Source organism: Numenius arquata, chromosome 12 (assembly GCF_964106895.1).
Source record: "Numenius arquata chromosome 12, bNumArq3.hap1.1, whole genome shotgun sequence".
Lineage (NCBI taxonomy): Eukaryota > Metazoa > Chordata > Aves > Charadriiformes > Scolopacidae > Numenius > Numenius arquata.
Window position 1 is genome coordinate 8,279 of NC_133587.1, and position 72,089 is coordinate 80,367.

Consider the following 72,089-nt stretch of genomic DNA (forward strand, 5'->3'; position numbering starts at 1 on the left):
TTGTCCCTCCCCTCCCCCAAACTATGTCCAGTGCCAAACCCTCAACTTAGCTTTCAGAGGGCCAGGGGTCTGAAGCCATCCTCCACGAGGAAAACCACAGTCAGCCAACTGGATCGATCCTGCAGTCACTAGGCTGCTCTTCGTCGTCTGGGGGAAAAAAAAAAAAAAAAAAAAAGCCACACACACTAAGAGAAAGAAGGAACAACCCATTACACACACAACGGTGAGCATCATAATGGTCAACACGGACCTTTCTGGCAACATCCCCCTCCTCAGATACGCCGTGGCTTTCTGCTTGCCTGCTCCACACGGACTCCAGAGTTGGGCTCATCAGCAGTCACTCTTTGTGGTGCCTAAGAGACCAAAAGACACAAAACCACCATTGAACGTGCAAGAAATCACCAGCCACCTCCTCCCTACTACCCTGAGCTCACCTCAAATGCTCATCCCGTTCCAAAGGCAGCCTGCGCAGCACCTGCAAAACCAGAGAGAAACACTTCACTGAGCTGCCACATAATACTCAGAGCCACCAGGCACATCTGCTTTCTAACACCAGACAACTTCAAAACCCCTCCTACAATTGCCAACCTTGTCCCCTCCTCCCAAGCCCTCCCCAGCCCCTCCACTTAGCTTTCACAGGGCAGAGGGTCTGCATCCATCCTCAACACAAAACTGCCAACCCGCATCAGCTAGCCGGGACATTCCTGTAGTCGTTGGGGTCCTCTTCGTCGTCTGCAATAAAAACACACAATGCACAAAACAGCAGAGGCCAGCATCGCGCCCGTCGATGCCCATCTCTTCCACAAAACCCCCTCCTCAAAAGCACCATGGGCTCTCTGCTCACCTGCTCCGCACAGATTCAAAACCACAATGCTGCTGTGGTTATCGCTTTTAGTGCCTAAGATGCCAAGTTAAAAAATAAAATTACTGTTGTGCTGGAGAACAGAGACGTGGGCCAATCAATGTGCTAACCATAGACTTATTGCTGTTCCACCTACCCCTGACTCTACACCCCCGGCAAGGCAGCTCCACGCAAAACACACCCCTGTGCAGCCCAACACCACACAACACGGTAGACAATGCGACTCAAAGATCAGACAACAGTCTGAACAAGAAGAATCGCCTCCGGACCAGAGAAGCTCTTGGGTACGAAGACCAAAAGGACAGCAGAACTGACGTGAGGAGGAAGCAAGGTGGGGTCATAAGTGAGTCAAATGTAATGGCCCATTACAAGAAGTTCCTGTTGAAATGGAGACGATGTATGCGCAAGGAGCCTGGCTTCAAGACCTGGGAACGTATAGATGCAGGGAAGAAATCCCAGTCCCTGAAAACGGATGCCTAGAGAAGAGAGCCGCTCACGCAGCCGGGAACAACACTGCAAGAAGAGGACCATCCATGAACTTTCAAGATGCAAGTCCGCTTCGTGCTTCAAGATTGTTATGCAAGAAAAGAAGCGTCCGTTGGGCATGAAGCAGACGAGGGCAGGCATTCCAGACCCTACCCGTGATGCCTGTGGCACACGCCATGCCCCTTGAGTGCAAAAAATGCAACGAGGACATCAAGACCTGAGGAAAGTCTAAGATACAGGAGATAGACAGCACAAGCTACACAGCAGACACCGCCTGGAACTGCCCTGCCCAGGCACACGCTGGCTTCGTGCTGAAGAGAAACCCATTTCCTTTACCTACCCAGAGGGCACTGCTCCGGGACCGCCCCCTGCCCTACGCTGACTTTAAAACCCCTCCCTGCAACTCCCAACCTTGTCCCTTCCCTGCCCCAAACTATCGCCAGCGCCAAACCCTCGACTTAGCTTTCAGAGGGCCAGGGGTCTGAAGCCATCCTCCACAAGAAAAACCACAGCCAGGCAACAGGATCAATCCTGCAGAGACATCATCTGGGATAAAAAAAAAAAAAAAAAAGGGGAAAGAAAGAACCACCCATTCCATACAGAGCAGTGAGCACCACATGGGTCAACACCAACCTTTCCCGCAACATCCCCCTTCCTCACATACGCCATGACATTCTGCTCACCTGCTCTGCACGGATTCCAGAGCTGGGCTCATCAGTAGTCACTGCTTGTGGTGCCTAAGAGACCAAGGGACACAAAACCACCACTGAACGTGCAAGAAATCTCCAGCCCCAGGCGCCTCCTCTCTACTACCTGGCTCACCTCAGATGCTCATCCACTTCCAAAGGCAGCCCGCACAGCACCTGCAAAACCAGAGAGAAACACTTCACTGAGCTGCCACCTAATACTTTGCTATTAGACGCCAACCCCGCCCACAACAGCCTCACCAGCTCGAACCGCTCGTCAGCGTGCGGCATCACCCCTCCAAGCCCGTCTGCGGCACCTGCAAAAACCCAGGCAAAATGACACGTGCTGAGATACTGCCCGAAACCGCAGCCTGTGCACACCCATTCCCATCTCCTGCCCCTTTACCTTGACAGCTAAAGGGCCCATCCTCCGTGCAAGCCTGGGTTGCCACCCTCAGGCTTGCACACCACCTGTCAAACCCAAATAACAGGGGTTGCTTGGAACTCCACCAGCAAAAGACCACCTGGAAAAAAAAGGATACTTCAGCCCAGCAATCGCTGCTCACCTTGCTCGAGTCAGCCCTGGTGCCTATATCCCACATCGCACATTGATTCAAAGCTGCAAAAAAGAATGAAACACCATAAAGCAGTCATGGAGCTACCGCTCACATCTTCCTTCTAATGCCACACACCGACCCACCTACTTACACAGTGCTCCGCTCAGCTCTGCTACGTTGCCCTACACAGCTTGTCCCTCTGCATCTGAAAAAACAATATCAAACAAATCACATGGATGCAGAGCAATAGCTTCGTCATTCCAAAGGTTTTGTTCCCATTTGCAGGTATCATCTAGCGTCCAACTACAGCCTCCACTAAAAAACTCCAAATAGCAGAGCCTCACACAAAGCAGCCCTAACGTCTTCAAGACGCGATCTGCTTCACTGCCACTGAACAGCCCCTCCCACAGAGCTCTGCTCTTCCCCATCAAACAATAATGGAAAAACTGTCCCCACTACCCGCTGACAGCTACTCGATCTGAGATGACAGTACCACCTTTGCCTCCACAGTCTGAACAGATCCACATATTAACCACAGACTCTTACTGCTATTCCACCTACCCCAGACTCTACACCCCTGGGCAGGGCAGCTCCGAGCCAAACACACAAGCACAAACCAGCACTACACACAAGACGACGTACAACACGCCTCAAAGGTGAGAGAAAACTCTCGGTGAGAAGAATGACACGATTGGAGGATACCATCGGGCAAGAAGACCTGCTGGACCACGATGATGACATGAGGATGTTCTAGTGAAACTCAAGAAACTGAGTAAAACATCATGGCCCAAGACAAGAAGTGACTCTCAGATCCGAGATCATGTACATGCAGGAAGTGTACCTTCAAGACTTAAGAAAGTAGGGACGCAGGAAAAAGTTCCATTGCCTAGAAATGGATGGCTGGAGAGCAGAGCTGCTCAGGCAGACAGGAACAATGCTGCAAAAGAGGACCATCCAGAAGCTTCTGTGACTCAAGACCGATCCCTGCTTTAAGCTTGTAATGCAGGAAAAGCGTCACCCGATTGGCGTTATGCCGATGAGAACAGCCGTTCAAGACACTAGGGATGGTGCCCGAGGTGCATGCTGTGGTCCTCAAGCGTAATGAAGACACCGAGACCTGAGAAAGGTCTAAGACACAGAAGACAGACTACACAAACAACACTACAGATGCAGGCTGGAACTGCCCTGCCCAGCACATGCTAGCATCGTACTGAAGAGTAACCCGCTTCCTTTACTTGCCTAAAGGGGGCTGCTCCTGAACAGCCCTCTGCCCTTCTTTAACTTAACCCACCCCCAAAACTGTCAACCTTGGCCCCTTGACTTAGCTTTCAGAGAGCCGGTGGTCTGAATTCATCCTTGACAAAAACAACAACAAACAGCTAACTCGTCTTCCTGCAGTCACTTCATTCATCTTCATCTGCAAAACAAAGATTAAATCACAGCCCCAGCAGCAAGCATCACGACCACCAAGTAAATGCCAACTTACTCCACAACACCCTCATCCGCAGAAGCTGTGGGGCATTCCGCTCACCTGCTCCACGCCGATCCCAGAATCGGAGGCTGCAGTGACAATTAATTATGGCACCTAAGACGCCAAGAAAAACAAAATTACCATTGTGCTTGTGCAAAATCACCGATCCTGTGCTCGTTCTCGATATTACCTGGCTCACCTCAAAGGCAAGAGGCTAGAACACACCAGACCTCATTGGCACCCAAGCTGAAATGCAAAACTGACATGAGAAAGCCTGATGAACCTGCCTCCCTTTCCTAGCCATCCCCCAGTCTCAAAGCTTTAGAAACCCATTCTGTTCTCCTGAACTCTCAGGGAAGGAACCCCACTTCTTCCTGACAGCTCCCATTCTCTATTTGAACCCTGAACCCCCTGCATAACCTGCTCCTTGGGAGCTGCTCTTCCGAGCTGTGTCCTGCGTCCTGCTGGCACTTCCTGTTTTCTGTCTTCCCACAGACTCTGGGCTGCGGTATGGACCCACAAAATACGAGATGCCCTGATGCAATCTACGAGGCGCCTGCCTCAAGTTGCAAAAGCTCTGGAGACACTGTGATACTCTGTGGGCAACAGGGGAAGGTGATGCCTTACATCTCTGCTGCTTTATGGAAAATGCTAGAACTCCATATACAGATGCATACAAGCTGCTCACAATGACCCCTGCCAGATAATCTCACTATCAGCCTTTTTAAGTGAAATTATATCAGCAACACCAGGAAAAAAGCCACCCGCGATTCCATCCTCAATCAAGTCAGGAATTCCAGGAAAGTACAGTGCACCCAGAATAAATAAAAACATACTATTAAACCATCTTATCACCCCTGAACGCTCATTAGATAATTACTGACATACCCCACCCCCCCAAAAAAAACCCCACAACACTACAGCATAGAAGTCTGCTTTCTCCTATAAATACTGTTGAACCTTAACTAATCCAGAAGGTCTATCCTCAGGCTTCTCACCTCTGCTCTTCTAAATACCTAAACAGCTGAGCCAGCCCCCAAGCCGCAGTCAGCTGAAGGCACAGCAAACCTCTGACCCCAGTGAACTCCAAAGGCACAATGAGCTCCTGGAGCCGAGACCCCGCCCATATACCCCAGGCCCTGACCACCGCCCTTCCCACAATCCCCTGGGGAAGGGGTCGGGCCAACCCCCCAGAACCCATAAAGGCGGCCGGAGGAGGTGCAGCTCCTTCTCTTATCTGCCTTAGCTTTACAGCCTGTAAAGCATCACACAGAGAAGGTGGCCCTTACTGGAGATGATGATACCTGCTCTTTGAGTGCAGCTACACCTATTGCATCAGCAATGTGACTGGGTAGGTAATTAACCATAATTTTTCTGGGGTGTAGACAGAAAGAGATAGATACCATAGTAAGCTATATATAGTAGTTTATTAAATGCAATAACTATTATTATCAAATGGTCATCTCAATAATCTGTCTTTAAGTGATTTTTCTTAACAGAACTAGATGAGTCCCAAAAAACAGAAAACACCAAGAAACATAGAAATACAAGAAATGTATCAGAAACTGTATGAAGCGGTCTAAGTAACACCTAAGTAGCTAAAATAAAAATAAATTGTAATAGAAAACAAAAATCCCTGTGGGAGATGTGTCAATAACAATAGATGAAAGCTATCTAAGAGGAGGTCTGAAGTGACGATAGACATCTTTGGGGTACCCGATTTGAAATAAAGAAACGTTGTAAGACAGAACAGAAACAGACCGCTCTGGAGCGCACAGGTAGCTCTGGAAAAAATTCTGACAAAATAAGAGGCTTTGTCAGAGAGATTAGAGGGGGCCCAAAGGGGCCAGAGAGACCAAAGAAGTCTCGGGGATACAATGACCTCAAAAGAGAATTGAGCAAAGTACGGTTGTCTTCAGGGAACTGGGAACTGAATGGCGGTGCACCGAAGGGATGAGAGGATGGAAAGATTGACCCGGGTAGCAGATGTGAACTAAGGAAGCGTTCTGATGGGAAAAGAGAAGTGCCCTCTGGAGCTGAAATGGGGTGTAGGTGTGTAGGGGATGTCTCATGAAACCTCGGCAAAGGTAGCGGAGGAGTCTTGCGGGGATGTGAGAGACCAAAGAAGTGCCAGAGATAATGACGTGGAACTCTGAAGGGGATTTCAACAAAGCACAGATGTTGTCAGGGCACTGGGGGCAGAATGAAGGCATCCTAAGCAGCAAAGAGTAAGGTGAGGGTGCCCTGAAGAGCACAAACCCCTAAAATCTAAAGGGAGCTAAAATGCTACAAGAGTGCCGTGGAGTACGGGAAGGGACTTGGAAGACATTGCTATAGAGAATACAGCCATTATGAGGGGGCAGGGTAAGAAAAGGCAGCTTAGAGACACAGCGAGGGCCTTGGAGTCTCAGGAGGGCATCTGGGCAAGCTACAGATCAACGAGTGAGAGAGGAACCAAATGAAGATGCCCTCGATGGCAGAGAAGGATAAAGGAGCTCTGCATAGCAAAGCAAGATGGGAGGTTCTGACAGAGTAAGAGAGAGAAAGGGAGACAAAGTGCTACAAGATGCTGTGGAGATCGAGGAAGGTCTCGGGAGGTGGCGTGACTGTGAGGAGAGGGGTGTAGACGGGGGCTGATGGACAAAGGAATCCTTGGGGACGGCAAGGAGGAACTTGGGTGGTCATCTGAGTCGAGTACAGATGGTCTTGTGTGGCTGGGGGCTGAACACAGGAATCCAAGGTAGCGTAAAGGAACAAATGAGTGCTCTGTACCTGAAAGATGGCCCCACCTAAAGTGCTACAAAATGGATGCAAAGCGCAGGGAAACTCTGGGAAGGCATCGTGACTGGTAGAAGAAATGTCCTGTAGGAACCAGAGAAAGAGAAAAATGATTGGGACCGTGATAATTAAATCCAGAGGGGATCCACACTGAGTAAAGGTGTCGGAGGGCCAGGGAACTAATAGAGGCACGGCTAGAGGGAAGAGAGGACGGAAGGACTGGGCTGAGTGCTGCAGAAGAGGCCGGGAAGACCCTTCTGCCGAGTCGCGAGGTTCAGACTGGACCCCCTTGCTTTCTAGACTCCTTCTCAGAGAGGAGCCTAGGTGCAGCTGGATCCAGTCTTAGCCTCAGACTGTAAAGAAGAGTTCAGAGCCTAGGTTCTGCCTCAGAGTTGCTTTAATACAGCTCGAGCCGCGTGCCTCCGAAGAGGGACCTGGACCCCCTCGGTTCTTTTCTTGTGCTCGTTAAAGCCTCTCAGCCTATGCCATAAGCTACTTGTGCATCTCTTCGTGCAACAAGCGTGTCCCTTGTTCAATCAAATTGTTCAACGGTTCCTCTTCAATCGGTGTTCTCTTCGATGACTGAGTTTTGGTGCAGGCGCTTCTACCTTCTTACACAGTTTCATGATGTCTTTGTCCCGTCTGTGCCTAGATCTCATCCCTGACCCTAACCCTGACTGAAGAGAAAAGCAGAAGGACAGAGGGATGTAGAAGTGTAGGACAGGGAGCCAGAAAATGGGACACTGCGAACAAGAGAGGGGCGGGGAGCAGGACAACTGTGTAGAAAGAGGGTTGACTGTGCAAAAAACCGGGACAGAGAGATGGAGGAATAAATACCAGACACAGGGAGCAGGAGAGAGAGGCGGAAGGGACGAGCAGGACAAGGAGACAGAGACAAGACAAGTGGCTGGGGAAACGAAATATAGGCAAGGGAGAAAAAAAAAAAGGAAAAAAGGAGGTGGACAGAGGTAGATGTCAAAAGAAAATTTAAAAAAAGCAACAGGTTATATAAAACATAGACAAGAACTAACAAATAAGGACAAGAAAACGTAAAAAGAAAATGAAAAAAGCGACAGGATGCTGGACAGAAAGGGAAGAACTAGACAGGGAGATGGCTAGAAGGAGACAGAAAATTTTGGAAGCAACAGGATACAAGAATCATACATGAGAATTGAAACATAGGCACACAGAACTACAGAGAAAGAGACGTAGGAAAACAATTTGAAAAGTGACAGGGTACAGGAAACGCCGGCGAAAATGGGGTGACAGAGAGAGGGAAAGATAGCAAGAAAATTTTAAGAACAACTGTGCTATAGAAGAATAAGAAAGTTTCGTGACACTTCCGGTGTGCTGGAGGACCGCAGGGCCATAGAGGTCGACGTCCGGAGGACTGATGGGCACTTCCGGCGTGCTGGAGGACTGCAAGACCATAGAGCTGGACTTCCGGGAGAATGGCAGATACTTCCGGTGTGGTGGAGGACCGCAGGACCAGAGAGATCGACCTCAGGTATTCTGGAGGACCGCAGGGCCGTAGAGATCGACGTCCGGAGGACTGACAACCAGCCTCCCCAGGGGGCGGGGCCGGGGGAACGGCTGTATTTCCAACTTTTCCAGAATACTAAATATTGGTATTTTTGAGCCTTTTTCCACAACATAAGAATTGGCGAGTTTAAGTTTTGTGCATGAAAGTGGAATATTTTTGCTTTCCAGCTGCACAAATTCAGGTGGATTTAGCTTTACCAGGAGCCCCAAATTGGATTTTTTTTATTTTTTTTTCCCAGTACAGTCCCAGAATCAGGGCTTTGGGGTATTTTCAATTGCCATGGTGGCAGCTACCGCTCGGTGCGCCCAGCCCTGTTGTCACTGAAACAGGGAGTAAATTGCCGAACACCAATGTAGTCTTAAGAAGCAGGCATTAATTGATTTAATTTCTTGTCAAATAATGAGAAATAAGAACAAATCTAAAAACCACCTTCCCGCAACCCCTCTCTCTTTTCCTGTGCTCGTTGCCACTCTTGACTTCTCTACATCCTACCCCTGAGCAAGGCTGGGTGACAGGGAGCAGGGGTCGCAGTCAGTTCATCTCACATCGTCGCTGCCACTCCCACAAACATTAAGCCTCGCACAAAGCGGCCTTAACATCTTGGAGATGCGACCTGCTTCACTGTCGCTGAAGAGCCTCTCCCAGATAGCTCTGCTCATCCCAAAAATCACTTACCGAAGTGCTGCCCTTGCAACCGGCTGGTGGCTACTTGATCTGACTTGCCAGTACCACCTTTGCCTCAATAGTCTACCAGATCCACATGTTAACCACAGACTCTCACTGCTGTTCCACCTACCTCTGACTCTGTGCCCCTGGGCAGGGCGGCTCCAAAACAAACACACACATGCACAGACAAACACTAGACACAACACAACAAATAACACGCCTCAAAGGTGAGAGAAGACTCTCAGCAAGAAGAATGACACCTGCGTGGAAGACGCCATCGTGCAAGAAGACCTGCGGGAGCATAAGCGTGATGTGAGGAGGCTCTAGGGAAACCCAAGAAACTAAGTGTAGAACGTCATGGCCCAAGACAAGAAGTGACTCTCAAACCTAAGATGACATATGCGCTAGAAGCCAGGCTTCAAGACTTAAGAATTAAGGATGCAGGGAAGAAGACCCAGTCCCTGAAAACTGAGAGGTAGGGAACAGAGCTGCTTACGCCGCCAGGAACAACTTGGCAACTGAGAACCAACCAGAAATTTCTGAGACACAAAATTGATCCACACTTCAAACTTGTAACGCAAGAAAAGCAGCACCCGATTGGGGCTATGCTGGTGAGTACAGGCCTTTGAGACTCCAGGGATGGTGCCCGAGGCACACGCTGCGCTCCTTAAGCGTAAAGATGACATTGGGACCGGAGGAAGGGCTAAGACACAGAAAACAGACCGTACAAACTGTACAATAACAGACGCAGGCTGGAACCGCCCTGCCAGGCACAACCTAGCTTCTTGCTGAAAAGTAACCTGCTCCCTTCACTTGCCCAAAGGGGACCACAGCTGTAAAGCGCTCTCCCATACACTAACTTCAAAATCCCTCCCTGCAACTCCCAACCGTTTCTCCTCCTCCCAGCCCCTCCCCAGCCCTGGTCTCTAAACTTAGATTTAAGAGGACTGGAGGTCTTAAATTCCCCATTGAAAAAAAAAAATATAAATAAATATCAGCTATCTGGGACATTTCTGCAATTTCCAGGTTTGTCTTACATTGCGACTAAAAAAAAACCCCAAACAACACCTGCAAGAACCAGCAGACAAGTTGTCGCGGTTGGAGTGATTAACTTCACTCGTAAGAGAGTAGCGAAATATTTAATAAGGTGAAACAGTGATTTAACAAAATCAGTAGTAAATGCGATAGTGTTTTACGAGATTCGATGTCAAGGTACACTCTATTATTTACTGCATAGAGGACAGGGTCAGACAAGCTGTCAGGGAGACCCTCCCGTTGAGTCACGAAGTTCAGAAAGGACCCCCTTGCTTTCTAAACTCCTTCTCAGAGAGGAGTCTAGGTGCGGCTGGATCCAATCCTAGTCCCAGACTTGGTCAACGGTTTATGTCTACAGGATTATGTACGTGCAATCAACCCTTTATATTACTTAGCTAAGATTTCAAAGTTTAGCATGCTATTAGTCACTTAACGAGAATCTGTTGCGGCAAGGAGTCTCTCAACCTCGAGGAGTAGATGCTTAAGTGAGCGTCCTCACAAAAGAGGAGATCCTGGCGTGCAGCCCGCTGCCATGCAGGAGAGCTCAAAGGGCTCCTGGGCTGTCCCACTATTTACAGAGTAAGATAATTGACCTGTGGTCATATTCTCGTGGGAACAAAATATCTAGGTCCCCACTTCAGACAGTGTTTTGGCTATGTTGCCAGCCATCCCCCAAAGTCCAGGTGCAAGTTATCGCAACTGATGTTGTGATGGCCATGGTGGCCATGGCCTGAGCAGGAGCCAGGGAGGGGGGGAAGGAGGAAAAACAGGGAGAGTACACCGCCACGCTCCACCCCGTGACTATAGTCAATTCATCTTACCTTCACAGAGTGGTGGTGCGGTCACCTCTTGCCTCTGTGCCATAAATAGTATATTGATGGTTGGTTGCGCTCAGAGACTCACGGTAAGTAGACAGTAATGCACTGCTATTTGTTATTTGCTAATTTGTATGTTTTGGGTGGTTGAAGTTGGGTTATTTGTTTGGGCAAGTGCTGGGTCTTTATATACAGCATAACTATAAGCAACAAACATTAAAATTAGAATCAACAAAATTACAACTGGGTGAAGCATACGATTAAACGGTCCCGTTGCTGTTGGTGACCATCCAAGAAAAATTTCCCACCAATGGTGTTCTCCATCCTTCCTCATTCTTTCAAAGACACAGTGTATCTCTTCTGTATCATGCTGAACAGTGATTAGAGTTTTGTGTCCATTGTTTCGGATTCGTTCTAGCAGCTGACACAGGTCATCGTGTTGTAGAAATTTCTTCACCAATGTAAGATTCATTCCAATGGGGGTAGGCAACAAATCTCGGATCAATGTATAATTAGATTGTAGCCACTGATAAGACATAGCAGGAGCTGAGTAATTAAAGTCATATCCTATAATTTTAGTAAAGTTACAAACATTTGAATGATTACTTGTATCTATAGTAACGTTATCTACGAATATAATACTACAAAGGGTTCTCATAGAAATGCATCCTTTTCCAAGTACAGTTTCAGGGTTTTCATCGAGACGTATTTCAAAATGACAAACATTCTGTTCAGCATCAAGACAAATGTCTTGGGCTTTGATGGTGTTACTCTCACAAATAAATCCTTGTTGTTCCCGTACAACACGTGCATTAACATCAACGGTCTGCCATTTGTTCCCATTCCATTGGGCCCACACTCTATGTTCTAATGGATATAGTTCCATTGTGATTTAATCCTACTGCAATGATTGGGTATATGGTGTGTACCGAAGCATCGCATATTGTTAGGACAAAAGCTGTAGCTTTACGGTTGATGGATTCATAAGTAAAATTGACTAAATGCCACCAGGATTGGTATTTCCTTTCAAATTCAGTTGCATTATCCCAGATTACCTTTTGAATTTCAGTGGGTAAGGTACCTTCTGCACCCTCTCATATAATTGCTGCTACCGTAGATTGCATCCACAGCTGAGCTTGGATACAACTAAGAGCTAGAGAAACATTGGTTTGGGCTGTGTCAAGTGCATCCACAATCAATTCATGATCCCTCTTATTAATTCTTTCCCACTGAGGCAATACATCAGATAAGAGCCATTGTTTAGTTCCCAGTGCTAATAGAGAAGATCGCAATGGGTATTCCAATCTGTTTAAATCATTTGTTACTGTGCTCAGTTTATTTGCAAGTACTTGAGCCTCTATACTATTTAAGACTCCTAGTCCTGTCCCTATGACACCGGTCGCATCTCTCTTTGTCTTTGAGACATGAGTGTTCGCCCATGTAACCACGCTAACCATCCTGCATAGGACGTACTCAAGAATGACGAACAGGCTGGTTTGATGGTAGAGATGTTAATTTGCATCAGTAATTCTACTCGTTTAAGAGACCATGATGGATTGAATAACACTCGTTGTTGCCCTGTATTTTTGACCACATATGGTCCAATTTTGGAAATTTGTGGGGGTAGAGTTTCCTCATTCTTTACAATTGGTGTGGGTGTTGTCGTATGAGGCTTGGTAATGTCAATTTTGAATTTAAATGATAGTCCCACACTATGGTTAGCCCAGAGACAGACTACAAAAACAGGTTGTACTAAGGTAAAATTGTATCAACGGTCCAATTTTCCAGAGGTGCAATGTTTCTTACCTTTGATTGTTGTGTTTGATATTGTGTTGTACACTGAAATCTGAGATGCTTTCTCATGAGTAGACCCATTGATCATCCGGCACCCTATTTGATTTCTTTTCCTGGTCGTTCCCTGAAGTTGGAGAACTCTATCAGCTCCGTCCGTATACCAGCTCCATTCATTTTCTGACTATACTTTGCCTCCATGCATGACTACAGTGGAAAGATTGACATCTCCCTTACTAAAGTGTATTCCCATACTCCCGGTGTACTTAACACGAGCTTGAGACCGTGGCCATTCTGGAGTTCGCCGACTACAGGTTAGGAGCAGCATTGTTGAGGTTTGGAGTATTAACATGAACACAGCATTTCCATTTGGCATCCTGTAGTGCTGTAAGGAAAAAGACAAAGGCTTGTTTCGGTGGGGAGAGTCCGAACAGGTTACCCCGTTAAAAAGAAGGAAAAATCCATCACACACTCATTCTGTGTTTTGTACCACTGCTATCGGTAGCTTCCCACGCACGTGGGCCACGAGGTTTAATTAAAGTCATGGGCACAATACCTATGGCTGGTAAATTGGCCATCACAGACTGTCCTGGCTGTAATGTTGTCAGATATTCTCTTTTGGCAGTGGATGGGGCGCTGAGCTCAGTTTTTACAAAGAATGCTTGGCTTATAGAGATTCCAGTGGGCTCGTATCGATTATTTAGTTGATGGACTACTTTAGAAAGTCTTCTATCCCATTGAGCCTTATATGGTTTGAGATTCTTTTTCAATAAGCCATTAGCTCTTTCTACCATCCCATTTGATTGTGGTTAGTATCGGGTGTGGAATACCCCTTTAATTCCCTGTTGTTTTGCCCAATTTTGTACTTCCTTACGTGAAAAATGTGAAACATTATCACTTTGGATAACATCAGGAGTAGGTAGATTTGAGAACCACGATCATAGTCCTTGCACTGTATTTTTTCCATTGGCTCTCCGACATTTATTAACCACAAGCAAGCCAGAAATTACCTCCACTCCCATGAGGATATATCGGTATCTTGCAGAGGATTTGAATCGTCCAATATAATCAATTTGCCATGTAGACCATAAAGTTTTCCCTTTGTTGATATACAGAGGTGGTGCTTTAGCAGGATGATCTGTCTGCAATCTCAGTCTACGCTGGGGACATGCTGTAAGAATAGTTTCACAAGTTTTCCTGTTTAAAGGCCAGCCTTTACTCTGTGCAGCAAAGTGCTTCCTTACCTGTGTGGCCTAAATTTTGATGTAGCCATTCTCCCAATCGATACCATTCCTAATCTAAGGTGACTTTCCTAATTCTAGTTAGCTCATCTACCTTCCAATTCCACTTTGTGGCTGGTTGATTATCCTTAGCATGAGCTTTAACCCATCCAATTTTAGAAGGTGTTTTCCTGGCTATATCCAGTAATAATTGCCAGTCTTTGTTTCTCCAAATTGGGGATCCATTTACTTCCCAGCTTAAGGTTTCCCACTGACAGAGCCACTGTGTGGCACCGGTCCATACAGTTTAAGAGTCTACATATATAAATTTTGCTCCTTTCTGTGCTGCCAAAATGACTGTTCTTATTTTTCCTACTTGTGCACTGCCTTCACCTTCCTCTATTACTTGTTTGCGAGAGGTAATATCTAAAGCAACAGCGTTATATTGCCATTTACCACTTACTCTTTTTGCAGAAGCATCTGTAAAACAAATATTTTCTGTTGGGGTATTCTCAGTGATAGGCGGTACATACAGAATGGGTGAAGGTTTAAAAAGTCCCTGTAATGCTAAAGGGTCTGTGTTTGCGGGCATCTGCAATTTGAAAACCTTAGTGTCCCCTTCAGTTAACTCTATATTTTCTGCAACTCCTGTTAGATAAGCATACCATTTTCTGATAGTAGGTTTCTCTGCGACTCCTTCTGAGGGAACAGTTCCCTTTAGGATTCCTTCTAGTAAATTAAAGGGTCCTCTAGTTTGCAGAGGTTGTCCCCGATGTATTTTCTCAACTTGTTTAACTGCTCGGACTAAAAACAAAAGTCCTTTTTCCCATTCAGAGTACCATTGTTCTGTCTTTAAGTGCAGTTGAGCTAAACAATAGAGGTCTTTTCGGCCCCTTGGGGCCAGCTCGGAACGGATTACATTAAGTACGTGTTGGGCATATCATTCGGCTATGATAGGGTCACGGGGGTGTACTGGTCCCAGTGACTGGTATGTTTTTAATTCTTCAGAGTTTTTACTGCCTCGTTATGTTCTGATCTCCACTCCCAAGATTTACCTTTCTGTAAAAGGGAATATAATGGATGAGAAATTGTAGAAAATCCAGGCACACGCTTCCTCCAATATCCTAAAGTTCCCATTAATTGTTGTAATTCTCTTTGATTGGGGCATTTGCAGTTCTTTGGTTTTCCTTAAAGTATCTGGAGGAATCATGGCACTGCCTGATATCCAGCAGGTACCTAAAAATTTCATTTCTTTACTTGGTCCCTTCTTTATTTTTCCAGGTGGAACCTCAATTTCTGCTTTATTAGTGCTTGCCACACTGCCACTGCTGCTTCCCCCACTGTCTCAGGAGAAGTTCCTCCAATCAGAATATCGTCTATATATTGGTACAGTTTCACATCTTGGGGGAGTGAGACCGACTGTAAAAGTTCAGCAAGTGCAGCATGAGCAATTGTGGGTGAATGTTTATACCCCTGTGGGAGTCTGTTAAAGGTATATTGTATTCCCTCCCAAATGAAAGCAAACTTCTCTTTATTCTCCTCCTTCAAGGGAACCATAAAGCACATATCTTTTACATCTAGTGCTGCCATCCATGGATGTGCAGCTGCTTGCAGAGTAGCTGTTAAGGTTGCAATGTTTGCTACAGTGGCCGTTAAGAGAAGCTCTATTAGCATTTAGATGGCGGTAATCAACTGTTAAATGCCACCTCCCATCTGGTTTCCGAACAGGCCAGACAGGTGAGTTATATGGGGAGTGGGTTCTGGAGATAATTTGTCTTTTGTCTAAATCAGCTATGACTTCAGAAACACCCTCTCGTTCCGCAGCAGAGATCAGATACTGTGGTACGTTAGTGATCTTTGACTCGGGGAGTGCAGGGGCTGCATGGAGCACCTGCACTGCTGCTTCGTGGTTTCTGCATGGGGTAAGGTCTGTGTTTGAGCCAAAGGACCACACGCTGCCATCCGGCAGGCACCAGGTTCGGCTGTTTAAAATATCAAAACCTAAAATATTTTCATGATGAACTTGAATTGCAAAGCGAGCAGACAACATGCGTTTCTCGCTCGGGAGCCATAAACTAACCTTAGCTGTTTGACATAGATCAGTTCCCCCATTCATACCTGTGATTCTAACTCTTTGCCGTCCAGATCGCAAGCCCAGGTTCTCAGCATCTTGTTGTATTAATATAGAAATTTGTGCTCCTGTATCTGTTAAAAACTTCACTAATTGTCTTTGATGACCAACTGGAATTAATATGTATGGGCCATCATCATTTGTCTACTGATAAGCCTCTACTTTCTGGACAGGCAGGCCCAATCGCCTTCCGGACATCACTCATTTTTTGACTCTCTGTCCTGTAATTCCTCCTTAAGCGGAAGAAAGGGATTATTCCCCTTCAACAAAGTTGAAATACGGTCTCTCTTTTCACCATTTTCTCATTTCTGGAATGCTTCAATGAGCGGCAAGATATTGCCAGGAGGCTGACCTTGAATCACGGCTCTGGGAATGCCTAGTGCTAGTGCTTTCCTCCACGCTTCGTTCCTTGTCTGTGTTTGCAAGTTTTTATTTCCCTTTGATTTAATTTCTGTTCCCTGTTTCACGGGATGGGATTGCTGTCTTTGTTTTTCAAGTGCTGCACCATCCCAGCCTGATTCACAGCAGTAGTTAATGATATTGTGCATTACTTCCGCCCAAGTGGGAAGTCATCTGGGAGGGTGATTGCCCTGTGCCTTGAATTCAGTATCTCTTCTAATCTCATCCTGTTTTTTGACTAGTTGGGATTTAAGAACTGCTGGGGCTCCTCTAATCAGTGGTTTTAACATTGTAAAAGCTACTGTAGCAGAGAGTGGGATATCCTGTTGTCCTCATTCATGCATGGCTTGTATGCAAGCGGCTTTTGTGATGGCTGTGGATAACTTGGAGATTCAATGGGGATTAGGGAGGGCTCACCCTGCTCCAGGATGTCAACTCCTCCCGCCCAATAAGCTACTTGGCTGGTGATAGAATGGGGTTTATCTTCCGGGTCAGGTCCTAGATTTTAGATAACTCCCGGACCCCAGTAATCGCTGGCTTCATTCTGGTTTAACATCATTCGGTCGCTGCCAGTTAAGCATACTCAGCACAAGTATTCAGTTTCACCAGCATTTCTATTATATTTCTCTTGCAAATTTGTCAATTGCAATGGATCCCAGGGGCTGGTTTGTGTAGTATTCCGTGAATTACCATACCGAGGTCACGTAGTTATTTCTGTTTTGATAACGGGTCTGGCTTCATATTCAGGAGGATCTGTGGGGAAACGAAGGAACATCCTCTTCTGGCTCGCTATCATCGGGACCACCCCAAATGTCTCCATCCCAATCTTCAGGGGATACTATCAGTTTCCTACTCTGTACAATGTCAGGGGGGTGGGGAGCCTGTATAAACATCGTTTTGACCTTTTCTCCCAATTTTTGCATTTTCTCCTTTTCTTCCTGCAGTTGTTCTCACAGCTGTTTCTTTTCAAAAGACAGCAGTAACTCAGTTGCCCTCCTGCTCTCTATTTCTTTCTTTAGGTCCTGCTCTCTTCTTTTCATATCCTCCCTGTCTTGATATGTGGCTTCTAAACAACTGCCTCATATCTTGCAGATAACTCCTTTATCTTTTCCATCCTTTGTGCGGCCCCTAATTTCTTTTAAGTGTTCTTCAACAGCTTTCCAATTGTACCAATTATCATGAGCCCATTACGTTCAGAATTTAGGGCTCGAGTTCACTCCATGCCTTCGTAAATAATCAGTGATAACGCTTCCCATCCTGCGGAATACACCGAGTGTATCAGGCGGAGTGATTAACTTCACTCGTAAGAGTAAAGTAGTGAAATATTTAATAAGGTGAAACAGTGATTTAACAAAATCAGTAGTAAATGCGATAGTGTTTTACGAGATTCGATGTCAAGGTACACTCTATTATTTACTGCATAGAGGACAGGGTCAGACAAGCTGTCAGGGAGACCCTCCCGTTGAGTCACGAAGTTCAGAAAGGACCCCCTTGCTTTCTAAACTCCTTCTCAGAGAGGAGTCTAGGTGCGGCTGGATCCAATCCTAGTCCCAGACTTGGTCAACGGTTTATGTCTACAGGATTATGTACGTGCAATCAACCCTTTATATTACTTAGCTAAGATTTCAAAGTTTAGCATGCTATTAGTCACTTAACGAGAATCTGTTGCGGCAAGGAGTCTCTCAACCTCGAGGAGTAGATGCTTAAGTGAGCGTCCTCACAAAAGAGGAGATCCTGGCGTGCAGCCCGCTGCCATGCAGGAGAGCTCAAAGGGCTCCTGGGCTGTCCACTATTTACAGAGTAAGATAATTGACCTGTGGTCATATTCTCGTGGGAACAAAATATCGAGGTCCCACTTCAGACAGTGTTTTGGCTATGTTGCCAGCCATCCCCCAAAGTCCAGGTGTTTCACCATTAGACTTTTAGACCATTAGACACCAACATGGCCCACAACCGCCTCACCTTCTCGGCCCGCTCATCATCATGAGGCTTCGCTTCTCTGAGCCTGCTTTTGGCATCTGAAAAATACAAAGCAAAAGGCACGTGCTGAGATACTGCCTGAAATCTCAGCCAGCCCCCAGCTATTCCTGTCTCCCACTCCCTTACCTTGGTCACTCGCCCACCTGCCCTCTGTAATTTTGAGCTACAAATTTAAGGATTGCGCACCAACTGTACAAGAGACCAAAGGACACTTAGAACTTCACCTGCAATACAATGTAGGCTCTTATAGTTGTTCCACCTACCGCTGACTCTGCACCCCTAGGCAGGGCAGCTCCATGCCAAACACACCCCTGTGCAGCCCAACACCACACAACACGGTAGACAATGCGACTCCAAGATCAGACAACATTCTGCACAAGAAGAATGACTTCCAGACCAGAGGAGCCCTCAGGCAAGAAGACCTGCAGGGCTGCAGCCGTGATTTCAGGAGGCTCTACGGCCATGCCATAAGAGAATCAAATGTAATGGCCCACTACGAGAAGTTCCTGTCAAAGCAGAGGATGCACGCGCAAGAAGCCTGGCTTCAAGACCTGGGAATGTACGGATGCAGGGAAGAAATCCCAGTCCCTGAAAACAGATGCCTAGAGAAGAGAGCTGCTCACGCAGCCGGGAACAACGCTGCAAGAAGAGGACTGTCCATAAACTTTCGAGATGCAAGTCCGATCCGCGCTTTAAGATTGTTATGCAAGAAAAGAAGCGCCATTGGGCATGATGCTGATGAATACACATGTTCAAGACTCTACCAGCAATGCGCGCCGTGCCCCTTGAGCGCAAAGAGCAACGAGGACATCAAGACCTGAGGAAAGTCTAAGATACAGGAGACAGACCACACAAAACACACAACAGACACCAGCCAGAGCTGCCCTGCCCGGCACACGCTGGCTTCGTGCTGAAGAGTAAACCATTCCCTTCACCTAGCCAAAGGGGACTGCTCCGGGACCGCCCCCTGCCCCACTCTGACTTTAAAACCCCTCCATGCAACTCCCAACCTTATCTCTTTCCTCCCCCAAGCACCAGCGCCAGACCCTCAACTTAGCTTTCAGAGGGCCAGGGGTCTGAAGCAATCCTCCACAAGAAAAACCACAGCCAGGCAACAGGATCAATCCTGCAGTCACTAGGCTCCTACACATCATCTGGAAAAAAAAAAAAAAAGGGAAAGAAGGTACAACCCATTCCACACAAAACAGTGAGCATCACAAGGGTCAACACAGACCTTTCCAGCAACAACCCCCTCCTCAGATGCGCCGTGACATTCTGCTCACCTGCTCTGCACGGATTCCAGAGCTGGGCTCATCAGTAGTCACTGCTTGTGGTGCCTAAGAGACCAAGGGACACAAAACCACCACTGAACGTGCAAGAAATCACCAGCCCCAGGCGCCTCCTCTCTACTACCCGGCTCACCTCAGATGCTCATCCACTTCCAAAGGCAGCCCGCACAGCGCCTGCAAAACCAGAGAGAAACACTTCACTGAGCTGCCACCTAATACTTTGCTATTAGACACCAACCCCGCCCACAACAGCCTCACCAGCTCGAACCGCTCGTCAGTGTGCAGCGTCACCCCTCCAAGCCCGTCTGCGGCACCTGCAAAAACCCAGGCAAAACGACACGTGCTGAGATACTGACCAAAACCGCAGCCTGTGCACACCCATTCCCATCTCCTGCCCCTTTACCTTGACAGCTTAAGGGCCCATCCTATGTGAGTTTAGGTTGCCAGCTTCAGGCAACTGCATCCCTCTGCATCTGAAGCAACAATATTGAACAAGTCACCTGGACTCAGAGCAATAGCTTCATCATTCCAAAGGTCTTGTTCCCATTTACAAGTATCGCATAGAGTCCAACTACAGCCTGCCATTAAAAAAAAAAAGGGAAAAAAAAAATCAAAACAAAAAACCCCAAAAATCCGAGCTCCAGACAAAGCAACCTTAACTTTGAGATGCAATCTGCTTCACTACCACTGAACAGCCCCTCCCACAGAGCTCTGCTGTTCCACATAAAACAATAATTAAAAAAACTGTCCACAGAACCCATTAATGTCTGCTCGATCCGAGATGACAGTACCACATTTGCCTCCACAGTCTGAGCAGATCCACATATTAACCACAGACTCTTACTGCTCTTCCACCGACCCCTGACTCTACACCCCGGGCAGGGCAGCTCCAAGCCAAACACACACAAGCACAGACCAACACTACACACAACACGCCTCAAAGGTGAGAGAAAACTGTCAGCAAGAAGAATGACACCTGCTTGCAAGACGCCATCGTGCAAGAAAACCCACAGGACCATGATGATGACACGAGGATGTTCTAGGGAAATCCCAGAAACTAACTGTAGAACATCATGGCCCAGGAAAAGAAGTGATTCTAAGAACTGAGATGATGTATGTACAGGAAGCTGGGCTTCAAAACCTAAGAATGTAAGGATGCGGGGAAGAAGTTCCGCTCTCTAGAAACAGATGGCTACAAAGCAGAGCTGCTCAGGCGATCGGGAACAATGCTGCAAATGAGGACCATCCAGAAGCTTCTGTGACTCAAGACCGATCCACGCTTTAGGCTTGTAATGCAATAAAAACAGCACCCGAGCATGCCAAGGTTAATGCCATGCTCCTTAAGCATAAAGAGGACAGCAAGACCCAAAAAAGGTCTAAGACACAGAAGACGGACCACACAACACAACAACAGACACGGGCTGGAACTGCCCTGCCTGTGACACACTGGTATTGTGCTTAAGAATAAACCTGCTTCCTTTACCTGCCCATGGGGACTGCTCCAGGACAGCCCTCTGCCCTTCCCTAACTTTAATACCTTTTTCTGCAACTGTCTACGTTGGCCCCTCAACTTAGCTTTCAAGGAGCCGGGGGTCTAAATTCATCCTTGACAAAACCCCCACAACAAACAACTAACTCATAATTCCTGCAATCACCGGTTTCCTCTTCATCTGCAAAAAAAAGAAACCACAGCCCCAGCAGTGAGCATCATGACTGTAAATGCCAATCTCTTCCATAACACCCTCATCTGCAGAAGCTCCGGGGCATTCCGCTCACCTGCTCCACGCCGATCCCAGAATCAGAGGCTGCAGCAACAATTATTTAGGGTATCTAAGAGACCAAGAAGAACAAAATTACCACTGCACTTGGGAATAATCACCAGTCCCGTGCTTGTCCTCGATACTACCTGGCTCACCTCAAATGCAAGAGGATAGAACACACCAGACCTCATTGACACCCAAACTGAAATGCAAAACCGACATGAGAAAGACTGATGAACCTGCCACCCTTTCCTAGCCATCCCCCAGTCTCATAGTTTTAGAAAACCCTTCTCGTCTCCTGAATTGTCAAGGAAGGAACCCAACTTCTTCCTGACACTTCCAATCCTGTGTTTGAACCCTGAAGCTCCTGCATCAGTTGCTCCTTGGGAGCTTCTCTTCTGAGCCGTGTCCTGCACTCCTATCTTCTGCCTTCTCACAGACTCTGGGCTCTGCTACACACCTGCAAAATAAGTGGTGCCCTGACACAATCTGTGAGGGGCTGCCGCAAGCTGCAAAAGCTCGAGGGACACCGTGGTTCTCTGTGGGCAATGGGGAAAGGTGAGCCATCCCATACCCTGGAAGACACTATGCCTTACATCCCTGCTGTTTTATTGAGAAATGCTAAAACTCCATATACAGATGCATGCAAGATGCTCACCCTAATTCCTGCTAGATAATCTCACCATCAGCCTTTTTAAAAAAAAAAACGGTATCAGCAACTTCCACAGAATACAGCAAACCTGGAGAAAAAAACCCAAATTTCCATCCTCAATACACTCAGGAATTCCAAGAAGATACAGTACACCTGGACTAAGTAAAAGCATACTAACTACCTCTCTTACCACACCTGAACATTCATTAGAAAATTCTTGACCTGGACAAAAAAAAAAAAAAAGGGGAAAAAAAAAAAGCTGCATAAAAGTCTACTTTCTTTTATATTTACTGCTGAACCTTAACCAGTCCTGAAGGTCTTACCTCACACTTCTCACCTCTGCTCCTCTAAATGCTCAAACACACCTGCCCCCACAGATGAGCCAGGCCTAAAGCTGCAGTTCACTGAGGGCTCAGCAGAACTCAGATGCCAGAAAAGCCCCAGAGCACAATGACCTCCCTGAGCAGGGGCCGTGGTCATATACCCCGGGCCCCGCCCAACGTAGGGCCATGAGGAGGACTGAAAGGCACTTCTGTTGTCCTGGTGGCCTCCATGCCATAGACATGGATTTCCAGAGGACTGAGGGGGAACTTCTGGTGTCCTGGAGGACGGAGGCACCATAGAGACCTACGCCGGAGGACTGAGGGAGAACTTCCGGTGTCCTGGAGGACTGAAAGGCCATAGAGATTGCCCTCCGGAGGACTGACCGGTACTTCCAGGTGCCCCGGAGCGTGGCATGAGATGGTATCGCAGCGCTAAAGGCCGCTCCCAGGCCTGGGCAGCACAGAACCTGTACCGGATAGCGGGGAGCCCACTGGAGCCCCGAGGGAGGTGGGGTGGTGGTGGGGTGGTGGTGGTGGCCGCTTCTCCTTCGGGCCTGGCTCAGCCCCGGGCTCTGCAGAACCGCGCATGCGCTCCCGGAAGGTGTGGCCAGAGCGGGCAAGGGGCATGGCCTAGGCGAGCAGGGGGTGGGAACAAGCTGTCGGGAGGCTTGGCCAGGGATGGCCAGAAGGCGTGGCTGAGACAGGCAGGAGGCGTGACTAAATTGCCAGGAGGCATGGCAATAGGGGCAGAGGCGGGGCCGAGATGGGTAGGGGGCAGGGCCAAGCAGGCAGGAGGCGTGGCCGAGGGGGGGCGCCCTGTGGTGGGGCCACTGCCCATGCGCGGCTCTGCACTCGCAGCTCCAGCCTTTGGCTGCCGAGCACCTGCGCTCCCTTCCTTGTCCCCCTCTGAGACCTCATCGGGGTGACGAGCGGTGACCACTCTCAGCCCGGTTCCCTCCACCCAGGGAGCGTAACCACTTACCCGCGGGCAGGGCTTCCCGCTCTCTGCCCTGTCCCCGCTCACAGCCCCGGCAGCCACAGCCGTTGCCTCAGCGCCAAAAACCTGCAGTCTTCGCCCCGCAACCAGCCCCAGGGACACCGTGGCGCTCTGCGTGTGGCCCCGGGGCCGTGGGGGCGACAGCAGCCAGTCCGCCGGGGTCCAGGAAGGCAGGCGGGGGTGCCGCCTTATCCACCACAGAGACATCGGGGAGCTTTGCGTCCCTGCAGGAAAACAGGGCTGGGTTTTTTTCCTCCTGTCCCGCTGCACCGATCCAGCTCCCCAGAGCGGGAGGGGAAACGGGGGAAGGGGCAGCTTTTGAAAGCACTTTTACACCTTCAAGAGAGATTAGAGGGCAGGGCCAGTTTTTAAATCCCTTCTAGCAATAGGCTTTCTTTGCAGTTTAGAACCATCTATAGCACAGGCATTTACACCTCTGCATTTATTTACACATATATAGACTTAGGGAAAATATATTCTCTCGTTACACTTAAATAGATCTGACTTTTAACAGATACTCTATTTAGACATATATTAACACGTATGATATAGAACATCTAATTAGACATCCATTTTGACACTTCAATCTCTCTTTATAAATAAATCTTTTAAAAATCTTTTCATCATCTAAACTCCTTTATATAATACAGAATCCTTAGAGATACAGGTTGGTATTTTGAACTCCTTTTATACACGTAAATGAATATTATTTTTCAATATATAGAGAAATAAGAGATTGTTCTCGATTCCAATGCCTCACCCCTGCATTTACAGCTTTTAACATTTTTTAATCACCAATGCCCAGAACCCATAACAACCGCCCCCCCCTCAATTTTTGGACATTGGGGGCTGTGACCTGCCTCTTCTGGGGGGAACCCCACATAACCCCCACTCACCTGCTCCTCCCCCGGTGACATCGGGCTGCCCCAAATGACATCATCACAACCACACACCCCATTTTTTTAATTCATCCCAAAAAATGCACCAAACGACCAGACCCAGGGCTGGCCCCTTCCCCTCAGGTGGCTCCACCACCGGCTGCAAACCTGGGCTGGGGCATCTATCGAGCAGCATGAGACGTGGACAACGAGGCACCTGCAAAACAGCTATCCCCAACTGTAGTTCAGCATCATCAAACAAAACAGCACTGAAGAGAGTAGAGGAATTCCCTCAGACTGAGGGACAGGACAGGAGTTGAGCTACAGGAGGATTCTGGGGAAACAGCTCTGCTCCAAAGACGGCACAGCCTGCCAAAGCTGGAGCCATCCCGACACTTAAAAGTCTGTATTAAGACTAATTGATGCCATTTTGAACATGTTATTAGCATAACAGTGAACCCCCTGGCTGGTGCAGGGAAACACCTGGCCCCTTCCTCCCAGTGTACTGCAGGGAGATCACCCTGCGAGGGGCAGGACCAGGCTGTGCCGTGACCAGAATCGATGCTGATGGACCCACCGCCGCTGCTACAGCCCTCACGTTGCTGCTTGCTGCTCACCTCACTCCTTGGTCAGTGCAGCTGAGAGTGAAGGGAAAAACCTTGAAGAGCATAAGGAACAATAAAGAACAAAGCTCAGATATTCATTTCATACTGAAAAGGTGTGTGTATGTTTATATGCATCCAATAAAAATACTTACACTATAGAAGTATTTGGCTTTCCTTTGGCACTCATTTAACTTTCACAGCTGTGCATTGATACCTTTACACTATTCATCTCCAAAATACACAGTTATAATTTGACTAGGGTTTTCCTGTGTGCTACACAGTGAGGAGGGACATCTGGCTGGCAGCACTGCCTGGGTCAGATGCTACTGGACTGTCGGGAAAATGCATCACTCAAAGCCAGATAGAAATGAAGCACTTCAGAGTGCTCTGTCTAAATACCAGAACACAGTTCTTCATTGTCAAGTGCCAATTTAAAGTGAAAACAGATTGAACTAAAACTGTCAGAAAATTCTATACCATTTTGTAACAATCATACACCTGCAACACCAGAGTCCAGCTGTTTCAGTAACTCACTTCAAACAATAGCTGGGCTGTTCAAAAGCACAACAAGGAATGATGTTTGCCTGAAGGCAATACTGTATTAATGTAAATTGCTTTTAAATGCACATTCAGTTTCTTAAGCAAAACAAAAAATAGAAATTAAAGCGTGCGAGTGGATGTTACCCTTAGAGCCATATAACATTCAGCGGCCATAATTCAGTCATGCATTAGTGACTGCATGGAGCGAGCTTACATTCAGTGGGGAAGACAGCAAAAGGGGCCTCTACTTGTGTAGAGGGAAAATGTTACACGTTTTACTCTTCCTACTTGAGAAAGGTCTGGAGGCTATTTAGAGTCTGCATCTCCTTTATGAGCCTTCCCAATTACCACCTGATTTAACTCTTGTGTTTCCTCCCCAGGAGATGCTATACCACTACTCACCCCCATGGGCGTGGGTCCATGCTGCCATAGTGCCTTTATGTCATCTTAAGTGCTGACCTTTTAGAAGATCTAAATGTTATTTCAGTTTTAACATTCTAAGTTTTATGTCTCTGGAAGTGATTAACAGCACTGTCATAATGTCATTAGGTCCCTGCCTGTTTGCTTACCAGCTTTTGCTAGTGTAACTTAATCAGTACACGCTGCAACACGCTGGGTTTCTATTTCTAGTTCACTGAGATTGAACTAGTAATAAGCAGCAGTATATCGTATCATCAGTGGGCTTTGTTGCTCCTGAAGGCAAAAGGATTAATTCAGAGATTAATTTTGTTTTCTGTATCATCGTCCTCATCTGTACAGTGGAGACAACATGGCTATGGTTGAGAGGCAGCTTAGGCTTTCTCAAAACAACAAAAATTAAATTCCCATCTCTTACATTTTTGTCAGTTATATTTGCAGTATAGTTGCAAGATTGTTAAATAAACAAATTCATTTTAACTAACAAAAAAGTAATCATGACAAAGATCTCCAGTCGATGTACCAACAGACAGCAGACACGTTTCCCTAATGCAGACTCAGTAATCAGCAAAAAGACTTGAAAGACAGGAAAAAAAATATTTTGGTTATGAAGGAGAGAGGATGGCAGGAACTTAAAGAGTTGACAGTTCAGGAAAATTTCTTGGAACGCTCACAAAAATGGAAATCAGCTTTAAATCCACTATTTTCCTCATCTACTGTAACAGAACAACGCTTAGACTATGAGTAAAGATCATCTCATGGTGAATTCTTGCATTGCAGCATGCAGAGAAAAGACCTATTGTGGTGACACCAACTGTGCACCATTTCCACACTGCTACGTCAAAGCTTAACTTGGAGAAAAATGAAATCTATAGGAGTTGAGAAGCTCACCTTGTTATGAAGAGTCTTATCACCTCTCATGGTCTGCACGCACACTTCCCCTCACCTTAAAGGACTTTTTAAATTTGTCTAACAAATCTGTTACTTGCTAAAAGCCTCAAAACCTATTTAAATAAAGATTTCTTAGCTAAACAGACTAATTATCATTAAATAATAATTTTACATGATATGTTAAAATTATTTATCAGCAACGGAAAGTATATTAACGTGCTCCCAGTGCAGACTCCCTACACTCCCTTGCGCTGGTGGCACTCACCTGGCCCTTTGCTGAGCCCACTGCACTAGAGCAGAGGATGAACTGGGCACAGGCAGGGCAGGGCTGACAAGGCACTGCAATTAACGAGCACAGAGGGACCGGCTGCTCGGAGCCCATGTCAACAGCAAGAAGGGAGCCCCATCCCAGCACCTGGCCGACAGCAGAAGACAGCCAGGTCAGCACACCCAGTCCTCTTTCCCGGCAGAGGTGACTACACTTTGTAGTGACACTGGGACTTACTAGCCTCCTAAGGAGAAACACTGTAGAGAACTCTTCTTACATAGCCTAGATGTGCGTAAGATCATCAGCAAGGTGCCTTACTAAGTAAAAACTAAGACAAGTCACAGCACTTTTGACATGCATCATTTGTTCTGCTTGCTTAAATACATGTGAACGTTTACTGCCATCTACAGGAAGCTGCTTTAATTACCCCATCAGTCATCAACTCGCAGCACAATGCTTAATTAAACGCTATCATGCAAGCACACGTTCCAACTTACAGCCCTGCTCTTACTGGCACTAGCTACTTTTCTACATTTCCTTGGAAGATGCTAGGATTTTCGGGGGGAAAATTCTTCAAAGTGCAATTCACTCTAATCGATACATCAAAATGTTACTGTGCTTCAAGGTCTTCCTTATATTATGGAGCCAAATTAGTAAAAGTGTATCCAAGGTAATGTTTTCACTCTTTCTCTGCTTTTATCTACTAGGTCTGATGTGTTACATCTGCCTGTGCAGAAACTGTACTTTTCCTCACGCATTAACTATTTAAAGCACAGACAATTTCTGCTTGCAGAGGAAACTCAGAATGCATTCTTCCTCTTACGTAGAAATCTTCTTTCCCAAATAACTGAATTATCTGAGAACACTGTTAGAGAATACTGTAGAATACTTCAGTATTATCTGTTTCATGACATGAATCATTCTTGTATATTTAACAACTCCTCCATAATTAGTACATTAAAATGTTTTTAAATTGACATCTGTTCAGAATATGTACTCTTTCAAACGATATTAATACACATGCACCTGTCTAAAATATATGAATAATACCGTTAAATTAAATTATCTTCATAAAATAAACACCCGAGAGCCACAGTGATGGAAATCCTTAATCACAAAGAACAATCACCGTTTGTGGTTAAAAAGCACGAGACCACTAGGAATGGCTCCTGAAGAGGTCAAAGCATTCTTTCTTGATTTTCAAAAGGACACATTTCTAATTTCTAACTACTCAAGTAATCATTTCTCAAGTTCAGAGATACCGAGATTTTTTATTATTGCATTCACATTCCACTTTACGTAGTCTGCTTTTCAGATGTCAGCACAAAATGAGTCAGCTTTGTTATTAACCACAATTCAAATGGAACAATATATATTCAGCAAATTAATCAAGTAATTTATACAACCTCTAAAATGCATTTTAACAAAAGAAATCTGTTGCTTAGAACTTATGACACAAATGGAAACAGCACAAGAATAAAGTCAACAGTATTATTTAAGCAATTATCACAAACAAAGGTATTCTTAAGTCCTATTATTGACAAGGCAGCCAGAACAAATCATTAACTTACTAAAACTGGAAAAATATTACCATTATGAAAACAGGAACAAAGCAATAAATATGCATCTTTAATAAACACTCAAATAACAGCATTTTAATGGAAGGAGGGCAAAGCCAATGAGTAATTTTGATAAATTCAAATACACTGACTTCTCAGCGATTGCTAAAAAACATACGCTACAAAACTGAATGAGGTTTCTGTTACCAAAGTGATAATTCCTGTCCATCTATTTGATTGAGCTGATTGATGAGGGTCTCGATGAGGCCCTTCAGTGTAGAGTGGTCTGCATCTTCTAAAATTGGATAATATACTCTTGTAAGACAGCAAGTATGTATCTGACATCCATCTCCTAGCCATGTACACGAAGATACCTAAGACAGTGCATGACAGTTTAAGCTCCTTGGTTTGGGTCTTACTAACAGCAGAACAGCCACCAAATTTAAAGTTATCCTAGTATAACAGGCATGTAGACATGTTATCAAGTGTAAGATAGAGCTGTTAATTTAATATACTAACTGGAAAAATGCTAAGTTTTCATTTTTAAAAGACTTTTCAGAGTAACAAAAGTTAAAATTTCCAATATTTAGATCTCAAACTGCAATTAATCTGTAATGCACAGCACACAGCAGAATCTATGACCCCTGACCACATCAGCATAACCAGCAAACAGCTTGCTCAACATGCAAACCCAAACAATTTTATACTGGCCAAGTTCTATATTATATTTATAATGAAGTTAAACACAGATGTTAGTCTTGAAATTAGGATAAGGGTTTGGCATTTTAATTAATATTATTTACTTGTTACGTGACCTGTTATTATTAAAATTGGTTAGCAATGCTAGTGCTTATTTATAATCAAATGTAACGTATGAAGTATTAAAGATTAATATTTTAAAGTATTTAAGATATTGTGAGCAGGCTTCCAATTATTAATTATACATGACAAAAAATTGAGCGAATAGTGCGTAAATGGGAATTGCGATCATTGTAACTCATCATAAAAATCAATAGTACTTACTGTAATTACTCTAACTGTATTATTAAGCAGTAAAAATGGTAGTTCTTATAACCTAACAAAAGTTAAAGAATTGTAGTTGACAGTTACAGTTTATCTGATTCTTAAATGTACTATAAACAAGAACTTTCCTAAATAATACAAACGTGCTTTATGGAAGGCCTAATTAAAAACAAAGTCATGGGTATGTTTTGGATCTAGTGCTATATGTATGATCACAATTTTACATGGAAACACTTGCAAGGCGGCTATTTAAAGGGCAAGGCAGGGATATATCCTCGGTATAAATACAGACCGGGGGATGAGGTATTAGAAAGCAGCCCTGAGGAAAGGGACTCGGGGGTGCTGATGGACGAGAAGCTGGACATGAGCAGGCAATGTGCACTTGCAGCCCAGAAGGCCAATCACATCCTGGGCTGCATCAAAAGAAGTGTTGCCATCAGATCCAGAGAGGTGATTCTGCCACTTTGCTCTGGTGAGACCTCACCTGGAGTACTGCGTGCATGTCTGGAGCCCTCAATATAGAAAGGACGTGGACCTGATGGAGCGGGTCCAGAGGAGGGCCACTAAAATGATCAGGGGGTTGGAGCACCTCTGCTATGAGGACAGGCTGAGGGAGCTGGGGTTGTTCAGCCTGGAGAAGAGGAGGCTCCGGGGAGATCTAATAGCTGCCTTCCAGTACCTGAGGGGGGCCTACAGGAAGGCTGGGGAGAGTCTGTTTACAAAGGCCTGCAGTGACAGGACGAGGGGCAATGGTTTTAAGTTGGAGAAGGGGAGATTTAGATTGGATATCAGGAAAAAGTTCTTTACTCTGAGGGTGGTGGAACACTGGAACGGGTTGCCCAGGGAGGTGGTTGAGGCCCCTTCCCTTGAGATATTCAAGGTGAAGCTCGACGAGGCCCTGGGCAACCTCGTCTAGTTGGGGGTGTCCCTGCTGACTGCGGGAAGGTCGGACTAGATGACCTTTGGAGGTCCCTTCCGGCCTGGACCAATCTATGAATCTATGAGATGGAAGCAGCTTCCACCTACACCCAAAAAACAGTCAGCTTAAGGTGACAAAAAGTTACGCATTCCCAGAAAGGGGTGGTTCTGCACGCTCCTGACACCAGCACACACTGCTGCTGCTTCATTTTTGTCAACTCTAACGATCATGCAGCTCTATGTCTGTCCAGCTAATTGATCTGACCAAAACCAAGGCAAGAGAAAAGATTAGTTTCTAATTAGATCCGCAACTCACCCTACAGACATATGGCTGCTAGAGCCGACACAAGAGGGAAGAAAGAAAATTATGCCAGGGACATGGGGAAAAAGACAGGCCAGGTAGCAGGATCCAGCTGTGTAACCATACCCCAAAGCTTGCAGGAATTTAATATTCTAACAAGAAGCCAAAAGGATCTGCTTCTGCCACAATTTTCCATGCTAATGTAAAACTAAAGGAACTCTTCCAAAGATAATGACATTATACCCATTAAAAAACCACTGGGAAAAGAAAAGGGAGCTAATAACATTAAATAATTACTAGAAGTATGGGGCGTAAAACCTTGTGCTTTTTTAGCACAAAATTGTACTTTAGCATCATGAATTCTATAAGAAGTGAATGTGTTTTCAGAAAGTAAATTTTGTAAATGTTCCTTGCACTAAAAAAAATCATTGCTTTTCACGTGCTCACCTCGGGAAAGTACAAATAGACTGAAGTTCATGCAGCTCTCAATTTTATACAGCTACTGAGGAATACATTTGCTTCAGATCAGCATGCAATTCTGCAAGTACATCTGGAAGAAAAATGAAATGCAAGGTGAAACAAACCTATCTACTTTTTCATAAATTACTCTGAAATTGGCTAATTTTTTCTTTGTTCTGTTATTACGCGTATGTAATAAAACCAGTTAAGGTTTTCTATAACTTTCACACTTTAGCAATGTTATTTAGGTTACACAGTAGAAAAAAAAGAGGAAAACAAGCACAGAAGGGCTTCAACAGCTTTCCACCAGCATTATTTTCTAGCTTTCTAACTGGACGTTGTTACACACTGAACCAGTCGGTTACAACCAGTGAAACCAAGGAAGACCAGAGTCTGTTGGTGCGTTATTTGTCCATCGCGTTGAGAATCATTTCGCAAGTAATTTCTCTTTTCTGTTCTCTCAGAGTTGCTGTTTCTATTCCCTCTAACACAGGAGCAATCTCACTGGCACAATATTCCTTTCTCACAGCGGGGATATCTTGGAATGATTCCGGGTCAACTTTCCAACAAAATAAATATAGTGGTGATTAAACAGAAAGACAAGTAAATATTTCAATAAATTTAACAAATAGACCATTTAATTTAGTGGAGAAAATACCGCCAATATATAACAACAGTGTGTCTTTTATCTTACAGTTTATTTGGAGAATTAATATATTTTATGTTGAACATTGCATTACAAGCCATGTTAGTGAGTAGTACCCATGGTATTCTTATCAGAGGAAGACTAAGCATTACGTAACTGGAAATTTAATTCTCATATACGTGCATTTTCTTTTTTAATTATTAGTAACAGCAAATCATTGACAACACCAGTCACACAAGTAATCTTCTGTAAAGCCACAAAAAGGATCCCATAGGCCCCTGCAAGTTGTGCAAGCAGTCGACAGTGAGATGTACTCGCAAATGTCAACTTTGGGAAAAAACCGTCTGGAACCGGCACAAAAATTTCTAATATTTGTGTGAGTCAATTAATGGACGAATATTTGCATGAACACATTTAAAGACACGTTATCATCTAGAAAATCAAGCTTCCATATGAAGGTATCTGTAAGATACCAAAAATAAATTGTTTGCATGTAGTAAAGCATTAATAAACAGGAAAATCGAACTATTGCAAAAACATAAACACTGCAGCTGTAACGTTTCTCTCTAACCATACCATTACTGCCTTACCAGTGAAAACAGAAATGTTAATGCTAACGTAAACTCAGCTGCTGCTATATATTCATTAGATTCAGAAAAGCTCCAACATTTCTTCTTCTCACTATGTAAAATTTTATCTCAGCGTCACTGGCCACAAATCAGTGTAGATACAATGCGATATACCAAAACGTAAGGTTTTAGGACACCTAGGCCTTAGATGTATTTTCGTTCTTCTCCATAAAAATCACCTGAAGAATCCTATCAAGGACAATACTATGGCTTTCAAAAGTCATCCAGGAAGCAGAAGGGCAAAAAATGACAGGATATTCTGGTCAGGCAAAGCTGTTTTTTTGGCCCAGGTTGCTCTCAAGGTGACCTCAGAAACACAGGACCTGCAACAGCGCAGAGATCAAACAGACGAAGGGAAGGCAGGATGCACGAGGATACTGGGTTCCTGCCCGTGGCCTGACCTAACTGACTATTGTATATTTCGCTTTGTCCAATTCAACAGAAATGCACATAAATGAACCTATGACTTCTGGGTCAAATTTAGACTGTAAGGTGAAACTGCTAGGATATTACTACATATGTGGTACCAGGCTAAGGTTTATTTAGGAGAACAAAAAAAATTACTTCGTGCACTTTTACAGTTCCAAATAAGATAAAACATAAATGATTGTATCAGAAATGTACTAGCATAACCCAGATAGAAAAGGCACTTCACTTATTGCTTTGGAGTTCTTGCTGGCAAGATATCAACTGACCGATTAGTCTACCATTTTGGTCTGCCAAAACCTGAACTTACTTTCTGGGAATCTTAACCTAATGAGAAAAGATGGGGAAGCAGAAGAAAGAGAAGGAAAGAGATAAACTATGGGACATCTTCTGGTTTATACTGAAGTTTACAGATTAAATAAATGCTCAGTGCTCAAGAGTTATCCACAATAAGTAACACTAAGTATATACAACTGAGTTTCTGGTTGCTGACATGCTGAACCCAGAGCTCTATAAACTGACCTGATCACCTCTGCACTATGACAGAAGAATGACTCTAGCTATTTAAATAAGTAGCATTTTTATTATTATTTGATCACTATCTGGTCCAAGTATGAGAGGAAGAGGATGAACAATGTCTTTACTAAGATGTGCTAGATCTTTCGTGACCAACATGCATTCTGAGTTCTGAAATTGAGAAGTTTTCGATCTGGTCTGTATTAAAGCAGTATGTTATAAACCGTGAGCTCTTTAAGAAAACTCACTATGGCTCAACTTAGTAATGATGTGTTTCATCCTCCTTTATAAAGGCCAAGGGAATTTGTAAAAGGGAAAAGAAAAACGCATGTGTAAGCATTGCTAAGCAGGGAGTTTACGAAGATGTTTGCAGAAGCAGGGGAACAGAAGACCCAGACCGGCTACCTAAGCAATAACCCAACTCGGATGACAAGAATTTCTGACACACAATAGACTATTATGAAGTATTCTTCCATTATTAGCGCTTAAATTAGCTTCAATGTGAAACAGTAATTAAACAGCAAGGGAGATTCACTGCCTTAGCCTTTTATTCTTTATTCTAATTTACATGATTAAATTCTAACTTATTCGCTGATTACCTTCATGCTTAACACGCTTTGGGTTCTCATGGGTTTTATTTTTGCCCTTGCTCCTTTTCCTGGGTGTAGCAGTTTCTGGCCTCACCAATCCACAATTTTCAGCATGCTTATGCATATTATTCTGTTAGCATAATGAAACATAAATATATGAATCAAGTATTAATGTATGTAAACAATTTAACACACACACAAAAAACCAAATACGGTTCTGACAGACAAATTTTGGAACACTAAGTGAAAGGCTGACTCAGTTAACAACACCCATAAAACTCCTCAAGATTTTCCACAACACATACTAAAATTTTGCTTTAAAAGAACATTGCCATTTGGCGAGTATAAAATCAAATTTAACATTTTCTGGTTCCTGGTCAAGCAATAAAGTTTCACATTTTCACATAAAATCTGCATGTGGAAGAAGAGGTTACATTTACTTTAGAAGTGTGCAGTTAATCCAAAACCAGAAATATGTTCTCACTGCATATGATTTTAAAGGAGTGAATAGTAATTTCTTGCTTTCCTTGCTGACCTGGTCCTAGCACTCTTTCACTTCAATTATCTTTCCAAGTTTTTTGTCTTTTGTTTTAAGACTACTGTATTAAACATTAGTAAATTCAGCACTGGATTGTACAAACCAATACCAACCCTGAAAATACGATATGGCAGTTATTTTCTACCTAAAGGGGAATACTACAAAGTCCTGTATTAATCTGCCAATGTAAGGTTTGGGGAAGAAAACAAATGAGCTGTGCTGGCTTAGCATTAAGGAGTTGAACATTCCAGCGTGTACGCTGCTTTTTACACTCAGTCCTTTGTGACAATATCATCTGTGATACTTAGCTAAAGATAACTCCACAGAGATTCCTTAAAGGGAAGTATCTTGCCCAGAGTGAACAGCCCTCACCATGCTTAGGGCATTCACAAACTGTAGGCTTAACATTAGAATCATGATGCTTCCTCAAGTGCAGAGTGCAAAGCTGCTTTCGTCGAAAGCTTTTGCTGCAACACAAGCAAGTGAAGGGCTTCTCACCAGTGTGGGTTTGTTTATGCACAATTAGTGTTCCTGAAACAAAGAAAGTATCTGTAATAATAGTATCCAGCTCTGTGACACATGTTCAGAGAAACACACAACACACAGAAAAGTGAAATGATGTTGCACGGACTCCTTAATTATCCTCCACTGTAAGCAGATGCTGAAGAACACATTGGGGTACTGCCCACTGACTCGAAGAAGGTCAGAGGTTTTCCCCCTAACCTTATGAAGGTCAGCAGAGAAAATTATCAGAATGGAGCAATGGTACATTCCAACATACCAAGGCCAAACTAGTGCTACCCTGAATGTATTCTTTAAAATAAAATTCTCAGTTTGGATAATTTATTCTGTGACACTGCTGAAAATCATATTTAAGGCACAAATATTATATTTTGTTCTTATCACGATGTCACTGAAAGTGATTGCTCTTACTTTATACTGCTAAGCAGTTCATGTACAAAAGATTTGTCAAGAAGATAGCCTCAGACTTTCCAGGATTTGAATTTTACTGTTTATTTATGATCCACTTATCTTGCAAATGAATATAACTACACTATTTTAGTTAGATTGCAGCAACAAAAGTTTTTATCTTCTTTAGGTAAATATAACCCCAAATCCAACCCTACCTTGCTAGACCATACCTGCTTACATGCGTAGCTGCACTGATGACGTTTGAATCTTTTTTCATTTCTATGAGTCTTCTTGTGCTGAGTAAGAGCATAGCGCTCATGAAAAGCGGCTTCACAGTAACTGCATTTAATTGCCACTGCCATGTAGGAATGCAGATTTTCCAAGTGGACACCTGAACAGTTATTAAAAGCAATTAATTTAAATGGTAATTTTTTTATTTTCCATGATTTTGAGCAAGAGTTAGACTTTGCATAGCCCTGAGTAACGCATACGTTGCTGGGAAAAACACAAAAAAGAACCTTATGTGTTCACTGCAGATTGCCAAATAGGCAATTTTTCAAATTAGTTTAAGATAAGCAAAGTTGCAGCAATATGTTGTAACTTTCCCGAGAAATCTTACTGATTTCAATGGAAATCATGGAACAAATAAAATCCTTTCAAAAATTCCGGTAACGGCTTTTATCTATACATGACAATTCATTTGAAAACGTTACCCAAAGTAGTATTTACAATATTAAAATGAAAAGTGCAAAAATACGTGAGCAAACAAATTGTATATATGTAAATAACAATTCCACTTCTACCTTCAAGTACTTAAATGGGCTCAAAGACTTCAATAGGATCTTTATTTGAAAATATAAAGGGATGCTAAAGGCATCTTTATGTGTCTAAATATGTTTTAATATATTAAAAATACATTTTTCATATATTTCTGGAAACTTAAAATTTAATATAGGTTTTGTTGGTATTGGTCAGCTATATTGTCACAAATACAGTAAATATATTTCTAATACACTGATTTATTAATAAAACTATCATCTGTACAAAAGCATTTTCTTCATAGAAAAGAAGATGACTTTACATATGAGATTTATGGATAGAGACAACTTTATTGATACTTGAAGCAAGTGCCATTCTAAATAAGAGTAGGTAAAAAATTTAGTATATAAAATTCTCAGAAAATCATGATGGCTTGTATTTCAAGAACTGTGGTTTGTCCAAGGAAAAATTTTAATTTATATTTTCAGTCACAATCATAATTTTAACTTACATGTTCGGTATCAACCTGTACATCAGTACTGTTTGATACTCATGGCAAAGTAAAAAATTCCATTATCTGCACATAGAATGAAAATTAACTTATGTAGTGGTCTGTTCTTTGCATTCTGGGAAAAGACCCAAACTAGCTAAAAGACATTTGAGTTTACTGTATCGCTTTCAATGTTTCGGGTCTGTCAAGTAACCCGAAAATAATTTTTGATATTGATGCAATAGAATTTAGAATTCTGAGAGTTTTGAATGCTTGATGCATAGTAAAACCATTGTCTGCTGGACCGATGATGTCAAAACTTAAATTGCGTTTTACTAACTAGTGCAAATACATTTATTTATTTAAATTGCAACAACAATGTGCTCAGCAACTAAACACACAGTATAATTTTGGACTAAGAGGTAAAAGCTTATTTGGTATATGCAAAAAACCATATGCACTAAAACATTCAATCTATTTTAGTTTCTCATATAGCTAGAGGCATATACACATTTTTACTAGAGCTGAGAAAAACACCGCGAGAACTGAAATGGCTTTATATGGATCTGAATATTTTCTGTGGCTTTAAGAAAAAAATTCTCAATACAACCTGGACATACATTTTTGTTAGATACCTTCTTACTGAACAACAGAAGGTCGCGATGCCACAGGTATCAAAGAAAAAATAAAGTTAAATGTTTACCACTTTGCATTTTAAACAAATTAAATCAACCACAAGATGTCACCGCATCTCCTTGCAAGAGAGACTTACCTGTAAAATAATGAATACATTTTCCATGGAAATACTCTGCAAGGAAATAAAGTCATATATAATGTATTTGCTATCATTGCAAGCAGTGAAAATTACGTATTTCACCTATAATTATCTCTACATTTAATTTTCCATTTTTTCCTTTAAACTCACCCAAGTCATTTTTTCATGCAATAAAGGTACTACAATGTGCACAGTGGTATTTTGGCACATTTTCTCCATGCTTCTGTAACATATGGATTTTCACGGTACCACTTTGAGTGAATTTGGCCTGGCAAACATAACATTCATAGGGTTTTTCACCTATAAAAAACATAATGAGGTTACACATGCTTAGAAACTCTACTTATTTGATACAAACGCAAAATTCCCCCAGATGTCAACATCCATGTCCTAACAGCAAGAGTCTTCAGACCAACCAAAATGTTACTTTAAGTTGACAAGGCACAAGAGGCTAAACAAGTCTACATAAGTTTACATAGCTTATTACAATGCAAAAATTTGGCTTTCAGAATCTGTGAGTCAAACTGATGAAGCATAAAGCCATTAATGTAATTCTTAAGTATTAATCAGGACTTATTTTAATTCTCTTCTGTCTCGAATATTTGATGTAAAAAAAATCCTCAAATGTGCAAGGAGAGAAAGTTAACAGCTGTCACAACATCATGATAAAAATGATTAAACATCAGCCATTGATAATGGTGAAAGAGAAAGCAGTAAATTATTTCCTTGCCTTTCTTCCCCAAAAAGTCAGGTGTGAGTATCATCAAAAATTACATCACCACTGGCAACTGACAGAGTCTAATGAAAGAGAAACAACTAGTGCTGAGGACCCAACATGCACACAGATTTCGAACCAACTCCAGACTGGTTCTGAGGACTAAGTCCCTACCAGTACTGGGTAACACTCTTGGACTCTTCTGGTTGATTCTCATTAAACAGGAATTCAGTTTAATTGCACTAAACTGCCTCAAGATATGAACCAAAGCACAGTAAGTGGGGATATTGGGAAGATTTGATTCAAACCACACTCCACACTCTGATTCAAACTAAAACACTAATCATAACATACATTTCATAACTGACCTACGTTAAACCCTAATGTCTGTGATAGATACTAACTGCCTTCTCAGAAGGCATGCATGTTACAGAGCCATGACTGGAGCACACAACTTTCAAAGTTAAAACAATTTAATTATTTGCTGACCAAATTAGTTACTAGCAATTTGGGGCCACAACGATGTCCACGTTTTGAACAGACATTTTAAAACTCTCGCATCAGATATATCTTCATATAACATTAAATAATTGAAAATAAAAGTGACAACTTGATCTGCAGAAAACAGGACCGCATAACTGTTTCTCTAATACAAAAAAAAATTTAGGAAGAACAGCAAGACTGCAACTACTAGCACTGTACAGCTAGAATTCCAATAGCCAAATCCAGAAAATTTAAAGAGAACATGTTTTTCAGGCACGTTTTTACTCAAAATCACAAATAATAAAAGTTCTAAATTAGAGTCTGAAATTAGATCACTCTAACCCTATGAATGTTAAGGGCCTAAGGACATGGCCTTGATCATTACATCAGAGTCCTACCTGAATGAGCTATCATGTGTCTTTTCAATTTATATGCATCTTTGCTAGCGTAACTGCAAAGGTCACAGGCATAAGGACGCTCTCCTGTATGTGAGCGAATATGTCGTTTCATTTTGCTCGCCTAGTATAAAAATAAGAAGTTTTCCGCAGTAACATTTACATTACAGATATAATCAATTAAAATATACGCAATTTTACAAAACACATCCATTGCAATTTTAAATATTGCATTGATCCCAGAATTATCTCTTCCCCTCACACACCCCCCCTTTTTTTTTTTCCCTGTAAAATCAGCCTGCTGCAGTTTAGGTAACATTTCTGTACTCTTTACCCAGATGATCTTACTTCCATGTTTAGTCTCAACATAAACAAAGGGAGAAATTTTATAATAAGAACATAAAAGCTAGAAGTTTTAAATCAGCTGAAGGGGATACCTACTACTTTCAGGCTACCTAGATATACCAAACAAAATTATTTGAAAATACGCCCGAAAATAAATGAGAGACCAAGCTCATTAACCAAAGTCTTTATTCACCTTCAAGTCCAAATGAAGCACTTTCATTGCAAAAGTTTAATTCATTCTACTTTTTTTTTTACACTGTTCTTGTGATATTCTACCTAAATATTCTAGGTATGCAAGGTAAAATTAGGAGTTACCTAATGTTCAACTCCCCCATTCATAAACATACGTAACAAATTAACTGCTAGATCCATTCAAATCTACAACACTATTCACTTAAATAAAATTAAACATGATTGCCAATCTTTGCTATACAAAAGTCAAATAATATGCATGGTGTTACTGCGAGGCTCCTTCAGCTCTCCTCATTCAGGTAAAGATTACAGCAACACTAGCGAGAGTTCTGCAACAGCAACAAGTACTGAATAATACTTCCTTATCCAAACAAGGGAAAGAATAGGATACTTTAATATAAACTGACAAGTTTTTTCGAGATGTAAGCTATCCAAAATCTAATTAATAAGATAAGGTGCATGGAGTAAAGTCCAGGCTTGCTTACAGCTTTAGATCTGGACACTGCACATTAAAAAAAAAAAAAAAAAAACCACACATTGAATATCCACTAAACTGTGACAGTGATTCAATCATAGGTGCATGACTGAAAAGTCTATTTTTTCGAAGTGAACCCTTAGTGAGTCTCTAATATTTTTATTTTTAGATTAAGAAAATTTCAATCCTGTAAAAGAAAACATCATCAAGTGTATAAACGCAATACATGAGCTTCGTTTTAGACATTAGCCAGTCTTGTCCTACAGCATCCAGAATGAAGTGTATAGGAGAACAAGCATGCCTTTGTAGGACCAAATTCACACAAACACGTTGTCTAGTAGAAATTTAAGTATAATAAAAAAGAAAACACCCTTAAAATGTAACTAGTTTTGAAAAGCTAAATAATTGTACAAATATTAATTTAAAACAAATCATTTATAAGTATTACTATAAGGACAAAGTAAGGATTCAAGGAATTCACATTACTTTTTCCCTTTTAGAGGGATGACGGGGATCAAAAGATGTGCGTACAAATGAAATGTACATCACCACAAAGTTTTAGTAACCAGCTATCTTGCAGTTAATACTGAAGTAACACAGCAGACAAATTCAACCCATTAGTGTGGTCCACGACCATCACTGGAGCCCGGTGGTCTTTGCTTCGATCCTATTATATATGGGCCACTGATTCCTGTGGTCCAGCGTATGTCCCAACCATTACAGTCTCTACAGTCCTCTTTCACCGGTATCAAAGTATTACAGCAACCACGAGTTTGGCCTTTCCTCCCACTTCAGAATGCATATATACATCCATATCACAACCCAAGTACTAGTACCGTAGACTGACATCCACAACTAACTCTGTAATGCCTTGAGCTGATCTCATATAGAAATCTGGCAATAACCAAGGATGATACAGACAGTATGATATATGCAGAGGTAGGTCCCAATGTAGCAGAAATTTCTCAAGGTTAAAAATCTGTGCAAAAATGTTGTAACTTGACACTATGTTAAAATCTTAGTATATGAAAACCTACAAACCCTCCAAAAAGATTCAGTAATGCTGTACGTACTTCCACAGTAGAATATTTACACTCTGACCACTTGAAAGGTTTTTCTAAAGTATGCTTGTAACGCCTGTGTCATAAAAGTTCACCACTGGTCACAAATGCTGTATCACAGTCCCTGCATTTACAGGGTCTGGTCCCTGTAATAATACACCATGTCTTAGAATTTTATTTTAACACAACGGTAAGGTTTTTCTGCCTTAAATCAACATGCACAGTGTTAACAGAACCTTTGCTGAGAATCTGAATTTTTATATACAATAAATGCACACCGTAAATTTATTATAAACATGATTTATCAATTTGCCTCATATGATTACATAGCAAAATGAAAACAGCACAAAAAAATTCTAGTAGGCACGTAGGAATCAAACACAACTGTAGTTAATATTCAGTTGACAAAAATTTTTAGAAAAGTGTTTAACAAAATAAACAAATACATACAGTTACTAACTAGAGACCATGTCTTTTCAGTGTGGAACTCTGAGCGAAATCAGCAAAACTTCTGAGCATAAACTGATCACAGAATACAGCTCTAAGACAAAGTCATTTGCCTGTTAATTAAATCTTGCAGAAAATATGTAAAATTAAGTATTTTCACACGTTAGTTACCTGTATGTACATTCACATGGTTATGCAGGAGAGTAGCTGTATGAAAAGCTTCAAGGCAGAGGTGACACACATGACATTTGTCATCAGAATGGGTTTTCTCATGACGATTAAGACTTGATATTCCGACTGAAGTGAATGTGCACAAACAACAACTGAAAACTCCTTTTTCTCCTGTGGGAACGAAGACATATTTAGATTGTACAAAATAATATTTAGAGCTACAAAATAATTACTTGACTTTCTCAAAAAATAGTACCAATTTCAATATAGTTCTTCTACTTTGGGTAAAACTACTTCATACTTCTACAAAAAAGGACCTCAAAAAATATTACAAAAAAAAAAAAAGAAAAATCAAGCTGTCAGGCAGAAATTATTATCTATTTAAGACTTTAGTCGTTTGCCCAAAAAACAGCACCACGTGTTAGTGATACAGTTTAGAACCTAATCCCAGGAAACCTAACTCCTAGTCTAGCTCTAACCTCCAAGACAGGATGAAACTTCTTCTCGATAGCATCATTAAGACGTGGTTCATCAAGGCACTTACGACCTGTGCAACACACTTCTTGATGACAGCCTTATAATTAGTACTAAGTAAGCTTGTTCAAAGATTTGGAAATGACGGGTTAAGCTATTCTCAGCTTTCTGGTATTCCCGAATCCATAAAGTCTATGTAAAAAACCATCATAACGTAAAAGCCTCTTTAAAATTATTAGCTGAATTTGAGGAAAAAAAGATTACTTCCTTGAAGAAGTCATAGAATAAATTTATGCTGTCTGGATTATGTAACATTTCTAAATTCATGGCATAGTAGCAATTAATTTCTTTTGAGCTTAACAAGTCAAAGAGTAAACATGCAACACTTAGTTTTGTAGAAGATTTGAAACTGCGAAATGGCAAATACGTCATACTTGAAGAGCCTTTCTAGAACAGTTGCCTCAGCTCCCAAATGCACTCTGTAACGATTTTCATGCTGAGACCAAAATGTATTTTATACAATGCTTTATACCACCCAGAGATGTGCAGCTAACACTTCAATAACAGCAAACAAAAACACTTTATTGTTATTTATTCATTGTGGATTCATGCCCACACAAAAGAACATTGTTAGCTTTGTTAAAGCTGCTTAAATGTGCTTCCTATAAATGCAGTTAAGTAAATCAAGGGACGTGAACAATTTGTACAATATCCATACTTTAAACAACCTCAGCCAAAATACCTTAATATCCACATACTATGACACAAACGTTTACAAACTCTTCAACAATACTGATGTCATCCAACTTTTACACTATACACATACATTTTTCTGGGGAACGTGTTGCTTATCCATTCCTTTCTAAGTCAGTCCTTAACTTCTGAAACATACCTTTACATTTCCAAAACCTCAAAACAGTCATTTTCTGTTACTTTTACTTTGGTTATAGGAGATACCTTGCTTTCAGACATTGACACTTGCCTACCACCCTGAGCCAGCAACTCGGAACCACTCTAAGCTCATCCATAGACCCCCAAACAATCACATTTTGAAGCTGAATGCAGGAACTAAGAAAGACTAACTGAATTACTAGATTTATTCAAAGGCATTTATACAATATTAACTTTGAAATCTCCCTGGAGGTTTCAAATACCACATACTGTCCAAAAGTCCATTAATTTCTGAATGCCATCCAAAATATCTCTCCTGAACACAACACAGATGATATGAGCCTGAACAAATATCTTTTATCACTTAAGGTTGAAGGATGTTATTCCTTCTTCCAAATTTCCACAGAATGTTAGATTTAACCTAATCTAAACTTAACAATTAACACTGAATATTTAATATAAAATTTCAACCTCACTTCAAAATCTAACTTAACATATGTTATCCAAAAATGAACTACAAAGATTATTAACTTTTTACGTTTTTTCCAATGCAGAGCAGAAATCTCAAATCTTAAAATTCTTGGGATTTCTTATAACTGTTTGTTCTGACAGTTGCATATTCCTGCTCTTTACCTTCACCACATGTGTCTGACAAATCATCACTGCCTTTGCAGCTCTGGCTCTCTGTATCCCCAAGAGTGAAAAAAAGTTGCAGTCCTCCCCCTTCTTCAGATGGGGTCAGTTGCTGGATCTTATCTTCAAACACAATGACATCATTATCTCCGTCAATATATTTAAAAAAGAAAACCTTTTACAATTTCCCTAATCAAAAGTGGCAAAACAAATGAGCTATCAAGACTCAAGCTACTAATTAATTTTGATTTTTCAGCCTAAATGCAGCAAAAACATTGCATTTAACAGCAGCCTAACTGGGAGCTGAACAATTACTAAAATTGAGCCCTAGCTCTTCAAAATTTTATATAACATTTCAGAGCATCATTTTAAGATTACAGCACTGAGAACACAGAAACTTGTATCCTCATTTTTAAAAAACGTTTTAAATTTTACTTGAGTACATTTACCTTTTAAAAGAAAAGGACAAGAAAGAATGCTCTCAATTCATTACCAAACTAATATAAGACTTTTGCAGCCTAACTGTAATGCTTATATATTTTTTGTCATATGGCAATTAAGAAGGTTGTGACACTTTTTTCATTAGATAAACGTGACCATATCTCAAAAATTCTCTAGGGTGGCACAAGAGTTTTAGAAGAAATATTATATTATAAAACCAATAGCTAGCACAGAATAAATACCAATGTTTGCATGTACTTTTAATAAAGTGCACTTCAAATGAGACTATATTACACATCCAGCTTTAACGATGACTGCTATTTGTACTTATACAGGAGAAGAAGGGAAATTGTCTAACAGTACTTAAGAGATCTAGGCTGTTACACCAAATAGCACCAAACTGGCAAATTGAATTAAAAACTTGTCTGAACTTCAGTAGATTACTCATCTGGAAAGGATTAATTTTTAGTTTGCCTTTTTAAACATGGGATGAAATTATAAAAATATACTTAAGTGCAACAAATTTGAATGCCTAGAAAAATAAATATTGAGGTCAGAACCGAATCAGTGCGATAGTACAAGCTAACAGCTAACCCATCGCCATCTTCACCACAGCCAGAAACTGCACCTCAATCAGCAGCATGCCTCGTGGTTTCTCCGTTGGCTTGCTTTCTGAACTGCTTGCCCTTTCTCTTGCAGAATGTTAATCTGAGGCAGCCCTAAATCATGAAAACCAGGGATCCCTTCCCGCACACTTAAAGCCGTGCCTGCTGGCACACCCTGCCCCCGCTGCTCCACCGCCCCGGCCATCGCCGCCAGCGCCGGGGCAGTCACCGCACAGACTCCCTCCTCCTCCTGACGCACTGGCTGCAGTGTCAGCAAGTGATTTTCACCTTCCTCGGGAGACAGGGACGACACTGGGGGGACACTTGCCCCCACCCACATGTCGAGTCCCGAACTGTGGTCACTGGCACGGCTCCTCTTCTCCACTCAGGTTATCCCACTCCCGTCACACTGTTCTCTTCTGTCCCTGGTTTTTCCGCTGCCCTGATTTGGTGAAAGGCTCCAACAGCCCTAAGGCCACATATGCTGCTGAGTGAGCCTGTTCAAAAGGGGAGGTTAAAAACGAGGGCAAATCCCAGGCTTTCAGAACAATTCCCTGGCCCTGCCTCGCGCTCCAGCCCATCAACCACCTTGCTAGCTGCTCGCCCGCACACCTGCCCCATACCGACTAGCGCAGCCCGCCTGCCACCTCCGCACTGACCACCCCGCCCGCAGCCCCGCTCCCAAAGCCTCCTGGCCGGACCGCACCCCCTCAAACTCTCCCTGCTCCTGGGCCAGCGGCTGCCTCCACTCCGATCCACCTCACGGCCCGGCAGCGGGATACCTCCTGGCTCACACCTGCCGCCCTCCTCCCGCGGCTGCGCTGCTCCCGCGGCGGCGGGCCCGGCCTCGGGTGGAGAGCAACCTCGGCGGCCCGTCGGCAGCGAGCGCAGCCGGCGCCCAGCTGTTTCTCCTCAGGGCAGGACGGGCGGAGAAGGGGCCCTGCACCGAGCAGGCACTTCTCTCTTGTGCCCTTCGGCATGGGCGGCCCCGCGCCCCGGGGGTCCGCCCCCGCAGCGGCAGCTGGAGTAGGGGGGAAGCCCGCTCGCGGGCAGTCTGCCGTGGGGAAGAGGTGGCTCCTCAGCCGTTAATGCCTCAAGAGGTGCCAAGGGCCTGACACGGGCAAGCTTCTAGAGGCCTCCCCGTGCAAGGGGAGCTCGATGCTCCGCAAAGAGCCCTTCTCCTTACAGCGGAAGCGTGGCAGATCCACCCCACTAGGCAGCGAGGCCTCCTGTAAGACCAGCCTACCATTTTGTCACCTTTGAGTTCGAGATGAAGATCTCTTGGTCTTAATTGTAGGCCCTTGACCTGCTCCCACTTGGCTGGAGACCATGGGGCTGAGCTCGATAGGTTTCTCCGCTTGCAAAATATTTGAAGTACTTCCCGTGTTTCTCTCGGAGAAACAATCCAGCCTGGTGCCATGTCGCTGGAGTGGGAGCTGAAGTATTTTACAAACTCGGCTGAAGTACATTTGCAGAGGCAGTAAAGCGATATATAAGCATCATTACACTACACTTTAGGCCAGGATTGGTGATTCAGTGAGAATAAGAAGTTTTAGACTTAAGAGTTCTTCAGAGGTATTGTAAAAATGTCTTTGAAGTAAACTTGTACTATTTGAGAGACTTAACATTTAATCTTGTGTACCCTTCTAGACTAGCAATTTCCAACTGGCAAACATTTCATAAGGCTCACTTACTATTCATACTCTATTATTCACTAGTGCAAAGGACGGATTTGGAGCTTTATCTCTAAATATTAGTTCAGTGCATTGCAAAGTACAGTACATTGCAAAGTGACTATAGCGCAGCGTGGTCCAGGTCCTGCTAAGCCACATAGTGAACTTTAAACAAAACAAAACAGCTAACCAATTTGTGGCTTTCCTTGCCTGTGTAAGTAACCCATTAAACCCAACATTTGTGAAATATCCTTAGCACGAAACAGCAGCAAATGCTGCCAGCCTGTTTAGCTGTACTGTCAGACGAGGTGGTGTTTCGCACAATGCCAATATTTTATGGTGTGTTTCTGACTACAGTTAACACTGCTGGGTACCCAGGAACCATGTGTCCCCTTTTCCACTGAATTTGTCAGGGACATTATTACTATTTATATGTTTTGGGTGCCTGAGATAGCAGGTGCTATACAGCACCATTGGAAAAGCCAGTGATTCTGAATACTGCAAAGGATGTAGCCATGAAAAGTACATTGGCGTGGCCATCGTAACAACTTGTAAGAATGTAAAATTAAAACCTTCACATCCTGACAAACAAATGTGACAAACCTGATTTTAGGTCATAGACCTGACTGGGCCTTATCTTATCTAGTCTCATAAATACCCTTGACAACAATTACTCCTATCCACAAATCTGCAGAATCCTAAATGCAAGAGTAATATAAATTTTTTACATTTAATAACTGAAAATTACATTTAATAACTGAAAATAACTATTATGTTACTTGGAATCAACACAAATCCAAAGCAATAGTTTAAGATTGAATACATATTCCAGCAATTTAGGGATGGTATTTTAGTTAGATACCGCCTTCATTCATCATCTACAGAATCTGTGGGCTCTCAAAACCAAAGAACAGGATGCAGAATACAGAATATATTCTTATAATTACGCTGACTGTAGCCAGAGATTATACTTCTTACACCTTTCTGAATCTTTTCAAGTTGTTACGTATACTATGCAATTATGATAGTTGAAGGGCACGGAGGAAAAAAGTTGTTATAATAATATATCCTCCTTTAGGTGATTTTAATGAGCTTCTCTGCACTAGAGCAGTCATCATCATCCAAAAGCTGTCCTGCTTTGTACTTCTGTATTAACATCAGCACCAGCCATGCAGCTACAGTTAAAGGTCTGTCATTATTTCCATCATAAACTGACATTTTCAAGGATTTATAACTCAAATGCAGAATCGTCCTTTCGTTCATTGTTGTCGAATTTAAAGGAACTACTTGGATCAGCAATCTACAAACTCAACTGCTTTCTAATTACATTTGACACAATAGAGTTTACCAGGTCCATAATGACCGTTATGGTCTATTGCATTTACAATCTCCAGTTACCAGTACCTCCTACTGCATCATCTATCTCTAACTGCAGTCAAGCTTCTACCCACTCCTTTAAAGGGTCTATTTCTTTAGAACAAATCAGTAGCCTGCATGAAAAATCTATCGCAAAAGGAATAGAGGACCTTTTTGTTTTTTTAAAGTCATTGTTATATTTTGGGGTGCAAACATACTCATTACGTATTATTGTTTGTTAGGAGTATTTTTAAGGGATATAAGGAATTTAATGTAGGCACATCCTCTTGTGCTAAAGTAATGTTACGTAAAGAAATAAAATTCAGCAACAAAACTGCAGAAAAATTGCTGTTAAGAATCTACCGGTGCATGAAAATGAATTCACAGACAGCTAAAATCCTATATCAGCAGAGTAAATTCTACCCCTGACTGCACTGAGGAAACACAGCAAACTTTGTTCTGATCTGTGTTTTCCTCTGAGTATAAACAGCGCAGTTGACTTTTTTGATGGGTAAAATACTGGGTTATCTGTTCAGATTGTCAACCTTAAATCTGAATAATGTCTTTTATAATATTTAAGATGCTTAGTGCTTGTTAGATGGAGCCGACTTTTTTAAAAGCTCCGTTACCGTTAACATAAAGCACATTTGACCTTGAAGATAATTCAAAGTCTTCAGTTTCATTCCCTTCCTGTGTTTTAGAAAATCTCTTTGGGTAGCTGCAGAGGCTCTATAACCAGCCTTTACTGTGTATGCTTTGCACCTCCATCTTCCTAAACTACAGTCCTCTGATGACAATGGAAGAATTGCCATCGATTTAAATGGGTTTGGAATTAGGCCCAGAGTAGATAACTACGTGAAGCAATAATGGCGTAATTTATTTACACATTTTTGACCTGTCTGCAAAACTCAGAGTAAATCAGTACTGCTGCAGTACACTTGAAAGAGGAAAAAAAAAAAAAAAAAAAAAAGAAAAAAGAGAGAGACCAAAGCAAAAAAGCCAAACAAATAAGCCCACATTTAACCTCCAGTGCTCATAATTGTTTCATTTATGATATTCCATCTTGTAGTTGAAAGCTCCATTCTCCTCCACAACATGACTCCTGTTAATCTACAAGAAAACCCAGTCTTTGTTGTGACTTATTTTGACAGCTTTAATATAATTTTCCACCTGGCATCTGGAAAGTTTTCCATTTTCACTTTCCTCCAATGTCTCACTTTTGGTTCCAAGTATATGTCTTATTCACACTGCACCTGTCATAGCGGTATCTGTGCCTTAACACTGGCCTGAAAACATACACACCTTTACTTTTCCTCTTACACCAGGGACAATCCCTACCTTCATCACCTGTTTTGCAGTGAGATATTGCCCCTCTTAATAATGACAGCAGTAGATAACCTCCTTCACACCATCACCTGTTTCAGAGAAAGCAAGTATACTTTTATAATCTTCTAATTCATGTGGCTCCTTTAAGTATTGTTCACTTTATAAAGCTGACGTCACTAAGTGATTGAAATCTTTTCACTGCACTTTCTGGTGCTGTTGTCAACTTGTTCTTTTAGCGTCCTACTTTCACACAGATGAAGCATTTCTTAGGGGACCACCAAAAACCTTAATTAAAAAAAAATGAAAGCATGTCAGCTAATGAGTGAGATAAAAAAAAAAAAAAAGAAAAGAAAATATTATATTCTTTTGGATGCTGTTCTAGGCAACTGAAAGTTGCAGATTCAGAATTACCTTAGTGCTTCAGTGCTGGCCTGGAAGATTCTCAGAAGAAATTGTACAGTGTGAATTCCAGAAAAGATACCGATCACTTGGAAAGAAGAGTATTATTAAAATATTTTAGCTTTTTAATTTCTTTTTTTTTTTTTTTTTTTGCTTCCCCCCCCAGATATCTGGTTCTGAGATGGGAGCTGCTGCAGTTTATTCTAAAAGAAATAATTTAGGATTCAGATGTGACTTGGATTTCTTGTCTACCCAAAGGAACACCATTCTCTGGTCCCTGCATCTGGTCATATAAAAGCTAGTCAGACCTCAGACCCAGGAGCTTCAGAAGCTACTTGTTTCCTTCTTTATTCCCCAAAGCAAAGGGAAGATGGGAGCAAAGCAAAGACAGATGGAAATCATCCTGGAGGGTATTGATTGACTGGTGTCTGACCTGGCTATAAATTACCACTTTTCTTTCCTGGTGCAGAGGGGAGCTGCAGAGCTCTTGGGGGCACAGTGCTTGCTTGCACTGAGCCATCCGTGCACTGTCAGTGAGATGCAGGCTGTGCCTAAAGCATGGGGAAGCCTTGCTCTGCTCTCTCCAGTGCTAATCTTCACTTTGAGAAGACAAATCATCTCTTTAAATATGAGTGGTTCTTGCAGAGGAACCAAAGCAACTTTTAAGTTAAAGGAATTAATGCTTGTAAGTATTGCTTATGCTTTTAAAATTCTGCTCCGTACTGTTAATGATTATAATTATATATCATGACAAAAAAACCCGAGGGCATAATAGCATACAGATGTGGAATATATAAAAGGGGAAGTATTTAACATAAGTTTTTGGGAGCTGAAAGTACCAGGGATGATTGATTGCTCAGACACAAGGTCAGGGAAGTGATCTAAAAAATATTAACCATAATTGCAATTTACCTATTAACCATTTCATCTAACATCATGATATATTTAGAAACAATTTTGCCATCCAGTAACGCTCCATTTGCTGCTTGTGGCAAACAGCAGATCTGTATGCCTGGGTCTGGTTGGAAGAAGGACATTTACATGAGAAGCCTGTTACTTCTTCCATTTCAAATTACATTAGCATGGTTATACAGTTAACTACACCTCAGTGACTTCCACTGTTTTTACAGAATACTCTTTAATCCAAGAGATAGCAAAGAAAGTTTTAAAGACGACTCCTCTTAGTTAGTTAGTAAAGTTTCTGCTGCTGTTTGTGCAAGGGTCAAAGAGTTAAAAGTTTAAAAGGCTGAAAGTTTTCCTCTTGTTTTGACTAAACTGGAGGAAACGTGCTAGAGCTGTGCAGAATTTGATTGCCAAACACAAAGTGAAGATACACAGTGAGAAAATATAGTAAAGGTTTAACCCAGCTGATGTAAGAAACAAACTCCAAGGATGTCCATGGTTCCTTGCTTTTATCACATTGTTAATCTTTAATCGGGAAAACAATTCTGAGAACAGCTTTTTGTGCACAGCTAAACAGGCACCATTGCATGCAAGTTATTAGGATCACCAGAGACCAAAACTATTAAATAATTGTCCTAATAAATCAATGAAGGAGATGTACAACCCAAAGGAGTTCAAATTCTGCTTCCACGTGGATATGCAGCAAGTGCATGTTAAACCTTGCAAAATCAGCAGTAAGGAGTTGGTTGTGGGTTCAGAAGAGCAGCGGCTTCCTGTGTGATTTTTTTTTTCTGGCTCAAATCACAAATCAGCATGGGTGCTAAAGTTTCTGAGGAGCCTGAATCAGGCTTCTCGATTCAAAAATCCAAAGAAACCTAGAATGGGCTACAACATTCAAGGGCTTATTTAAAGATATATTAGTGTGACTTTGCTGACAGTAGGTGATCTACTCCTTGATATTTATCAGCAGAGATACCTTAAGTCTTAGAGTCTTCCTCTCTGCTACAGTGACGAATCATCACCTAAAGACCAAAACCAGATAGCCCCATGCCTCTCCATCAGGAACAAGTAGCAGAAATATGGTATAGCAGGCATAATTGTACCTCTTTTATGCTCCCATAAGAATAAACAGTTCAGCCTTATAGTCCTCCTCTTCATAATCTTTTTAAGCAGCAAGATGAGGAAGTGCCTAGAAAGCAAACAAGAATAACTGAGTGACTTGTGTTTTGTGAATAATGGTTATTACTCTGTTCAGAGCGGCCTCTACAAACTTACAGTCTCTGATCTGTCATTCATACCCTTCTTTGTTCTGTCTTAAACAGTAAGATCTCCTGGGCAGAGCGTGTTAATGCTTTCACCCAAAATAACAAGGTACTGCCTTAGTGCTATTGCAATGAAAATATCTGAACTACACAAGGTTAACAAGTGGGTTACTTGATTTATTTTATTTGCAGAACGCAAGTTGGTTGCTCTTCATTTGTACGTATTAGTTTAAGCTCAAATATAAGAGGTTTCTCTTTAAGTAAACAGCCTTCATATGGGAATGAATCATCCTGAATCAGTAAATTTGGAGACAGGTACAGTTGGTCAGTCAAAAGAAGCATGTACAGCAGAGTCAGAATTCTGTCTTCCTAAAAGCATAAGAAAAAAGTATGATCCCCAGGATCCAGTTGAAGCCTTGACCTCTTTAGCGAGTGTTGTTTGTGGCAATAATCATACTTGTAGCACTTGTCTGGTAGGAACCACTTATATTGACAAAACAAACATGTTTTTACACTGAAAAAATCCTGCTGTGGTCCACCCATGTTGCTGCCTTCTTATTAGCAATGTGCTAAACATAAGCGTACAGTACGTAGAATTTCAGCTGGCCTGTTAACACATCAGGGTTTTCCAGTAAACACAGAATCTATTACAGAGGTAATTGGCTTTTTGTAGTGTTGATTTTCCTACAGCAGTCAGGTTAGAGAACCAAAAAGTATGTAGTGCTTTACAGAGGCACATTTGCCTTCTGACCTTTAGATGTAGCCTAGCTTTTATTTCTGCACAATCAGCTTCTCTATCCTGTTGTTGCTTCCAGTGTTACAAAATGCTTGAAAATGTTCATCAAAGTTATTTTCCTGGGAAAAATATAGAACAAATGTCGCTGGAAACAGAAAACACGGTTTAGCCCAAGTTGGTGCTTTTGTGTTGCTATCAAAGGAGGAAATAGGTTTTCATAAATGTTCTTAATTTCATAGAATCATAGAATGGTTTGGGTTGGAAGGGACCTTAAAGATCATCTAGTTCCACCCCTGTCCTGGGTGGGGACATCTCCCACTAGACCAGGTTGCTCAAAGCCCCATCCAGCCTGGCCTTGAACACTTACAGGGGTAGGGCAGCCACAGCTTCTCTAGGCAACCTGGGCCAGGGTTTCACCACCCTCACAGTAAAGAATTTCTTCCTAGTATCTCATCTAAATCTCCCCTCTTTAAGTTTAAAACCATTCCCCTCATCCTACGGCTCTCCTCCCTGATCAAGGGTCCCTCCCCATCTCTCCTGTAGGCCCCCTTTAGGTACTGTAAGGCTGCTATAAGGTCTCCCTAGAGCCTTCTCTTCTCCAGTCTGAGCAACCGCAACCCTCTCAGCCTGTTGCAGAATCACAGAATCACAGAATATTTTTGTTTGGATGGGACCTTTGAGATCATAGAGTCCAAACAACAACAACAACAACAACAACAAAAAAGCCCACCACCAAAACAAAACAAAAAAACAACCAAAAAATCCCAGAACACCAAACACCAAAACTAAACCAAAAGGCCCACAACCACACACCACACCCACCCACAAACAGACACAAACCAACAATCTCGGGCACTAGAGCATGCCCCGAAGTGCCATGTCTACACGTTCCTTAAATACCTCCAGGGATGACGACTCCACCACCTCCCTGGGCAGGCTGTTCCAGTGCCTGACCACTCTCTCAGTAAAGTCATTCTTCCTAATATCTAATCTAAACCTCCCCTGCCGCAACTTGAGACCATTTCCTCTGGTCCTGCCATTATTCACTTGGGAGAAGAGGCCAACACCCACCTCTCTACAACCTCCTTTCAGGGAGTTGTAGAGGGCAATGAGGTCCCCCCTCAGCCTCCTCTTCTCCAAACTAAACATGCCCAGTTCCCTCAGCCTCTCCTCATATGACTTGTTCTCTAGACCCCTCACCAGCTTGGTGGCTCTCTTCTGGACACACTCCAGCACTTCAACGTCCTTCCTGTAGTGAGGGGCCCAGAACTGAACACAGCACTCGAGGTGAGGCCTCACCAGGGCCGAGTACAGAGTCTTTGGAGAAGATGTGCTCCAGCCCACTGATCATCTTCATGGCCTTCCTCTGGACCCATTCCAACAGGTCCATGTCTTTCCTGTGCTGAGGACTTCAAAGCTGGACACAGTACTCCAGGTGGGGTCTCCCCAGAGCGGAGCAGAGGGGCAGAATCACCTCCCTCGTCCTGCCGGCCACGTTTCTTTGGATGCAGCCCAGGATGCAGGTGGCTTTCCGGGCTGCCAGTGCACATTGCTGGCTCATGTTGAGATGCTTCTCATCCACCAACACCCCCAAATCCTTCTCCTCAGGGCTGCTCTCAATCCATTCTCCTCCCAACCTGTATTTGTGCCTGAGATTGCGATGACCCAAGCACAGGACCTTGCACTTGGCCTGGTTGAACTTCATGAGGTTTGCACAGGCCCACCTCTCAAGCCTGTACAGGTCCCTTTGGATGGCATCCCTTCCCTCCAGAATCTCAACCACGCCACACAGCTTGGTGTCATGGGCAAACTTGCTGAGGGTACACTCAAACCCACTGTTCATGTCTCTGACACAGATGTTAAACAGCACTGGTCCCAGTACTGACCACTGAGGAACACCATTCGTCACTGGTTTCCACTTGGACATTGAGCCTTTGACCGCAATGCTTTGAGTGTGGCAATCCAGCCAGTTCCTTATTCACCAAGTGGTACATCCATCAAATCCATATCTTTCCAATTTGGATGCCAGGATGTCATGTGGGACAGCGTCAAATGCTTTGCATAAGTCCAGGGAAACAACATCTTATTTCAAATAAGAACATACTATTTGCATTACAATAATCTAGAGAGGACCCAGCAGGGACTATTTGTGGCACAGATAGAAGGATGAGGAGGGATAATGATCTTGTCTAATTACATTTTAAACTCTTCCAGCCAGGAAGTATCTACCAAACTAGGAAGAATGCACAAGAACAGAGATAAATTCTCATTATCACCTCCCAGCTCCCTTCCCATGGAGAGGCTAAAGGCTTAGGGATGTAAAGTTCCATGTCCAAAGTCAAATGGGAAGTCTATAGTAGAGGAAGGAACAGAACCTAAACCTTCTGAATCTACACCCACACTTAATGGTTAAAGCCCTCTTTCTTTAAAGAAGTCGGCTCACGAGGAGGTGAAGTATCCGTAAAAGAGCACAGTTAGCAGGACCCAAGTTATCAGCAGGAAGCCAGAAGATTGCTCTTGAACAAGAGGCTGAAACATCTCCTGCTGCTTGAACCTGTGTGCAAGGGTTTGTCATTTACACCTTCCACAGGTAGGAAGCAGGGAGCCCTCAACAGCTGCAAACACACACCTCTGATAAACAGATTTCACTACAGCAAGGGTCACCATTTTTATTTGCAAAGCTGAATGTCGGTGCCATCTGGGCTTTGTATGACTGAGCAGAGCAGATGCTACATAGGTGATGGGAAACACACAGCCTTATGCTGACTGTTTTCCACTCTGTTTAGTACAGTTTGTCCCCTTCTCTCCTGTCTGTGGTTCTGCTGTGCATCCAGCCAAAAAAAAAAAATAATGCAGTAACCGTGCAAAAATCATAGTCGTGGTCTTATCAACCTTGTGCTGGCTAAGGCAAAGTCAACTGAAGTCTCGGTGGGCCCACACTCTCCGTGTGCCTATTAGACCTTCGACAGCAGATGAAAAGAGGTCCCAAGCTCACACGTACTTGGCCACTGGTCAGACATTAGTGGCTACAGAGCCCATTACTCACATATTCACACTGAGCTCTCATATGGGTTTTAGGAAAGAGAAAACAGTGTTCCTGCAGGGAAGAGTCCCCAGATTAAAGTCACAGCTTGAGAAAAAGCTCCAAAAGAGTGACTATTTATCAGGATTAAGATTACATGAATCAATCCCATCTCCAGTGCTAATGAGCTGGTGAGAGAGAATGATGAACAGTGAGTAACACGGTGCTCAGAGCCACTAATCGAGCAAACACGATTAGTGGGGAGCCACTTGCTGCTCTGCGTGTGGGATACCTGAGTTCAGGTGCAAAATCAGAGTCCAAACCGATTGCCTTGTGTTGCTGAGAAGGGTCATCAGTGTGACGCAAGAGAATTAAACCTCTAGTATCCTTGACAGGCAACGTGTGGATGTGCCAGGGTATCACCCTAGCCAAGACTCCAGCTTTTATTCCTTGTAAGAGAAAATGGAAAAAAGAACTAAAAAAGAGTAAATAGTTGCTCTGCCAAAGCAGAAGAGTCACAAGCAAGAAAAACAGTCTGCTTGTGGTATAATGTCAGCCTTGGCATGGACTGTGGCACAGCCAGGACTTTCCCTAAAATACAGCCCAGGATTGATCACTCAAGCTGATAATGAACTAAGTACCAGTTTGGTGACTTACATCAGAGAACATAAGCACACACTAACACACGTTCCCCTCTTCTGAGATTTACTTCCATTTGTTTTGAGAAGTTTTAGCATGTCTGTTGTCAAGATGAAAATGCCGTACAAGCTAATGAAAGTGCAGTCTAATCACTATAAGTCTGAGTATTTTTTTTTCCCCCTTTCTCATTCCTCTGCCATCTGAACAAGCCACTTGAAGACAGGCAAAAAAATTTCATCACCTTAGTAATCCACGCACGTTATATCCTACAATCTGCCCAAGACAAATACTGTATCATTTGGGGTTGAAGAGAGGCAGGTAAGAAAGGAAACACGGTGCTCCGGGTTCGCTGCTGCCTGTCATGCCTGTTCCCAAGGCTCAGTCTGGCCGCTCTCGCGGGGCATGAGAAGCGGCACCTGTGGCCGGACCTCCTGTGCTAGGCCAGTGCCAAAGAGGTGCCTGTAGGGTAGCCCCTAGAAAAGGACTGGGAGGCAGAAATATCACACAGGGCTATGCAGGGTCCGCAATAAACTCTTGACTCAGCCACAGCCTCTTTTGCAACTGCAGGCAATTTGCACAGTCCATGTTTTCTCCTGGAAATTAAGGGAGCAGTCCCTGCCCTGGGCATTGTGAGCTGTACTCTTGTGAGGGCTGCCCCTAGGTCTGGGCTTGTGCGGCGCCCAGTCCAGCAGCAATTGTGGTGTGCTCAGTACCAGCTGAGCACAACTTCACAGCAAAAATAACAACTAAGGCACTATGTTCTCCGTTAGTAGAACAGTTCAAAGAATCTTTTTAAAAAAGCTACAATTTTATAACAAAAAACAAAGTGACAAACTCTATGGAGGTGATAATATGTAAGATAATTAGCAACGGGAGGAGAGTAGAATTTCTGAGTATTAGTATAATTCATTAACAATTTTCAGATCTCATTGAGAGTGCTTTGTTGCACCTCGGTTTGTAGTGATGAGTTAAGCTTTCTTATGACACTTTTTCTGAGCATCTAAGGATTTTTAAGATTATTGCACTGAGTTCCAGTAAGTCAGTAAAAGTGGAAGTGCTCAAAACCTCTATTTTGAACACCCTGAATAGTGTCCATCAAAGCAAACATACTGAAAACACTCCTTTCAAGGCACTTGAACACTATCATCTAGAAATGTCAGATTTACGCTCATTTAAATAATTCAACAGCTTCCAAGAAGACACCTGATGAGCATCACATTCAAGTGCCAAGAAGCACAGAGAAAAAGTGCCCAAAAAAAAGTTCAATCTGAAGAAATCGTATCAGCTATTAGATGAGTATTATAACACAGTTACTACTAAAAAAGATTTCTCATTTAAATGGAAAATAAACTTTACATTCAAGATTTCTTATTTTTAAAAAAAACCCTTACATTTCCCCCATACCACCTCCGCTGTTTCTCCCTAGTGAGATCTCCCAGCTCACTCAATCCAGAAGGCAAACAGTAGTACACACTAGTGTTGGGTGAACACCTCAAGACCACTGTAACTGAGCCATTGGAGATGCTGCTTCTGGGTTGTTGGGGTTTTTTGTGGGTTTTGTTTGTTTGTTTGTTTGTTTTTGGTGTTTCGTTGGGGGTTTTTTTTTTGTGGGAGCCACTGGGAGTTATAAAAATTCAGTATCTTCAGATTAAAGCTGTAATGACTTCTGTTGGGTATCTAAAGGCAGAATCTGTAAACGAGAAGATTCTTGAAAATAATCTTGGCCCTGATTTGCATATGTTCCAGTTATTTCATTGCACCAAATACTATGTGTTTTTTATATATGGGCTTGAGTCTTACTGTGTGTTTGTGATATGATTTGAGATCCTCTGATGGGAGGTGTTACCTAAATACAAGTAATTTGATGCTTAAGTGTCTAGAACTCCCAGTGGACATCTCCACTCAAGCCCTGCTGCCATCTCAAATGAAAAACATTTGGAATCCTTAATGTGATTTTTAATGGACATATGTTCATAACACAGTGCCGCCAATTTGGCATATTTAGTGTCTTCTCAAGAGATGCCCACAGTTTGTATAGCAAGATTGTGGGAGGTTAGAATTGCAGTGTGAGCAAATTTGCAAAACACCTGCCTGACTATAATTTAACTGGCAGAAACTAATGCTCCGAGTTTCGGGATTTTTTCCACAGCTCAAAACTGAAGACACACTAGGACTAATCCTGCTGTCTACACTGTCAATTTTAAGCTTTTATTCTGACTTTACTCGTGCTGCAATGTGATAATTTTCCGGTCCACTCTGTTTTTTCTGACAAATAAAGCATTGCTGTTTTACTGTCATTTGTTATTTCTATGTCTAATGACTTCTCTGGCCAGTGGGAAGGATCAGTGTTTTTGTACTTCACTGAAAAAGGGATCTTCATAGTATTACTGAAGATTATGTCCCATTTCATTTTTAATGAAGTACTTAATTATATGTTTTAAAAGGAAAATAGTTGATGAAATATTTCTGATCATGTCCACCAGCAGCACAGTATGTGGACACCAAAGACAAACACCATTGATGTAATTTTTGAGTTGTCTCCGATTTTACCTTTTCTTACAGCAGAGCCCCATCTACAGCAGTCTTTAGCACCTCTTATCCTACCAGATTTTTGTTTTCCTTTTCAAGAATGTTTGGCCTTGCAGTGCATCAAGGACAGCCCCTCTTACTTCAGTATTTTCTTCCTTCACGTTTACAAAACATAATAAAAAGACTTGCAGGAGAGATAGAGGATATATTCCCAGGGGAAGGTTCCCACAGTGTGAGGTTCAGCTCCACGCAGGTCAGGAAGGTGAGATGCAGTCCTGATCCGTGCTGCTCAGCCAGACCTGGCTGTCAGGGCTTGCAAATCACTTTTGGCTGCCTCAGCAAGAGCATCTCATTGACTGCACAAATCTGAGCGGGTGGCAGGTCACGCACACCCTTTATATAGGATACTCACACCAATTTTATTGCTTTAAAGAACTCCCCGCAACTTAGTTGGGATTCCTAGATTTCCTGTTGTGCAAACTGCAGTTAACAATATTTCACATGCGTGCTGGAAGCCCCATCAATATAAAAAGTGACAGATTGGCATGAAAGCATCACCTCACACAGGCCCCAGATGCTTTGCTGGGACTGGGCGTAAGCAGAGGGCGATGAAATGGCAGCAGGGTTATTTCTACAGCTTTGTGTGTGAAATAATTCAGTCTTCACACACCCAGACTGCATGGACAAATGGACCTTTCTTTATGGGCATGATGGTCTAAAACGGAGTAGGGGAAGGTACAGAGCTGAAAGACAGACAAGCAGGCAGCAGCAGTGAGAGGCAAGACCTCAAAATGTCTAAGGTCACATTCACCCTCAGAATTATAAGAGTAGTGGCTGTTGGTATCATATACTGCCACAACAGATACAGATATGTATGTGTGCGTATGTACATACGCATACAGTGCGCTTCACACACAAAGTGCGCAGCCACATTCCTGAGCAGTTCTGTGCCTTTTTTTGAGTACTAATTTAAAGATGGCTTAATATTTTATGATCCCTCATAGGACTCTTAGTAAAATAAAACATAACATTTGAAGGAGGGGATTAATTACGAGACAGTTGCTCTTCTGCCTCTTCTGAGCTCGTAGCAATAGAAAATAATTGTTCAGTTTGCAAGAACCTAAAGCAAGCCATAAGCAAAAACTTTCTCTTCTGCACTGAAGAAAAACCAACATTTTGATTTACACTGCTTGCTTTTTTCAGAATTGCATGGACAAAAATAAGGCCTCCGGGCGGGCATGTGTAGAGGTTATTCAGGCCTGCCAGCGCTCACTGTTGGACTTTATCCCCAGATCAGGCAACGTTCCCAAGGTGAGCAAACACACCTCAGACGAGCCTCCACTTCACAGCCAACGAGCAAGCATCTGCCTCCCAAATGTGCCAGCTCTGCTTTGCCCGGACGACCCCCTGCTCCTAGATACTCTTTGTACTCAACTGTACCCACACACCGAGAAGTTACCACGCTTTTGGTTTCAAAGCCAAATTGGATCAAAGTTTGGTTAAACTGCTACATTTTGTAACTGCAGCTTGCAAACAGCAAGCCCAGGGGCTAAGAGTCACCGCTTTCAGCATTCATTAATCAAACCTGTTAAATGATTACCTTTGTTGACAGCTCTGCACGATGACAATGTCAGTGGCACTGTGCCAAGACACATCTAGTGGTGACGTAAAGGACAAGCCTCCACCACCTCACCTACTGGGATGGACACTAGCGCAAAGAATATTTAAGGAAGGAGGATGCTTCCTCGGAAAACAGTGATCGCAAGAGTACTCCAAAGCAAGTGAAACAGGATAAACTGAAAGGGACAGCAGAATCCTTTCTGACATCCACCTCAATCTTATAAAGACGGTAAGTAGAATAGCCTCTTTTTTATCCAGCTTGAAATTACAAGTGATCCAAGTTCTCTACATAGATTTTAAAGCCAAAGTACGTGATCAAGCCTATTATGAATTCTACCTTTCCATTATATGTTATTAGGAAGGCTTATTGACGCTAGTTAGGATGTCATAGTATGCTAATACACCTAATATATTTCATTTTAGATTGTGAGCAGTATTTCAAAGCCATCAACAAGATCCACTACAGGTTCAATAATGCCCCCACAGCTGAAAGCTGAAGTAAACGTCATGCCCAAGGTTGTCCAGGGAGATTTGCAGAGCCTGCCTCCAGAGGCAAGGGATTTCATTGAAAGTAATGCCAAGCTGTGCCAGCCTGAGAGCATTCATATCTGTGATGGCTCAGAAGAAGAAAACAAAAAAATACTGGACATCATGGTTGAACAAGGCATGATCAAGAAGCTGAGCAAGTATGAGAACTGGTGAGTAGCCTGAAGGAAGTATGAATGCAGAATTGCAATATGCATTTTCTATCCTGTTTACTTTTGAAACTACTTATAACCCTTCAATATTAGCTTTTCAGGAACATTTTGGCACTGTAGCTTACATAGGTGAAGTACTGTGGTAAAGCAAACTTTTTCCTCTAAAAATTAACATAAAGCATATTATTGATTTAGACTATCAACTGTACATTGTCTCTATTGACATTATTTCAGTCCTCTGAAATAACGTCATGAGTTATGTAACTAATCATTAGCAACGGCTAAATATTATTTAGCAAATATATCTTTTGAAGATTTCTACTATTTTAGTCAATTAGTTTATTCATCAAATGCTTTTTTGTGACATTCAAATAGCTCTGTGGGTGTTCAAATATTATTCAGTACACGCATTATTCATATCGTGCTGATAAGCTTTGACTGTAATGTATTCAGCAAATACTTTTTTCAAATATTTAATCATCTCTCCCAACGAACCCAACATGAAAGGGGAATATTAACAACAAGTACATAGTCAGGAATTACGTGCCAACCAAGAGATCTTCATGGAAGAAATCTGCAAAGACTTTTGAATAACTAAGTGCAGGAATTTGGCAATCTGTTTGCAGACTACTTGGGAGAGAAAAGGGCAAGATTCACCAGATAAATTATTCATTGTTAATTATATGCTTAGCTGTAGTGATGATGGTTATGACAGCCTAACTAGAACATTTTTATACTCGTGGAAAATTTCTATGCACAGAGGTGAAAATGTAAAACAATCCACTCTATTATAAATAGATGGCAAAAAATCTTTAGAGGGGAAAAAGAATCTCCTTTTATTAAACTCCTTCACCTTTTGTGATCATGCTCATACTCAGTATTTCTTTCGTGATGCCTCTAACTTAAAGGGCTATGCCAATCCACTAAGCTGGATTCTGATCCCCCAGGCACTTACACCAACACTTAAAGTACTTGCTTGGCATCCACTTTGCTTGAGGCAACATTTTGTGGTCCCCATGCAAAACAACTTCACACTGATGAGAATAAGAATTAAAGAAGATTAACTTTTCCCTGGAAGTTAGCAACAGAGAATAAGACTGAGATAAGAGGCAAAGGGGTATTAATATGTAACCAGAATTTTCTAGGCCATATAATTTGTTATTCATACTGGAAAGTCTTGAAACAATTTGTATGAGAGAATGTATCTGACTGATTTTTGAGATTGTCTGTTATACTCACTCTGTCACTGTAGTTTTGGCCTTACAAAGCATTGTAGCCTTTTGTGCTAAACCAGTCCCACAGAAAGGTACAAAGTGCTATATTGATAATTAAAGTCTAATTTCCTGATTTTTGGTGAAATGCAGCTGGTTGGCACTCACTGATCCAAGAGATGTTGCAAGAATTGAGAGCAAAACCGTCATCGTCACTCAAGAACAGAGAGATACCACTCCAATCCCTAAAACTGGAACTAGCCAGCTAGGTCGCTGGATGTCTGAAGAAGATTTTGAGAAAGCCTTCAATACCAGGTTCCCAGGCTGCATGCAAGGTAGGCAAGAAAAGGACAGTTGATAGTGAACTTCTAGGAATAGAGACACTACTACTACTAGTTACTGTAATCTTTAAAGAAAGATTTTAGCTGCAGTTTTAGGTTTATACCCCTGATATTAGTCACTTCATTGGTTTCATCTGGATCTTTACGATAAACCCAAATGCCTGTGCAGGGATAGTCTTCAGTCTCTTTCCATCATTCTTCTCTTCATAAAGAGGGGCAAAGTATGGTAGGAAAATGTGGGTGATGGTTTTTCAGGAAGCCACAGCACCTGAGCAGCAGACATCCTATTTTTCTGTCGGGTTCTCACAGGTGAGAATGGAGGACGCCCATCCCCACAAATAATTTCAGGTTCAGCGATTTAAATCAATAGAGCACTTGGTCTCCACCCACCTTTACTACTGGCTAGACAATTTGTTAGAACAGCTGCTTTCAGCATTTAAGATAAAATTTCTTGCTATACAATTAGACAAAGCTACAGCTCTTTAAACATCATTGGAAACACCCACAAGACAAACAGCTTTTTAAAAAATGAGTGAGAAAAGCTCCATGTAAATAAATATTATTTCAAAAGTTCCTTGTTTTGCTCTTTGCCACATCTTGCTACCCCCTGCTTTCCAGGACGTACAATGTATGTCATCCCCTTCAGCATGGGGCCTATTGAGTCTCCGCTGTCCAAGATTGGGATTGAGCTGACAGATTCACCATACGTAGTGGCCAGCATGAGGATCATGACACGGATGGGAACAGCTGCTTTGAAAGGCCTGAACAATGGGGAATTTGTAAAGTGCCTTCACTCGGTTGGGTGTCCTCTACCTCTAAAAGGTAAGAGACATGAAAAATTGTCAGCTCTGAAAAGTCCCAGGGGCATGTCTTAGAGCTGACTGTGAGTTCTTCGCACATGGGAGACACTCACCAGAGATGACCAGGGTGATTTGTGCAACAGCACTGAGAGGGTGGTGAGGCACTGGCCCAGGTTGCCCGGAGAAGCTGTGGCTGCGCCATCCCGGGGGGTGTTCAAGGCCAGGTTGGACGGGACTTTGAGCAATCTGGCCTGGTGGGAGGTGGGCAGGGGAATGGAACTAGATTATCTTCAAGGACCCTTCCAACCCAAACCATTCTATGATTCAGAACTCAATTAAAGGAATTAAAGCTGAATGAGAGTTTTGTGGAAAGGAGGTTATTATCCCTAGTACTTACTGGGGGGTTTCCTTTAAAGCATCTAGTATGGATTGCTGTCAGAGGCTCAATGCTGATGAAACAACAGTGTGATCCAGCATGGAAACTGCTGCATTCATGTGTACAACATTCTGTTTTGCAGAACCATTAATCAACAACTGGCCGTGCAATCCAGAGTTAACGCTGATTGCCCATCTCCCGGATCGCAGAGAGATCATTTCATTTGGCAGTGGTTACGGAGGAAACTCCTTACTGGGGAAAAAATGCTTTGCTCTCAGAATTGCCAGCAGAATTGCCAAAGAGGAGGGCTGGCTAGCTGAGCACATGTTGGTAAGAGCTATTAAATCATGTGTGTTCGAACAGCCATTAAACCCTGAATTGGCCCAACATAAATACATCTCATCTTGCTATCAATGAAATTAGTCTCATATGGATAGTCTGTAACATGAGATATGAATTTATCACATGGCAGGCTTATGAGAAATAGGAAACCGTCTGCGAAGTTAAGTACCAAATGTTTTTGAAGAGTACCTGTAAAATCAGAAGCCGAGAGATTTGGAACTTTTGACAGTGGCTACTTATAGGCAAACCCATGTTCTTGAGCAGAGCCTAAACATCATCACTGGGAATCCACACTACCCCTAGAAGTCTGAGAAGAAAAGATTAATGCAAATTTTGAAAATTGTCTTTCATGTTATAAAGAGGTCTATCACTCAAAAATCTGCAAATTTTAGATTTCCTGAGTTCTGCTTTGTACCCTTCCTGCATTTACTTTCTGCTGTCATTTAAACATTCTGCCAGTATAAAATACCACTGAAAAAAAAGAATTTCAAAGTCCATAAGAAAACAGTCTCAGAAAAAATGTCTGTGGACTCTGAGAAGTGCAGAAGGATCCGTAGGTGAAGTGCTTGTACTTTACTGCAGTCATGCAGCCAAAAGAATATTGCCTAGTTTTCTTCTGTCTCAGCAGGGAAACACAGCTGTATACAGTCTGTCTCTCTTTAATCAGCAAAATAAAAATAAACGTTTGAATTATATACATACCTGACATTTTTTAAAAATACAAGAACTTCTTACAGATGTTGTATGGGCAAGAAGAGTGGACTTTTTGATTAATAAAGTACAGCTTGAGTTATTTGTCAACTATATTATGTGGTCCTTCTTCTGTAGGAAGAAATTTGCATAATTAGATATTTTATCATTACCACTTGCGGGGAGACAATTTTCAAAATGAAAAGTGCAAGAAAAAAAAGACTGTGTTTAACAGATGCATTAATTTTTCAATAGATCCTGGGAATTACCAATCCAGAAGGTGAAAAAAAGTATTTTGCTGCAGCATTCCCTAGTGCATGTGGAAAAACTAACTTGGCCATGATGAACCCAAGCCTGCCAGGATGGAAAATTGAATGCGTGGGTGATGATATTGCCTGGATGAAATTTGATGAACAAGGTATGGAACTGAAATTGGATTGTTTTACAGTCCGGGTTGCTTTTAGGTGCAGCAAGACATGCTACCAAATCCTGGATAGACCTCAAACAGTTTGATTCACTTATATTTTGTCATGTAACTTCCAGGCAACTTAAGGGCAATCAATCCAGAAAATGGCTTTTTTGGTGTCGCCCCTGGGACCTCAGTCAAAACAAACCCCAATGCTATTAAAACCATATTCAAGAACACCATCTTTACCAATGTAGCAGAAACCAGTGATGGAGGTGTCTATTGGGAAGGCATTGATGAGCCATTAACACCAGGAGTAACACTGACTTCATGGAAGAACAAGAATTGGACCCCAGATAATGGTAACCTGGCCCACTCCACAGCCCCTCTGGGCGTTCTCTGCTGAATTCAAGTTAATTCTGCCATTATGACCTTTTCATTGTATTCTGTACAGGGGAACCTTGTGCCCATCCGAACTCAAGATTCTGCACTCCAGCCAGCCAGTGCCCCATCATGGACCCTGCATGGGAGTCACCCGAAGGCGTGCCCATTGAAGGGATAATATTTGGGGGTCGCAGACCTGCTGGTAAGAGACCCAGCAACCATGTATCAAGGCTGAAGTGCTGACCACAGAAGGGTTGAAACACAACTGGGCATAGACACAGGTTTTGCTTTCACAGCAGCAAAAGCAAGGAAATAACCGTGTTAGACATACTTCTCCACGTTAGCCTTTGACACACACACGCTTACAGCCACTGATATGTCAACATCTGAATTACTAGATGTTAACACAAAACAGGTAATAATAATAAAGGGCTGGAGAGAAATCAGGACCCACTAAACTGGGTTAATACATAGACACATAGAAAATTGCTATGTGTCTCAATATACTTGAGACTTGTCTCAATTTGCTTGCAGTTCAACTAGTTCAGATAGGAAATGGTTAGAGAAATGAACAAGGTGTAGACAGTTTACAGAAAAGGAACTAAAATAAATTGATATGTTAAAGGTCCCCTAATGTTGGAAAAGAAACAGAAGTAATGCTAGGTCTGAGCCTAGTATCATGATCGCAGCACCAGATTTTATTTCCAGTAAAATCTCCTGGGGATTCCGAGGTCCCAGACATCTCCCTCTGAGACACTACAACATGGATGTGTTCAGTAATTAGTAGCCAGTTCTGAAAACACTTATACAAACTACTTTGCTACAAGATGGCAGGAAACGAACTGATTTTTAAAAAAAAAATAAACAGGAAAAATTAGAATACATTATACACTAACATGCATTCAGCAGTATCTCAGGTAACAAAACCTGTTCTAAAAGTGTTTCTGGACCTCTAATTACTGAGTGATTTCGTTCTTTACAGGAGTGCCTCTCGTATATGAGGCCTTTAACTGGCAGCACGGAGTATTTTTAGGAGCAGCTATGAGATCTGAAGCAACAGCAGCTGCTGAGCACAAAGGTAAATCAAAAATTTAATCTGCCTACCTGTTTTATAATCAATCCTCTCTGCCTACCTGCTCTGTCCTCTTCCCATGCTCTTTTGCATTTCAGTATTGGCAGCTAATTTTGCAACCTCTGCATTTTCACAATAGAAAACATTTGTAATGCCAAATTCTCTGTAAAAGTCAAGTTAAGCAAAATAATCCCCTATGTGGCAAGCATATGGAACAGGGTGCAGGCACAGGGTTGCCAGAATCCTTGATATGGATTTCTAGTTACAGTCTGGGGTAAATAAATTTACATTTTCTCTTCTGTTAGAGCTCAACATAAATACATCAACAATGCAAGCCAGCTCTTGAGGATCTTCATTTAGGCTGCTTGACACAAGATTTAAGAAATTAATTTCCCCCGATTACAGATTACAAAAATTAATCAAATTTTTACTTTTTTGTACATCAAGGATAATGCTTGTGTTGTTTCTTAAAGCTCTTTGTTCAGATGGGTAGTTGGGTTCAGATGTAGATGGGACCAAGGGTACTAAATCCTGGTAGGATCTGAATCTTCGTGCTTTAGAATAAATATGCTACTTATTACCTTATGTTCTCCATTTGTGTCTTACCAGGCAAAATCATTATGCACGATCCATTTGCCATGAGACCTTTCTTTGGCTACAACTTTGGTAAATACTTGGCCCACTGGCTCAGCATGGCACATCGTCCAGCTGCAAAACTACCAAGGATCTTTCATGTTAACTGGTTCCGGAAAAACAGTCAAGGGAAATTCCTGTGGCCTGGCTATGGAGAAAATTCCCGTGTACTGGAGTGGATGTTCAACCGAATTGATGGGAAAGCCTCAGCCAAGCCAACTGCCATAGGTTACATCCCTACTGACACTGCTTTAAACCTGAAGGGTTTAGGAGATGTCAACTTGACTGAACTGTTTGATATCTCCAAAGAGTTCTGGGAAAAGGAGGTAGAAGATATCAAACAATACTTTGAAGTTCAAGTTAATGCTGACCTTCCCTATGAACTAGAAAAAGAAATGCTTGCCTTAGAGATGAGAATAAAACAGTTGTAACTGATCAAAACCACAGTTATTTATCAATCCACTCATACTAAGACAGGACAAACACATTTAACCAAATCACCACTGGAAGTGTAATGGTACACCAATCGGCAGGGAGTTACAATGAAAAGTAGGTCTTAGTTTAGTTAGAATATAGATAGGGGCATTCTAGAAGTAACTCCAGACCTAATGATTTATAACTACATCAGTTGTTGTGAATAGATGAGCAGATGAGGGAATGTATGTGCATGTGCTCTTCAAAATCCTGATCTGTCACTTACGCACACATATAGCCACTATGTGTGTAAATTGCTTGCCTAGTTCCGTCTATACAGTCCAAACCAATCCAGCCTTCAAGATGCAGCACATTGTTTCTATCATACAAACCGCTAATGTCTCAGACTCTACAAGAAAGAAGAAACTTAGATGCTGTATGTATGTATTACCTAAACATATTTCAGAACTTAAATATTTTTTAGAAAAATGAAGTTGTAACTTTTATCAGTGAAAGATGACTTTGTATTATTAATGTGTATTTAAGATATTGCTATTATATATACCTCGTGTTCCTGTGATTCCACATTTTGAATGGCTTGTTCTTTATTGTTGAAATAAATGTTTATACAAAATATGACCTCAGTTCCAGTATTCTCACTGTTTATAAACTACATGCATATAAACTGGGCCTCCTGTCAATACCACAGCACAGAGAGAAATTCACATGTGGAAGTTAGATGTTGACTAGCATTGATCTGCTACTCCTAAGCCAACTAGTTTAAGCCACGTACTGTCTTTGCAACTTCTGTTCAAGCCAAAGGAAAGATCCAGAAGTGATGACACCAGCTGCAAGCAGTCATCCAGCTAGTAATGTGCTCTGCATAACTGGACATTGTTAGTTCAGGCATTTATAAAATAAACTACTCTCAAGGAAAGCCCCATATTAGGGCCTTGCTCATTTGCTAAAGGCATAGGATTTGTCTCTCTTTCACAGTACCTTAGCTTTTGAAAGACTAACTAGTGGAGCTGTTGAATTAAAGACAGTTTGGGAAGAGTTTTCCAGGTTTCTGGAAATGCCTAAAGCCTTAGAGGTCAATGAAAACAGGCGTAGCAACCTGTGTTGCTTTCCTTGGAGGTCCAAGATACTAAAGATACTAAACCCACTCCATGTTTTCCCAATTAAAGGTGCCCTTTAATTGCTTCCCATGTTCCTGGCAGGTATCCCGATTTTTCCACTTTGAATGTTTGATCTCCCGAAATATATTGCAAATATTTGCTTAACAAAAAGAAAAATCACTTACATTGTGTAATAAGCCTTTTTATAGACCCCGCTTCCTTGCAAAACAAACAGTACCAAGGCTGGTCAACAGATGCCCTTCGAAGTTTGCTAGGAGAGGTCACATAGCCTGAAAAGCCTCTAACTGCCTCCTGACTCCATGTTTAGGACTTAACACAAACATTATCAGTTCTGAAGTGATTAATACAGCATAAAATAGATCACACACACAAAAAGAAAACAGAAAGCTGTGATGAAAGCGGAGAGCAGTGCAGTGTCTGTAGAAATGATCATCGGTTGACCTGCTTTCTGGTCAAAAACCACATCTGCATGGATGCAGGTCTGCTATAGGGTCATCTTCAGTAGGCTTCAAATTAAAAGAAAAATCAAGGTGGAAGACAGTAAATAAGAGATACTGTTACATGTACTCCTCAGATTCAAGGACTACTATCACGTGCATAAAATAAAGTTGTTTATAAAGTAATTCTATGAATGGTTGATGAAAGGCTTGGGCCATTCCCAAACTGATATGATAGACATACTCCATACCAGAGGAATCTATGCCCGTTGTGGTTTAGACCCAGCTGGCAGCTAAGCACCACACAGCCGCTCGCTCACTCTTCCCCAGCAGGATAGGGAGAGAATCAGAAGAGTAAAAGTGAGAAAACTCGTGGGCTGAGATATAGACAGTTTAATAAGCAAGGCAAAAGCCATGCACGCAAGCAAAGCGGAACAGGGAATTCATTCACTGCTTCCCATGGGTAGGCAGGTGTTCAGACATCCCCAGGAAAGCAGGGCTCATCACGTATAATAGTGCCTTGGAAAGATAAACGCCATCACTCCAAACATCCCCCCCTTCCTTCTTCTTCCCCCAGCTTCACGTGCTGTGCATGACACGAGATGGTCTGGAGTATCCCTGGGGTAGGTTGGGGACAGCCATCCAGGCTGTGTCCCCTCCCAGGTTTTTGTGCAGCCCCGGCTCATCGCTGGCGGAGTGGGGTAAGAAGCAGAAAAGGCCTTAACTCTCCAAGTGCTGCTAAGCAATAACAAAACCATCCCTTTATTATCAACACTATTTGCAGCACAAATCCAAAACATAGCCCCATACCAGCTACTATGGAGAGAATTAACACTACCCCAGCCAAGGCCAGCACGGTGCCAAAGGCCCAAGCCCAGCAGGCACATGGACATGGGAGAACTGAGTGACACTTGTCCCATAAAATGTTGCTTAATGAGGAGATAGGTACCATCACTGTGGGCCAACACAACTGTCATCTTGTAGCACACACCCAGCTAGCAAGATTGGTATTATAAGGTGCTAACTGCCTTGAGAACATCATACTCCTGCCCAAACCACTGGATTTCGTATTCTGACTAAACCCTTGCTTTCTCCTCCTCACCCCAAGAGGTTGGCAGACTTTCCTACCCTTGACTGCCACTGCCTTCAGGGTTATCCTCTGGGTGTTCTTTCAATATAACACAACTCACAGAAAGTGGCTAACGCGAGCACTTCTGGCAAAAATATTTAAACCATTTGTGGTTCTCTTGCTCCACACATTTTAACCACACGTACCTTTTCAAACACTGCTCAGAGACTGACAGGCATGCAAATAATTCCAGAAAATACAGAAAAGGGGAGCAGAAATTGCTGTAGTGTTAAGGCTGAGAACAGGAAAATAACTTTCTGGATGAGTCATTCAACAGCTCCTTTGTATGTAAATATATCCGCAACCCATCAGCATCTACAAGTTGTAGAACTTACATTTTGAATGATCAAAATGTTTAGTATTGGCAGAGAAAATGTTTAAAAAGAAAGGCAGCGGCGGTTTAAAATTCAGAAACTTAGTCAACCATGCCAGATTATGATCTCAACTTCTCTCCCTCCAACAAATACTATGCTGCATAAAAACAAAATGAATTAGAACAAAATGCTTTTAAATTGAAATTTGGAAGTTTCCTTGATTTTCAGAAGGAAGGGGGGAAGGCAACAAATGCAATTAATTTCAACAAATTAGTAGAGAAATATAAAACTTGTCCAATTAAATGTGATTCAGAGAAGGGAAGCACAGGAGAGACTAACACATGATGTGTACGGAACCATGACATTTACAACAGCTATGTTAAAAAATGCACTTGGTATTCCGAGAAGCAAGAAATAAAATTCTTTGTTAAAACACTTGTGGATGTACTGGTGGCTGAAAACGAGAGAAAAAAAATCAAAATTACAGTATAACCATTAATGCTACTGAGGATACGATCTCTGGTACCTTGTTTATGCCATGATTCACTGAACAAAACAACTCAGCAATGGATGCACCCCATCCAAGGGAGGCTGTGCTTGACTCCCTTAAAGTTAGTGCGGTCCCTCTAAATGACCTTTCTCTACTCAGGCAAAAAGTCTGGCTTCAGTGCCAAATGCTCCTAGTAGCACAGATAAATCCATAGAGCTCAGACCCAGACCTTGGTCCAATCTTTGCATGGGTTGAGAAGTCTCCAAGCCTGATGCCATCCTTTGGACTCATTTGTAATGTTTCAAGGTCAAATTTTGACCATGTTTTTCTTGTTCCTTCAAATCCCTTTCTCAGATGCCAGTCTCAGTAGTAATTAGCTTGAGCATATAAGATAATCACACACCTGTATTCCATCAACATGAAGTAAATAAAACTGAAATAAATAAATAAAACTGAAAAGCAACATCCAGCTTGCTGCAGAACTTTTATTGGGAAAATAGTGAAACCCAACTTCAGATCTCTCACAATTCTGTGATGATAGGGCTATTTTCAGGGAAGGAAGCAAAATACAGAGAAATGGCATTTGTGCTCTGGGAAATACTGTTTTCCAAAAACCTTGGCCACCATAGTAACATGATTTATTCTATACTTGCTGCAGTATAGTCAATTAGCTCCCTAACTGAAAGACAATTATTGTAACTAGAGATGTACCTGTCTGTAAAACTACTGAAATGCTGCTTATGAATGGCAAAGCAGAGCGCTCTAAATTCCAAATTAGTTATCATTACGGTTGATCATGGAGGACACTTCTGGCAGTGGTTTAACCTCAGGGATACAAA

General features: G+C 42.4%; 3 protein-coding genes across 3 annotated transcripts; 1 reads left to right on the forward strand and 2 right to left on the reverse strand.

Annotated features, from left to right (window-relative positions):
* Window positions 1-11,017: 11,017 nt before the first annotated feature.
* On the reverse strand, window positions 11,018-23,071 carry LOC141471134 (uncharacterized). The gene is given in 7 exon segments (XM_074157547.1): window positions 11,018-11,780; window positions 11,782-12,322; window positions 12,325-12,611; window positions 18,403-18,458; window positions 19,704-19,757; window positions 19,968-20,023; window positions 22,918-23,071. Coding segments are annotated over 7 exon segments (1,911 nt in total).
* An 8,633-nt stretch (window positions 23,072-31,704) lies between these two features.
* Window positions 31,705-45,249, reverse strand: CTCFL (CCCTC-binding factor like). The gene is given in 13 exon segments (XM_074157548.1): window positions 31,705-31,859; window positions 34,117-34,237; window positions 34,998-35,176; window positions 35,778-35,948; window positions 37,732-37,881; window positions 39,178-39,298; window positions 41,260-41,393; window positions 41,866-42,036; window positions 43,769-43,805; window positions 43,807-43,840; window positions 43,842-43,981; window positions 44,933-44,985; window positions 44,988-45,249. Coding segments are annotated over 13 exon segments (1,728 nt in total).
* A 15,242-nt stretch (window positions 45,250-60,491) lies between these two features.
* Window positions 60,492-67,758, forward strand: PCK1 (phosphoenolpyruvate carboxykinase 1). Its single transcript, XM_074157298.1, has 10 exons — window positions 60,492-60,603; window positions 60,798-61,072; window positions 62,437-62,618; window positions 63,243-63,446; window positions 63,943-64,130; window positions 65,088-65,250; window positions 65,376-65,600; window positions 65,693-65,824; window positions 66,605-66,700; window positions 67,304-67,758. The coding sequence occupies exons 2-10, from the start codon at window positions 60,849-60,851 to the stop codon at window positions 67,756-67,758; spliced, it is 1,869 nt and encodes a 622-aa protein (XP_074013399.1). The 5' UTR covers window positions 60,492-60,603; window positions 60,798-60,848.
* The last annotated feature ends 4,331 nt before the right edge of the window (window positions 67,759-72,089 follow it).

What these genes read in the sequence shown, in the direction of transcription:
- PCK1 (XM_074157298.1), top strand. Translation starts at nt 60,849, where the DNA reads ATGCCCCCACAGCTGAAAGCTGAAGTAAACGTCATGCCCAAGGTTGTC. An exon ending in GATGAAATTTGATGAACAAG is followed by an intron (nt 65,251 to 65,375) that starts GTATGGAACTGA and finishes TGTAACTTCCAG; the next exon opens with GCAACTTAAGGGCAATCAAT. An exon ending in GAATTGGACCCCAGATAATG is followed by an intron (nt 65,601 to 65,692) that starts GTAACCTGGCCC and finishes TATTCTGTACAG; the next exon opens with GGGAACCTTGTGCCCATCCG.